Consider the following 66,596-nt stretch of genomic DNA (forward strand, 5'->3'; position numbering starts at 1 on the left):
AGGCTGATGTTTGGTGCTATCGTTACTGCCATTGCCTGGAAGGGTTTGTTCGCAGAGGGTAAGCGCATGGCGGCGTATCTATCAGCCGAAACAGTCCGAGCGACATGGAGGCAAACCAAAGGGCATCAACGGCCAAAGTAGAGAACCATGGTGAACAGGAATATGGTGACGTATAGCTTAACGATGGTTAAAAAGTTCGAAATTGCAATAATTGCTACTGTTGGTCTTGTTTATGTTGTGCCATGTCCTCTCTCTCACTCTGCTGTGTTTCTTAGCCTTGTTACTACCTGAAACATTCTGGAAATATTCTCTGAGGGGCCATTGTATAGCACGAACATGACGAGTCGTTACCGGGTGACGCTGCCGAGCGAAACATTGGTCGAACCAACGGAAGAACGAATGAAGCAACGCGGAACCTATTCAGACACCGAAAACGATCAAGGCGAGACGCACTTACCTTAGCACTGCTCTAATTAAGGTGAGAACAGGAAACGCTTCTTAACTCGACGGAAAGTTGACGAAGTAAAACAGATAGGCACTTTTGGTACATACAAGTTAGCTTCAAGCGAACTAATGCCGCTCGGCCACTTTTGTTTTGATCTCTCTCTGTCTCTCACACAGCCGCCAGCAACAGTGCTCCCAATGATGTCACTACAGCCCTAATTCTCATTTCTTAAATATCCACCAACGTTGACGCGTTGGCGGACAGCACGACGACCGCCTGCAGCAGTGGCCTGGAATAGTTGATAGCGTCACGGCTCCGGTACACCTGGTGCTACGGGGCGCCAGGCACCACAGCTTACTGTTAATGGCTGCGATTGCTGCTGGTGACTCTGACGAACTAACCAAACCGACCGCACGGGATTGTGGTTGGCTGTTAGCAAGCGTCTTTTCCTCATGTAAAAACGTCGACCCGTTTATAACTAGCCTATTTGATGAAATACAAGATTTTAGGCCTATGATTCTCCTCGATGTCCTACTCTTCTACGTTTTCGTTATTTCATCCCCAGAACTCGCATTGCATCTGCTGCTACTGCTCCAACGTTGGTGGCGTTGCTGTCTGCGTCCGAGTTCGCGACGGCTTTACCGGCGCCAAATCTAAGGTTGCTCCCTCATGCTATGACATTCCAGGGGACGCCGGGGGAAGTGGTGCCCAAGAAATAGGTTCCGCGATACCGTATTTGTTACTCATGTGACGTTGCTGCTTCCTCAATAATGACCCGTTTGCTCCTAACATTTTTCTCTCAGGCATGAAGGAAGTATGCAGTCGCTGGATAGTAGCGGCGAGCTGGCCAGTCGGTTAGCATGCGGGCCTGGCAGGTAAGAAGTCACACTGTTTTTTGGTTTCATTAGGAGATGCCAACGATGTCGTTGTCAATCTCGACCTAGTGCACATTTACTAATCGACTTCTAGGGCTAGATTAACAGCTAGCATAGCATGCGTTTGCTTGTCCTGTCTGCAGGTAACCTATTCCACATTTCATCGCACTAATACTTACCTGTTTACCCAATTATTCATTAGATCATTGGCCTAATCGGTAAAAACTGACGGAAAGCCTCGTTTACCTAATTTGCCCGCCAAGGTTCCACACTTCAAGTTTTCCTTAGGTCCTTCTTGTCGTTACTTGTTTTTCCTTCACCAGACGTGTTCGACCATTCCACCTGTTCTCCACATATGCTGTCATTCCTTTGAATCAGGCGTATAACGAAATTGCAGTAGCTTTAGTTATACTCCTTGTGAACGCTCCATTATGCCAATTCTAACATACCTTCAATAGTATACGTTACTATTTTCATATGATAAAATGCATGCTACTACCCGACTTGGTTGACGTTTTTAACAACCTTGCTATTCTAGCATGAGTCATGTTACTCGAACGCTGCTTGTGGCCTGACTCCCTTTAATTTTGAGCACTGCCGCTAGTATTTCAGTAATTTTTGAAGGTTCAACAGGACCATTGCCAACTAGACAGCGTCGTGATGCCGCGTTGGAGCCTGATTTTCCCTTACTTAGGGTAGGGTTTATGTGCTTGTCTTTTCACCCCCAATGGGTGCAGGTAGAGAGAACCAAACTAACCTCACTCCGACCTCTATATGTAGCCGCCTTAGCGAACTCATAAGTGGAACTACGCCGTCCAATCAGTGAGCAAGCTAACTTGAACCGAAAGAATAGCCTAGTACAGCTAGTGTTACATTCAGGTGGCCTGCGGCCCACCAAAATGAAGGGATAGAAGGATAAAAAGGCTAGGACGAAGTCGTTTTGACACGCGAGTAATTAAAATTTAATAATAAATTACATTCTCGATCAAGATTAATGGGGCTTTTTTAGTTAAGTTGGGGTCGCTGCCGCTGCTACTGCCAACTTTCCTTGCAGCTATCCGCCGGACACTTAGCATGCCGTCGCCCTAGTCGCCTTGAACAAGTAGAGACGCATTGGCGAATCTTCCCAACGAGTAAGTATTTGTTCCCCAATTCAGCTGAAGGATGTAGATACCTTCCCTGTAGATACCTCGATAGCTTTTCATCTGGCCTGTCTCTGTTCGTTTCGTCTGATTGCCAGGTGCCAAGGATCTGTCGGGCCCGCCTAACTGGGTCAAGACTTAGACCGGTCAGGGAGAGACTCAAGTGTTGATCGATGAATGTCATAAACAATGCAGCTAGTGCAGAGGACAACAGGAGTAACAGGCACAGAAGGCCTCAAAGGCGAAAGGGCCAACCGGGCTGTCACTGAGTACTCAACTGGATCAAGCCCGGTTATACTGTACAGCCCTGACATATGGCAGTGGCCTACAGAAAGATGCTGTAACCGCTGCTGTTACCTTCACTACTGCTTTCTTTGAAAATTAAACGCTGTCTAGGTCGGCCGGCCGAGGGTTCACCCCAAATCGGCTCATACAATAGATTCGTGGTATTATCTGACGTGGCCGCCATGTCGAAACAAGCGCCGGCCCGCGCTTGGGGTAGCACGATTGGTTGGCCCACTTTAAGAAAAGTTTCCAGTAGCAGCGTTGGAGAACAAGGACTAAAAGAAGGCACGCAGCTAACATGAGTCGCTTGGGATGCGGAAGTAAGGGAGGAAGTAAAGGGACGGGCTGCGCTATGGGTACCCTAGTAGAAAGCGTTTTTCAAGACCTGATGAGATGAAATAGGATGGCTCCCGACAGTCTCGGATCAACAAGCGGGTGCTCTCTGCCGACAACATGTCTCGGAACCCTATTTTGTTCGCGGGTTGAAGGCCGCCTGGGTGGTCGGTCAGATAACATCTAACTGGATGGAACTTCACCATAGATGAAACCTCACCACTTGAATTACGTCGTCAGTTGTTTTGTCAGATGCATTAATGTATCTAAGAAAGACAGAAGGCTTATATTGTCGTTTACCTATACTGTCAGTTAAGAGTAGCTATACACCACTACTGACTATTGTGCGATTTCTACACGGTAAATTTAATGTGGCATTGATCAGAGGATTCTCATAGAAAGCTGCAACCTGCCGCTTTGCTTTATGCATTTTGTATTATCGATTGCATTATTGTTATTATTATAGCTAGCCCAGCATGAATAGAAATCGAATGCTGCTCATACACACAGCATAGTCGTCTCTGCATCAGTTGCCATAGCATTTGTAAGCTTTTTCTTTGAAGATCCATGCTTCATGTTGACAATGACATTTTTTTGGTGTATAGGTATAGATTGGCCGATTTTTGTGTATTGGTAAAATCTGGGGATATGGAGGAGTGAAATTAACGGATTGGTAAGGTCGTGTGGGTGATATCTTAGACAGCCGAGGTAGGGTAGGACGAGTTTTTATTTTGACACTTGGCTCGAGTGGGCTTTCGGGCTAGCTATCCGGCAACCTAAATTTGTTGCTGTCTACAGTTTGTTCTGAAAGAAGGAAGGAAGATACGATACCAGAGGTGCGTTGCACTACACTAACTACTATACAGGAAAAGTGGTCGCGTAGCAGGCGGAAGCATGGAGGGGTAGTCACCAAAGTGGCAGGAGCAAGGACGCCCGAAGGATAAAAATGGCCCGGAGGCAGGCAGTAGCCACGTTTAGGCCCTTGCTTTCCGCGTTGCGCTTCCCGTACCGGAAGCGGAAGCCATACATAACCCAACTAGGCAGGCAACGCAGGTGAGATCGCCGCCTGCCAACAAAGAGTAGGGTATTAGCCGGAATTAACTTTGGTTCCTGTGTCCCAATTCTCCCGCTACTCCCCTATAACCAACGCCCTCTTTACCTTCCTCCCCCGATTCTGCAATTCCAAGTTTCTTATTGAGTCCTTGTGATGCTGCTGCTACTCCTCGCTTTACTTGCTCCGGTATGACTATTGTTCCACAGTGATTCGTACTCCTACTAGTCCCGTAGTTTCAACAATCGCGTCCCAATAGCTGAGAAAAGGCCCGACTAAGATATCGTAGCCAAGCGATGCTATTCCTGCTGCAGTCTCACAGCCTAACTACTAGAACTACTGCTATACTACTACTGGTGTGCTATTGTGAGCACTGATGTTTCAACGTGCTCCTTCCACTGCTAAGCATAAGCGGCAATCGCTCATTATTTCATTCTGATCCAGTTCACCTGGTTTATCCAGCTGTCTACAAGAAGGGCGAGCAGCGCGTTATCGTATCCGCACACCATGATATACATCAGGCCAATCTGCAGGAATTCGATCAACCATGCGCAGCGATTGATAAATTCATTAATCCGACTCTACGTCGGATTACCGATGACACGAAGTCATGCATGTCTTCATAGCGAAGATGTCGCGTCGCCATCATTGCGTAAGATATGACACGGGGTTTGCTGACAAGCTATCATCTCGATATATTAACGCGGGCATATTTTAAGACCACGATGATTAAACAACACCTCTCATCTTTGTCGTCGGTTTTAGTTTTAACAAATATTTTAAGAAGCTAAGGGTATTTTTTCGAGTACTTTCCTGCCCTTATATAAGGCATGTACTTTGAAGCCCACAGGTAAATAGAATGATGTTTGAGTCGTGCATGCAAAAGCTATAATTTAAGCTGAACTTATAGTTGACAGTTTGTCTCAAAAAAGTAATAGACAACTGGAAATTTGAAAATGCCAAAAAGTGAAATTCACGCCTACAGCATTGGGCAAGTTTATCGTTGTAGTTCACAGTTGCGTTCGATTTTACATTTAACTGAATATTATACATATGTAAGCTATTTATTAGGCGTCTCTATACTGTTACTTTTATGCTGTTTAGCAGCGAATTGAACGGAACAGTCGTTTGTATGTGTACGTCCATCTTTGGCACGCCCATCAAGGCGTATATATGGAGCTGTCGATTCAAACCACCCTATCGTACCACCAACAATCTGGCGCTCCTACCTAATTCAAGACAAGTCATTTCTACATTATCACTTTATTTGTTCAGGTATTCCTTTTTGTTTAGGTCCATGCTATATACGATGTTGGGTACCGTCCACGGCCTGGCCGCCGGTTTCGGGACTAGGATAACGGTAGCAGTCAAAGAAGCAGCTAGCGGTGGCACGAGGGTGAACCCAGACGGCAGATACCATGTTGTTATTGATGTTATCTTACGCGGAGAAAGCCGCAGGCGGCTCGGATCTGTTCCTAAGGTTCCCCTTAATATCTCGCTTCTTCAGTTTGCTCTTCCTGGTCTTTCAGGTTTCTTCCCCCATTTTTTCATTCCGGCCTTTGGAAATAACAACAAAGGGGAGTAAAGATCTGCGGCACATCCCAGCCGCTAGAGCGCCCCTATATTCTCCCACTTTCAAATAGGCCCTTATAACGTATACGACCCGCCATTCGTACTGCTGCTGCTTAATGAGAAAATAAATAACTAACAGCAAAAAATTCTGTGGCCATATTTTTGCGGAACGTTGACGCCTCCGCTGCCACTCTGGTTGCTTCTGGCGTTGCGCGCCCCCTGCTTATATTTTAACACTGATCGACTCCTTGAGGGGACGACAACGACAGTAAAGCAAGGAACTAAAGGGAAGTCTTCTAGGGAAGCTCTTTTCTAGGTTGGAACGCAAACGAGAAGGTTTCGTGAGGAGCACGCACGGTCCGATAGAAGGGTTGGAAAAGAGGAAAATACCGGGAAGGATAGGCAGTAGCAGCGTCTATGAGATGTAGAACGATGAGCAGTACATGTATAACGATGGCGTAAGTGGAAGCAAAGTACAAGACGAAGGCGGGCGTCAGAAGGTGGAACGAGGACGGCTTGGTTACGAAGGCCCGACGATGACGAGCACCACTAGTAGTGCGAGGAGATAGAATGACGTAAAAGATAGGACAACATGGGGGCGAAGGCAAGAGACAGAGGCGACAGGACCACCAAGACGCAGCGCCAGCAGCAGTACAGGCAGAAAAACGAAAATTAGTCGGCTAGAATGGCTGTGACGAACGATGACTAAACTGACGATGACAAGAACGAGAGTTCGCTTCGTCAAGTCGGCAAAGGAGAGGGGAAGATAGAACAGAGAAAGAATGATAGCAGGTGGTACCGATCGAGAAGAAACGGGGGCGTATGAGAGAAAATGGAAGAGGGAGAGGCACTATTAAAGGAAAACACACCGCGAACGGGAAATATAGGGAGAAACAGTCAGCAATTAGCAAACGTTCAGCAGACAATAGCTTGGCGATGGTGCCGAGATGGACCCGACAGACGGGCAAAGGGAGGAAAAAGCCTAGCAGGTTCACGAGAGAACCAACAACGGGTCGAAGGTAAGAAAAGGGAAAAGGATGGCAAACTACGAGAGCCGTCTGGCCGGCAAGCAAAGAGTAAGCAATCGAGCGAGCTAGCATCGGCCCATTCGCGTAAAGGAGCCTCAGGTCCAAAGGCGTCAGAGTAAAATGGGGGAAAAATCAGACCAAGGGGCAAATGGCTGAAGAGTGGCTCTACGAAACAAACTGAGAAGTACTGAAAGCAAGGCAAGGAGGAGTAGGTAGCTGGCAGGGATGGAATTAGACAGGGTCTGGTGAATGGAACTATAAGAGCTTGTAGAAGGTTGGTTTGGGCTGGCTGTACGGCGGAGCAGTTAGTTGGTAGATTCGATGGTCGGCTGGTCACATGAACTCGCTAGCAACAAATGGAGGTGAGGGATATTATGTAGGCAGGAAAAGAGAATAGTAGATGCGGGACCGCCTCTGTTGCCTGCAGGTATGTTCCCGCGCCCATGCTAGAAGATAGTGCTGGCTAAAGAACGTCGACGCAATTTTCTGGCGACGAAAGTAGGCCTGTTGAAATACTATTCACGATGGATGAATAGCTTGATGATGAGATGATAATAGAAAATAGTTAAGTTACCGTCGGGAAACCCCCTTAATGAGATGTTCTGTATTTATGTATAGTGTGTGCATAAGTAAAAGGGCGTTCAGCAGAGCCCACAGGTGCAAATATATATTCTGTTTAAGCAGTATATATTCTATTTAAGAAGTTCATAAAAGCGTTTAAGAACTAAACACTTTGAAGATGTTAGTCGTTTACCTTGCGAAAATCGTGGAGACTGTTCTCGAAAAGCACCAGTTTATTGGGAATTACCTTTAATATAGTCTGACTGATTTTCTTTCTTGCTAATGAAGAATTTTTCAAGTAAGGCACAGAAAATACGCATCATATAGGACTCTAAAGTTAGACTGAGGCAGGATTCAATGCGACTTTATTTTTCGAAACATTTTGTGCTCGTGATGGACCGCCTTTTGGCCCATTCTATCAGCGAACCATTACTGCGTTTAAACATCGACGAAACGTGTCTGGCACCGCGTATAGTGTGCTGTATTGCCTCTATGTCTTGTGTTATCTAGACTCCTACACCGGAAGTGCAGGTGAGGTATAATGGCAAAAGCACTAGAAATAGATTTGAAAAAAGTTAGATCTCACGTTCATTGTATGTAATAATTGCCTAGTATTTTAATTGCGTCCGCTGAGTGTAAAGGTTTGTGTGTGGAGACAGCCTAATCATCCAAAGGCCGCATTTGGTTGTATCTCGCTCGCGGAGATTTTACGGCTCTGAATGTTGAAAGATCTCATTGCGCCACGGAAATGTTTAGAATTTGAATAAAATTATTGCTTTTCCAAGCTTACACTGGAAGAAGGTCACATATGCATAGCATCTTAAGTAAGGAAGTTCTTCTTTTCTTCAAACTATGCAGACTTAACGTTTGCGTATTCATTGTGTTGGCGATCTCATCTCATAGCGACGTTTCAGACCCAATCTCTCAGCCATATAGTCTACGCGCGTACGTATAAAATATTGCTATATTTACCTTTAACTCAAAATTCAATGAGACTTTTCACTGTTTCTTCCAAAAATAGAATATTTCGCGAATTTTGTAGAATCTGGCCCAGCAACCTCTGACCTTGACAGCCAGCTTTCTAGACAATATCTGTATAGTTACATTTGTTGAGTACAGCTGTTTCAATAATCTTTTCTAATTATTCGCCTTTTTTCGTTTGCCTATCACTTGAAGGTATTTTCATACTTTTAAAGGAATACGCTGCTCCTACCGCTTCAACAATTTTGTTATTAAGATGAACAAAACCACTCGGCCTTTAGGACACTCGCACTCATATAGCAGATTCCTTGGTAAGGTAGCAGCGGGCTAGATATAGCATTTATCTCACATTGACTTCCTTAGCGCCGCTAGTTCTACCTTCCAAAATGCATAAGTGCCTAGACTTTCGTCACCCACTTTTGGTTCTTACATTTCATTTGTTTCATTTGTTGTTTTGACAAGAGCCGCTGATCTACAAGACAGGCAGCTTTGTAGCCTTTACGACGCTCTGTAGTCATCGTTACTCGGTCACACGTTAAAAGTAAACGGTTTCAATTACATTTTCTTTTTGAGAGACCACTCAATATCGATCGTAGTAACGTGCGCAGTTGTTTTGGAAGATCCGCAATCTGCTTCTCACCGTTACATCTCAATGCTAAACTGAAGTGTGACATAGTCCTCTCCAAATTGTCCACTTTGGCCACTCAGCTATGGTTGTGGTCTAATTAGGAAGTTGCTTCGTGTTCCATCCGAAGTCAATCAAAGCACAAAGCTATAGGTGTAGACATTTGCTTGTGACGATCGCTCTTTTCGATAGTTGGTGGGCAAATAATTTTTGCTTCAAGCCGTTCGATCCGAGCCACACAAGTAGTAAGTAGAACACTTAATAGTACTAGATATTATGTGAAATTCGAATGAGTTAACGAATTAGCTTGCTCAAAATGCTGTTTACACAGAGCGAAACCTTTTTTTCGAACAAACACAGTATAACTTACCCGTACAAACTTTGCCTGTATGTTGTAGCGTGAAATTGTGCTCGTGATTTAGCCTTCTGAATAGAGTCTACTTGAGTGTGTACGAAAGAAAAAAGGGGTTCGGTCCAAAGTGTCTACGATGCTTTGTGTATGTTCCAACATCTGCTTGCCTAGCTAGCCCTGCTAAAACAACGCAAGCAGCTCTGTTTTCGGCCTGTCTGGCTGTCAGACTTTTTCATTCCATGTTCAGGGTCTCTGTTCTGGAGTAATGAACGATGCTGCTGCCACCATTGGTGATCGCGCTCTCTTTGGTACTATCTTTACCGCTTTCCCACAGACCCCGAGGTCGTCCGCCGCCTAGAGGCTTATTTACTGGAACGTTTTGGATGGCGGAAAGCATAGGTAACTTGGCCGGTCAGTCGGTCGGTAATCTGTCTGTTGTTCGGTGGCTTCCCGACAGGCAAGGACAACTAGATGGATAAAAGGGACTGAAACCGAAAAGGTACACATCATGAAGAACCCCCATCAGAGCCGTTGTTATTGCTACTAGTGGTGCTGCCAGCCCAACCATGAACGGAAACCTTTCCGACACCAGTTTTCCCGTTCCTACGGACACTTTTTTGCCTTCCCGTGTACGTTTCACCCCGACTAAATGGGCTTTCCCTTCGATGCTGAACTAAACCCAACATGCTTTAGCCGTCGCTTATAGCCGAAATGCTGCCGGTCGCAATTTGGACTTCTCCACAGCTACTGTCGATGTTTCAAAGCCACTTACTTAACTAGCGGGAGGGGTGTAAGGGAAGAGGTGGAAACCACTACGGACTCCTGTAAACACAAAAAAAATCAAACGTTCAAACCTATTTGCTACGATCTCCATGATGCTCCTGACCAACTTCCGTCATGTGTTTGCTATTCTATACAATCCCGCCTATGGTGTCGCGAAGGTGAGACGGTGTGTCCTGCAAGTGTTAGGTTTCCTACATTTGGTGTGCTATGGGCAGATCCTCGTCGGGACTGTAAGTGCGTTAATCATTTTAGCAATACGGTCAAAGGGCGAATGGGAGAACACCCAGGGAGTGAGACGCTTTTCCACGTTTTGCCACTCGCGGTTGGGCTGGTGCCCTTTGGCGTCAAACGTTGCAGTGGCGGCGTGACCGGCTCGTCACAGCATTTGTGAATGCTTATCTCTCTATATGTGTATATACAGATGTAATTTTTGATTTCTTCTGTATGACTAGCTGATTACAATGCTCACTCTTACTGTTACATGGATTATAAGGACTGGTGTGTGAAACGAGATTTGTCTTAGTTCATTGTTGTCGGTATCCAATGAGCGGAAACCGAAAACGAAATAAATTGTTAAGCTATATTGAATGACAATAGCGGCTTATAAACTACAATAGCCTATTCGTCATTCGCAAACGGAGGAAGGCCTGATCCACGATTAGTACCGAAGCTGACAAATTAAGCTAAGCTGGCTTATCGTCGACACAAGTAAAAGTAATCGAGTGTAATCCTGAAGAGACGTCCGCCTATGCTATACTAATGTTATTCGGTTTTCAAATGCATTTTTCGTATTATGTACATTTCTATAAATTTTTCAAATAAACTAACTGGTCTTTGTAGTACTTACACGTAGCATCACGACCACCTGCGAATCATGTTGGAGTATACTATAAACTGTGCGTATACAGACCTTTACCACAACTGGGGAAAAAGCAAATTGAGTCATGTCATGTTATAAGTTCAATTGTGCTCTCCTTGAGACAGATTGATCGTCCATCCAAATCTACAACGTTCAAGTTTGCTGCGTCCGCAATACTCGTCGCAGTAACTTTTTAAAGGAAAAAATTGACTGTTCAAATCGCATTTTTGTAAGACTGATGACGACATTGGTTTGTGGGTGTGTCTTCAAGCATTATTCTGCTGGCAAAGTTAGGTCCACGATTATGCTGAAATTTGTACAAGCTACCATTGGCGTTTCACTATTCACCGTTTTAGCAAGCGAGGGTACATTACACACACATATAATTGATAAGATACCGCACAACGTCCACCACGACGGCGAGAATCACGACTGCTGCCGTGGCTGTTAATGAAGTACCGACATCACAAGGCTTCATGACAATTGTACTGGGAGCCTGAAGGCCGTAGGCAACAGCCGCAAGTCACGCAGGCGCTTTTGGAATTATGAAAATTTCATTTAAAAGCGCTTTCCTTCCCTACTACGGGCAGGGGAGTGACTGTTGTACAGGCGACTACCACCGCTAGGGGTAGCGACAGCATTTGGGTGTCCTGCCCACCCATGAACACCGTAGAACACAACCGTAGGCTCCTGCTGGCCCTTGTAATATTGGGTAGCCCGCACACAGTCCCGTTAACACATAACATGGAAGTCGTTTGTGCTCGAAAAAGAGTGGGTCTTAGGCCTGGCCGGGTTTCGTGGGGCCCTGGCCTCATCCAATGTGTTTACAAACAGAAAATACGAAACTACAACGAGGCAGTTACGATTGAACTCGACTCGAGCGTGGTGTGTTGTTGACTCATGTTATATTTATTTATTATTCAAATTTATGCTGCATTTTTCTTGCTGCTGTTCTTGGTGGTGTACAGCAAAGCTGTGTTTCTGAACGGGCAAGGTGGCGCAAAATGTCGATCCGCTGAAACCGAATAAAGCTAAGCAGGGATGACAGGCCTCTGCAGGGCTATGCTCAACGAGAACAACGAGCCGCTTTTGGCTCAACGACAAACACTGCTGCCAGCGGCAACATCGACTTAATCGTCAGAAACGAAAAATTTGGAAAAAAAGTCCTAACCTAGTTATGGGAACGGTCTTTGCTGTATCTTGCTTGCCCGAACACAATGGACGTCGCAGAGGATGGCTGCAGCGGTTGGCTGTTCTAACGAAAGGTATAAATTTACACTTCTTACAGGTCCTCGCAGGAGACGATGAATTGAAAAAAAAAGCGGTAAGGAAGCGCACATTTTTATATGGTACAACTTTTTACCCGCTGTTTCTAAGCTGCTTTTTGTTTACAATCGGTGTTCATACCGTCGTTCAAAGTTGCCTCAAGGATCTATGAGGACAAAAAACTCAATATGAGCAATATTAAGGTACCGAGCAAGAGAAAAGATATCCATCGCTGTTTCTATTTATCCGATTTCTACTAGGATATCGAAGTCAGTTGTCGCTCAATTTCAAACGTTGATTTCTGTGTCGTTTGGCTAGTGGGCAACCGCGTTTCCACTGAAACGTACTGAGTATAAGCTTTTATAATCGAAGTTAGTAACTAGTAGTAGCTTTCGTAGCCTGATTCAGAATAATCGCCGAAATCATTGGATCGTCTAAAGAATTGTTCCTATAAAACCAGCTGATTTCTTGCTATATACATGACAGGGCTATATATATCCAATTGTCCAACAGGGTATTGGCAAATTCGCTAGCGTGTTACAAATATCGACGGCAACAATATTATTAGGCCTACGACCGATCATATATAGTATTTTATAGTTGAATTTGTCTACAATTATTTAAGTGACTAGATGCTAAGTTGGCACCGTAATTACGGTCTTACTGTCGTCTCAGATACGTAGATATGTAAATGTGCTTATTAAAATTTCACACTCCGCTGTAATCTAATCACTTGTACGGGACATTTACGAAGAACCGTACGTTGAGGTATAATAATGTTTGTGAAATATAAAGCGTAGATATTTTGAACGACGATCGAGTCTGGCTTAGCTTTCACTTGTAAAAAGCTACGATGAAACGCTGGTTCTGACACTAGCTTTACACTTCCTTGGAGTTACTTTCGGCTGAACTAAAATGGGCACAACAAAAGGATAGGACGAGAAAGAGGCAAGTTCAAATTCGTGGATCAGGAGGATTAGAACGGATTTGGGCAACGACGTCGGCGGCGGAAGCGGCAACGGCACAGATCTCTCTCAAAACGGCGGCAACTATGTACTGTGATAAACTACCAAGAGACCGATCAGACCAGGTAGTCCGTATTATACAGACGGAGTGGTAGCGGAAAGTATTTCCAAATCTCGAATAGCTGCATTATTGTGTTCGTTTCCGTACCGTAGTTTAAGCTATCATATAGATCGTTCGATTGTATCTTATTCAAACTTCGTTGAATTGTCACTCTTGTGGAGCGAAAGCGTACAAAGGTAAAAGAAACGAGGTGACTAAGGCCACGCAACACCCCACTTCCAGGCCACGCAGAGTAGACGTAGAGGTACAGAAGATCTCGAAGGGAAGTGTATATTGCAGGGATTGATACGATGTAATAGGTTCAATGCGATCGCCCGTTGTCTCTCTAGCTAGTGTACTGGCCGGCCATACATAATGTTGCTGGTCGAAAGCCACAAAAGCGTGTTCGTTTGTTTGACTTCGTCGGCTGTTTGTTGTAACATTGAAGCTATGACGACAGCGGTAGCCATCTACAATGTGCGTCGGTCATGTCCTGGCAGTTTCAGGTGCAAGCCACCCAGCTTTCAGTATCGAGTGCCGCCATTGAGGTGTGGCACAGTACTCATCCAAGCAGAAACAATCCCATCCTACCGATGGAACATACACGATACGTGTATAAGGTATACGTTGACAATGAGTTGTGAACCAAGCTTTCACCCACAGACAAGAACAGAAATAGACAAAGAGGAACGTTGTACAGGAGAGCGTACGTTCGATAGAACAGGTACAACGGAATTACAGTTACAATTAAATCGACGGTAAAAGCGACGTCGTTGGCTCCGTCTCATTACAGAAACGTTAGCAGCTATATAGCTAGACAGACATCAACAACGGTGGCAACAACAAGTGGTTACCACCAACATGCAAGGACAAAGCACGGCAATAGAAACAGAGGGGAGAGGAAGAAGTCATCAACAATAGCACAACGGCACAACAAGTGACGCAACAGCATCTGCAGTGTCCAGGCGGTGAGTCGGAAAAGGAATGGGAGCAGCTTTGTGAACGCTACGACCAGCGTTTCAGGGGCTCAGGTCGTCTCTAGTGAAGCTCGATAGATGGTGCGAGACATTGAAGATTAAAGAGTTTTATCTCGCTCTAAGCGCGCTATACGAGCAAACTGCTAAGAGCTAAAGGAAATAACGGAAGGGGTTCTAACATTGGGTTGGTTTACAGGGGTAACGTACTCCTAAATAACGCCGACGACAAAGGCAGTGGGCACGACAGTGGCTACGATATGGACAACAATAAAGACAAGGATTTTTACAACTGTCTGTGCAAATGAAAGCAACGATTTCACTGTAGTAATGCTCACAATTAGCTCATAAGGATGAACAGAGTAACGGCTAGGGTGTTACTTTGAAAAGGCTTGCAAGCACCAAGAGGCAAGGTGATATTTGTCGATTGTTCGACTCGAAATTGGTTATTTATTTGAGTCTAACTCTATCTGCAGAAACTGCCTTTAACATCTCGGATCTGCCGTTGTAGGGTTGAGTTCGACTGCTATAGGAACCCAATGAAGTTAAATACCACAAGTTTTCGGATATAAGAGTTTACATATATATATATATATATATATATATATGAAAAATGGTTACAGTTTAGAGAACAATTTTCCAAAATATCAGATACTTTATGTCGAATTTTTCTTATCACCTAAAATTGCCTAGAGCGCGTTAGTGGGTCATTAAAATGAGCTTTCTTGCTTATGCTAAATTTAAATGTATTACTATTTTCAAACCGTTTGTCGCATGGATATTTTATGGACGACAGCGTTGCCCGGATCATGATGGCCTAAAGGATGACAGCAAGTCGTTGCTAATTCGTCGAGCCTTTTCAAGTGACAGCACACGCTGTTATTTGAAATAATTTTTGACACTACATTTTCGGGGTAGTTCGGAAACGCGCACGTTTTCGTCGTCGTCCTCCTTCGCTCCTTAAATCGCTTAAAATTCCTTTTGTGAATCGTCCATGCTAGCGATTTGTGGCCGGTAAAAACGATGAGAAAGCTACCTTTCGTTTTTTTATAGGTGTGCGTCTTTTTCTGTGCTTATCTCTACCTCACCCCTAGAAGGAATAAATAGCGCGTGATGGTTGCGAGTGGCCCGCTTTCAGATACTTCTTCCATTACCCTATGTAACTGTTTCCCTGGCATGCTTTCTTGATTGGTGAATACTGCTCTAAATCGCTGGTGGAAGAATATTTCACTAACTTCATTACGTGAGGGGCCACGCAGCACAATGGCTATTTGCTACTCCAATGGACCTGTTCACCTTTCCTTTTCTCCCGCGGTGCCCAAAGCCAAATTCATAGTCGATTTTCGAAAACGCACGCTACTGCGCAAACTGTGGAAGTTCATCAGATGAAAGAGCACTGAGCGGGAAAGAACCTTGGGGGTGATCAAGCGAAGAGGCGATTTCTGGCCCGTCACTCGTTGAAGCAGCACGAGAGTAAATGAGAACGAAAGAGTTCAGACAAGAGGCCTCACTAGCTGCAGCTTGAGAGCGGGGGTGCCGTATGCTGGCTAGCGGCTATACAAGAGATAGAAAGCATGGATACGGACATCGGTCATGGCCTAACTGGCCCCTTCAGCTTGTTCGGCCTATTCAAGTAATTGCTCCCAACTCGTTTGTTTCTGCCTCTTTTATTTCTGCTCTTCCACTTCTTGCTTGGCGCCATTACGAACGAAAGCTTCCTGCTCTATGATCTTTCTGAGCTTCTCCTTAGCAGCCGTTTTTATCCCTAGGCATTCCCAACCATGTGCCTACCACACCCTTCACCTATAAGATCACTTTGCATCCACAATGAGTGACTAAAAAAATCCGACCCAATTTTGCACTGAAAAAATTACTTAGGACGCTGACTTTTCCGTTCTTGTGTATTCGTGCGCCTCCAGAATGGTCGCTTTTCGAAAAGTCTTATCGAGGTTACGGGCTAGTTCCGATGTTCCTGACATTTTCCAGCGGCGATCGCTCATACGCAGCAAGCTCTACCAAGCGATATCGCATCTAAATTCGCAGTGGATAAGAGCTTGAAACGAAAAACTTTACTCCGGTTAAGCCAGACATGAGTTTTAAATAGCGTTTTAGTTTATAACGCTCGTGAGAGAAAAGAGTGCTAGAATCCCGTTAATTGTCTTCGTAGCGTTTGAGCGGTATAATTTGTACTCGATAATTTGGGAGCTTACTCAATCTGAGCGATCTGTTTCAAAAATCGTATTTGATTAGGCTTGTTTATTAATGGTAGCGGCGGAAACAACAGTAGCTATGGTGATCTTGCCTTCAACAGCACACAACAGGAACAGTTAAGCGTATTTTTTCTTTATTTTTAACGACTGCATAGATTATGCCTTTGACAGATTTATATATGTATACCGTGTGAGTTCGCCTATGTGTGTAGGCATTAGCAATTTCGTCACGCTAGACATGCTAGAAGACAGTCCTACATACACACGGTGACAGCTCTCTAAGAGACTGATCTGCTTCAAATAAATTAAGGGGAACAACTTCGTGTCAGGCACGAGCTGGCAGCTCTCCTGTTTTTCAATCTCCAGCTCTTGCTGGCCAGCTACACACTTCCAACGAAACCATCTATGGCAGAAGCAATAACAACAAACCTATAAACAAACAGCAGACACCATGAACAGCCGGTACCATTAACTGGCATGGGGCTCATGCGCACAACGTATTCGGGACAGATGCACATTAACCACCCAATCCCAAGTATAGCCAGCGAATAAACACAAAGGGACAAAATGAAACATTTTAAAATACATATATAATCTTACTATAATATATCAACTGATTTGAGGATCGTATGCGACATATATTCACAGATCTGCTGACTACATAACCATCAACAACACATAGGGCAAATCTTACGGGCATTATAGCCATAGACGTGTGTGTGTGTGTAGCAGATATTTGCAATTTTTACATGAGGGCCTAGAGGCGCGATGAACGACAGTGCATACACCTATAGCGACGAGCTACACCAGTGTACTAGAGCTCTTTACCGTAGCCGAGCTTCAGAATGCGACTGGCCAGGGGTAGGAATTTGTTGTAGTTTAGTAAATTGAGGCCGACAAAATGCAACAACGCAAAATAGAAAACGGGGTTAATTAAACGAGGATAAGGACTTAATTTTAATTTATCATTAAGTATATATATATTAAGGATTTGATTTAAGCTCCTTTTTTTTTTACGATGTATGGGAATATAACAGAGGTAGTTGCCGTTGAGAGCTACTGTGGAGATGCGAAGGTCGCAGAGATAATCAGTGCTAGGATGTAATGTGTCATAGATTTCAAGATAGGAATGGATAGGGTTAATAATTAGACAAAATGGCAGTGACGTAACCAATTGGAAGATCTGACTAGTAGATTGTCATCTCCTCTACGTTCGTGGTGATCATTACAACGGATCGCTTATGCAATTCGCTCTAGCTAAACGCTATAGCTACACTATGCTATAAGAAATCACACCATGTTTGTGAGAAATTACCAAGCAATACATTTGATTTGACGTTGGTCATCAGGGATATGATGCAGTTTCGGGTGTAGCAACGTTTTTGCTTCTAGATAATACGTTAGCTGACAATAATGGCAAATGCAGAGTTGGCTAAAAGATCCGGCAATATATGTCAATGTCATAGAATTTCAAAAAAGGCCCCGAATACATAAATAAAGGATTCCCCATTAAGGCGGTACATTAAACGTTCATTTTAACATTTATCATTGATGACAACCGTATATCGACACCGACGATAGCGTGTTTTATTCATTCTGCATATTGTTTACCGTTTCTGTAAATAGGACAATGGCTTTATATTACCATCACATATACACCACAATGGTCGATTTGCAATCGATTAAATAAATACGTATCCAACAGTACTACTGACCTGCCTGTGTTACCACGAACTTCCTTGTTGTCAAAGGCAGGCCCTCTTAGCTTCAGGCCTAGTAGTAGGCCGAATTCAGCTGCAAACAGGGTCCTTCGTCCTGGTGCATAGGCCTTAGTCTATCTGTGGATTGTAGATACGGCGGCGATGCAATTGTGGCGGGTAACAGTGCGTGGCACAATAGACATAAGGAGTACTAGACCCTTCCGCCTCCACGCCGGGGTCCTGGTTGGTGCTTGCGTGTCGCTGACCCGTCAGTTAGATCAACTTGACTATCAGCGAACCCTTAGTAACGGTAGACGGCACACACCCGAGCGGTAAAAGACAAGCTGGTAGCACTGGTACCTTTGGAGCACAAACGACGGCTGCAGCATTAGTAGCAGTGGGCAATCCATCTTACTCAATTGGGTAGGTTTTGACCTAGGCGGGTCTCGTGAACTCTGCTTGCTTTAGGGGCGGATAGCACCAACATGGTCCGGCTGGTCAACTACCCTTAGCAGTCTTGCCGCTGGCGCCACCCTCTCTGCGATTTCCATAGGATTTCCCTTTTATAGGCCCAGTAGTAGCGACAACAGTAGCGTATGATTATACCGCTGTTAAGTAAATTGCAACACAGCCCGTCTACGTTTAGGGCGCGTCCCCGGTTCGCTGGTCAGTGGCTACCCGAGACTCGGCCTAATACTCACACACCGTTTGCGCTTCTGGTATAGACGAACGAATATAGCGTTATAGTGGTAAAGCTTGTGTTGCTCGGATTATTATATAGAGCGAATATGTGTATTTGAAGTACAGTAGCCTAAGCCATTTGCACGCTTGCTCAGTTCGTAAGGATTTACATTGGATGTTTTGCTGACGTTGGTTAAAAGCACTATCCATATAAATCTGATTGTTGTTTTGACTTCTAAAAACTTCGATAAAACAATGGTGTGACATAACGATTTATTAGCCCGAGAGGTTTCAGACACTCCTACTTGCTGTAGAAAGAAGTGAAACGTGGCACTTACATCTAAACTGGCGTCTTATAAGATAAAATCGGATCTTCGCAGTCAAAACAGTGAGCCTGAGTCGTTTGTTTGTTTTGGCGTATATTATTTACCCTCGACAGACGACTCAAACACTACTAACATCATGTATTAAAGGTACCTTGTTCTCCTATAGGAGCAAGTCAATTATCGAGAGCAACAGACACTATGTTATGCTACGTTATGGGGCAGTTGAGCTGTAAACTAATTCCTACGTGTCTACTAATATACTGTATAAATGTACAAGTAGTTCGCTGTCTAACCAGTCTATTAGGTTTCTATTAACGATTTATGTCTCTCATACAATATAAAGTCCGCTTGCGGAACGCAACGCCGGCCTCAACGCAGACAATGTTCCAACTCGTGGGAGGTGGGTGGGGGTCTAGGAGATAGCCTTGATCAAAATAACTATGGATCTGATTGTGTCTTCGTCCTCCATCACTTCTTTCTTTTCCCATTCTATTTCTTGTTCGTCTTTGCGTTCAAATACCTAAACATCTTTACGTTCGTCGTACAGTGGCTTCTATTTCCTTCGCGCAGACTTACTCCTCTCTTCCCATCTATTCTTTTTCGTTCTTACATAAAGCGCAGTGAAGTCACTCCGAAATCTTTGCACTTCTTTCTGCTGGAATCGAATTTTAAAGAGGCGTCGCGCAATCTCGGTTTTGGCTGCTATTCGGGGAAACCGACAGGAGAGATGAAGCAGCCATCTTAGCCAGCAGACCATCATTCGTCATGCTGAGTGAGTTTGGGTGCCACTGCGGTAAACCGAGTCGTCGTCCTAGTCTCAACACTGAAAGAGCCAAAGGAAGAAAAATACAAACATAAAGAGGGAGAGAGAACGAAGAAAAGGAAGCACTGCCAAAAAAACGACTACGTGAGACACCGAGATGGCTCCCGGCATCTCTCACTGACCTGTGCCCCCCGGCGCTCGCTTCGGAGGATTGAAGAAGTGCCGCAGCCAAGCCTAGTCCATTCTCGTTCCAGTAACAGAGTAAGCCCAGAATGTCTATGTGCATGGACGAAGCCCCAGAGCGATGGATAACGAGTGGCGCGTTGGTTGTAAACGGCGGCAAGCCGAAGTATTACGGGAGTAGCAGACTAGGTTGGAAATGCTGGCCGAAATGGCGTTCGAAGACGGCCTGAAGACCGGCGAAACCCGAAGTTTGCCAGAAGACCGTGGACGAACGAAATAACGGAAGCAAGGGAACGAAAAACGAAAAAGAGACAGCAGCAGCTGCGCAGAAAGCGAAGAAAAAAGAAGGCGACATTAAACGACGACGCAAAGTACCAGCGCAGGCACAACAAATTCCGTTTTCGTTCCTAGGTCGCCACTGGCTCTTCTCCCGCCTGGTTCCCCCTTTCTGTTTTTGCCCCCAGCGCGCATTGCTCCCATGCAGCAGCTGACCGGCTGCTTGACTGCACCAGAAGCCAGCTAGTCCAACATCAACGAACGCGGTGACAAAAGCCCATTTATCTCAAGGTGGGAATATTTCCCTAGTGACCGTCCCCTCCTAGCAGTTCTTTCCTTGCTTTTCCTTGTGCTATTCCACTTTCTTTGCTTCGACCGCGGTCTCTACTTCGTCTTGGCCTTTCCCTCTCACTCGTTTACCTCTTGCTCTTCTTTTCTTTTCGATCTTCACTAGATGACTTTCCGTTTTCCTTATGGTTGCATCACTACCAGCCGCGCGGTACTTCCTTTCGAAGCCAGGGACCGGTAGGGCCAGCATAGAATCCATTCTCCAGCGACTGCTCGTCCCAAAGTTATCCTCTGACTGTCCAACAACCCCTGTTCGGCGAAGTTCTACTCTTTCAGTGTTTTCTATCCCATATGACTTCCCTGCTTTACTACCTCTGTGGGCGAAGTTTGGGGCTCCGCTGGTAAAGCTATATCCCATTCGTTGTTATCCTTTACCTCTTCGTATTCCACCCATATTGCCCTCTTACCGGTGAAAATGGAGTGGCGGCTCCAGTAGCTGCATTTTACAGTCTTTTTCCTTCCGTTATTTCCCACTTCTGAAATGCCCAATAGCATTCCCTAACCGATCGCCGTTGCTATCACCCGATTCCGAAATGCATCAGCTCCCGCTTTTTCTCATTCAGGGTCGGAGGAAAAGCAAGATAAAAACAAAGGCAAACGCCAACATCTACGAAAGCCCGGTTCAATTGTCGACCGCGGCCACCACCGTTACTAGATCTACTACAAAACGACACTTCGTGTTCTTTTCAACTTTTCCTCTGAGTACTCGATCTCCCCTGCTATTCCCCTGCAGTAGCTTACCTATACTTGCCGTTGTGTGCCAGTTGCCAATTGTCATTGCAGTTTGTCTCGAGGTGCTGGCCCCTGGTGGCAAGGGAAGACACGAAGAGGGCTCGGTTGGGACCTGCCTTGTCAAGGTGCAAGTCGCGTTAGGACAGAATGTCCTTTTATATCACTGCACTGATGAATAGGGCAAATATCAGGACGTTTGAAGGAAAGGGGTAATACGCCGCAGGAGGGCAGAAGGTAACCGAGGAACGGCTAGAGGTCCTGATGTGGGACCAATCTTTGTTGCGAAGATCGTTTAGCCCACCGCATTGGGTTTGGTCATCGTCGTCTTGTTGTTGACCAGCCCTGAATTGCCGAGAACGAAGCAATTTGTTCACGTCTATATGTGTTCGCTAGTTGCTAGCATAAAAGATATAATAAACTGAAACGATGCACGTTTTTTGTGCGACACAAAGGTGTCTATTAAAGCAGATGAATATAGAAGCACTTAAAGAAAAACGTGCATTTGACACAATTTAGCTATAAAAATTATAGATTATTGTGGTAAATAATTAAAAATGAATCTAGTTAGCATACGTTAAAGCACACCGAAGAAGCACACACAATAGTGATCACAAACGTAAATTCGTTTGAGGCCATTTTTCATTATATGCTAGTTCGGTTCTTGTTCGTTCGCCAAACTAAATTAAATAGTGTTTCGTATTTTCTTGCTCATTGATGAATTCACGTATAGGACCAATATGGCACAAGCTAGTGAAAGTCTACTGTAGTAATCTTATTGGCCATCTGTAATCAGATCATAGGTCGAAGCATAGCTAGTTCGGGAAATCTTTCCCACTTCCCTCAAATATCTTTTGCATGTAACTCTGAAATATTATCACATCAATAGCATGTTTTCATGTAATATATTTTGATCTGGTTTAAAGCTGTATGTGATCGGAAAGACAAATCCATACATCTGTAGATGATGAAACTATACTGTCGTCAAATAGAGATCAGTTCTTCAATTGGATCTGTTGTCGGGGTAATAAAAAAAGGGCAGAAAGCAACTCCGTTTGGAGATATCATATGAAAGATGGCCAGTGAAAGTAAATGGAAATGTAATGGAACATGAGAATAACTCCATACGAGAACTTGAAAGCGACTTCTATGGCTCGAGTTGTCTATAAAACAGCACAGTGGTGTCTGAGAAACCAAAACGAAAGTATAATATAGCATTAATATACCATTTCCAATTGAAAAGGAACACAATGCTAAGAGCTTTTTAAATTCAATGAAATTGATTCGAATTACTGGCAGCTGTATTATAGAGAAAAACCAAGGTTTTGCTGATGTTTTTCTTTAAGTCAACCTAGCCAGGATGTTTGATAGTTGTTAAATATAGCAGAAGATCATGGCAATTGAAGGATATAACTTATAGAAAGGTGCATATAAGATGCTCTCATCTTGCCTCAAAGCTTAATGAAGCAAACTGTTGAATGAGGACATGACGCATACGTGTTCAGAACAATCAGATAACCACTGATAATTGAAACGTAGACTTTAGGTCAATACGATCCAAGGAATACTTTCAACTAGGTTTTCTTTCTTGTTATAGTTATTCCTGCACACATTGGGTGTTTTAGGTCAAAGCCCCAACTCTTGTAGGCCAAAGGAGAGAAGCTGGCGCCCGAAAGGTAGCCACATCCAAGAGTTCTGAGGGCAAAGAAAGACCGAGGCAGAGCAGAGCAAAGGGTTTTGGGGCTGTGGGGGGTCGACAGACAAAAGAGGGTTTCTTGTAAGGACAGGGAAAACCAGCCGCTCTCGTAGTGATAGTGGCAGTAGTAGTGGCAGCAGTGAAGCCCGGACGATGATGAAAATATAAGGCAAACGTGCCTCCCATTTAGAAACGTTACTCTTTCTCATTTTTCTGTGCTTGCGACTACTTTCTCACGTCCTATATTGCTTCTTCGTTCATTTTTTCCTTCGTGCTCTTTTCTTGCTAGCGGTGCACTCTTATTGACGATTCTCCAACATGCACGTGCAAATTCTACGTAGTGTAGAGCGTGCTCCGCACTCACACACAGACAAGGCGAGCAAGAGATGAAGACCGGATTCTGGACGGGACACGAGATTCTCCTGTCAACTTCTACCTTATGCCGCTTCTTTCCATTCATCTGCTATGCCATTTCTGCCGGTTCAGTTTGCTCTGAGGGTCGCCACGAACCTATAAGGGCTAACCCACGGCCGTCTGAGTTACAAATATGGCCGCTTGCAATTCCACCAGCGGGTGGGCTGCCCGGGAACCTAGTTCCGTCGGTGCCGGGTGTTAGCGGCAGTGTAACGGAAAGCTTCCTGGCTGCTCATGAGGTACTGTACTAATATCGGTATGGCTAGTGCTACTGCGGCTGTTGCCGTTGCCACTGTTTCCGCCGCTGCGGCCAACCGATCTGATGTTTGGTGTTCTGCCTTGAAAAAGTCTTCGTTATCGGAGGTCTTCCTTTTCGTTTCTAATGAGCATTAGCGATGCAGCTGTAGTACTTGGTAGCAGATCCCAGGAGCCATGCTTTGGTCTCGCTCACTACTGTGAAGTTGCTGATGAACCGGCACACGATGACGGAGGAATAGCTATTCAACCAGAGATTCCAAGGAACCACAAAACGAATGACGCCGGATGAAAACCTGCTAACACAAGCTGCTCCAATGGGCTTATTTTTTGCTTTAGTTACTGCCTGCCTATTACTTCCCCGACTCTGCCAGGACTTTACACGTAATAGTAGTAGATGGGAAGACGCGAGTTAGGTAAAGTAACTCTAAGAAACCACAGCGACCGCAAGCGCCGCTGCTGCTACCGTAAGTTCTTAATGAATCGAAATAATATGCGCTTTAAGTAGTAGGGTTATGCGTAAGTTAAGGTATGTAGGAAACTACTTGCTCAATTGCCTGTGTTTCCGTTTGCTCTGCGCCATTCAAGTCTTTGAGGGGCCTGCGCAAGTTGTGTTTTGTCTGGTCAGGCTGTTTGCCTCATCAGAAATGTACGTTTTCCTCATCCGTCGGCTGGACCCCCTTACTGAAATGTTCCATGGCATCAGGCGCCGAGCGTGAGTTTCATTGCGTACCTGGGTCGCTTTCTACTACCTTCAACATATTAGAAAAGGTTTAAATTTTTACAATAGTAAAACCCAGTGAAGCCCAAGGATAACGAACGCTGCCAACAGCAGGAAGCTGACACTAGCAATTTCCGCGTTTTTTTTAACTATATATTTATATATGCTGCATCGAGCAGTGGTTCAAAGGCTATCTAGCAGCGCCGAAACACCCGACGTCAAGGGCTAAGAATGTAAACGGGCGCAGCAGTTGTAATCGTGTACGGGTCATCGCGTTGGCTTGTTGAGTCGTTTCTCTGCGTTGGACGCGCGGGATATTGAAGCAGGGCATCTTATGTGCCTGGAAAGATGCTGTGAAATAACAGGTTAGGTTGTTGTAGAACGTGCAGTATGCCCATAATGAATTGCCGGCATTTTGAGTATAATTCAATTGTTATTTCAGGGTGTTAAGCACAGGTTGAACAACGTCGAATGCTGCGGCCACCACTACCATTGACTTGAAGCTTGTAACCTGCTCAAAGGAGATGCCAGGCCTTCCCAGGGTACCCAGGTTTTGTAAAGGTCCTAATAAAAATCTAACCAATTCCCTTAAATGCTTACATAAAGATAGCCATAAGAATAATGACTACTATCGTATGTGTGTATACTTCCATTGTATACAAAATATACAGCATACAGTTACGCTATTTTACTAAGGCTTGTACTAATTGAGATAACGGAAAGGAACAAGGAAACCCCTAACGGAACATGTACAGTTATTGTGCATTCGGTTAGGTCTAGATGGTTTATACTAGAAATAGAAGTTAAGACTTGTTACCCAACCTGTTAGAGACCAAACGGTTTTGCTAGTAGAGTTATCAACAATATCATATTTTAATACCTATCCTTCCGAACAGAAAACTTGAAATGTTCAACGACCAATAATAGGGAAACCAGTGGATATACAGTTTCTTGTCACGCTTGCTACTTAAGGCTCGGACATATTGACGCGGTCGCCCCTACCACCATATGCTACACAGAGACAGCATACCAGAAACAAGTACGAAGGGAAGACTGCATACGAAATGATATGAGCATCTCAAGACGCTTTCACTCGCGCTCTGACCAATTCCATTACACCGTAACCACTCTCAACTAAAGATTTGGTACAATAACACACACAGTCGTAGAAGCAGAATTAAATGAAATTAGCCATAGCTTCCGATTCCAGCAAAACTTTCCCAGGATGGCTCACTTACTCTCGTTCGTTTTCTCTCGCGTTTTCTTTCTCTCGTATCCTTCGTTCTGTCTACGTGCCTGGCTAAGAGGCTTTCATTGGCTACTACTTCTGCTGGTTGCATTTTGGTTTCTGTTCAGAAAACGGGGAACGCGCGAGTGAAGCCAAAACCATTATGGTCGTGAATGACGCCGGCTGCAACGGTCGCTCCTGTCGTCAACAAGAAAAGACGTTAGTATGCGTTTTTATGAATGAAAAATTATTGCTCATTTTGAATTCTCGTTGACCTGCACATTGATCATCAGCAGTTTTAGCTCTCTTTTTTGTTTGGCTAGTTGTGCTCGCTCGTACAAAATGGCAACCACGGTCAGTTTCCGTTAGATTGCTTGTTTTTCCTCGTATCTTTTTCTATGTATTTGAATTGCTTGCCAATGCAGGCGACGCGAGCCAAATTTGCTTGGTGGGAACGTCGGCAGTGGACCCTTGTATTTCTGATTCGCAAAAGTGAAAATAGCAATAGGCATAAGGGACAACCAGGTGTAAAAGAGCCAGTTTACTAAAAGGTCCTAGTAGAAATCGCGAAAAATAGCAAGGTTGTACAAAGCGGGATTGCGCTTTTGTTTTTTCCTCTACCTTTGCTTCATCCGAACCCCTTCATGGGACTCTGCCCGTATATGTAATGTGATTGTTCTTTCAATGCCCTTGCATGCTAAATATTGCAAAGCTGACAAACACGTGGCGCAAACATAGCAGCACAGAGAGATGCACACAGATGTATTTTATGTATAACCGTGTAAGGCAGAAAGACATGAATATGCTTATGGTGTCCGTACAACCTATAGTTATGTTATATATCAGTATATCAAACCTATCAAGTGATTTGCCTCATCCTGTAATATATATACAGGGTGGGGCATTCAAATTTAGACAAGCTATGGTGGCCTGTTTGTCGTAGATGGCATTTATTTGCCCGCAATATTTTGGTATGAAAAGAAAGCCAGTCCTTTTCAGAACAAAGCACTAAGCTAGCCATGACAAAAACAGTGTAAAAAATTGCTTTCAGAATTTGGACGAATATCAGCTATCATATAATATTTTCTGGCTGGACGCACTTGTAGTAAAAAAGCTTTGTCCTAAATCCATGTTCTACCTTATTGCCACTTTCCATGCCGTTTCGGAAGGACCCACTAGGACTTTTAATATGTAACGTACTTAAGCATAACTTTAACGAATGTACAATTACCAGTATCAGTTGATGCGCGATTATTATTAGTAAACTATTTTGCCAATTTTTTTATATATTAACTATTTTACTAGTTTGCAAATTAAAGAAGGAATATTTTGAATATAATTAATTAGTGGTTTAAATCCTCAATTAACTGCAGAATAACGGTGGATATTTTTTTTTCGTCCAAATACAATTTCGAAGATTATGCCTAAGAAGAAGTCCGGATTTAGATGCCGCGTCCTGTGTATATAGTCGGCTGACGCATTTGTGACAACTAAGGCTCTAGTTCCACATGGTGGCACCACCGCCAGCTGCGAGGTGGACGTTTGCCGACCGAGAATCTTTGTAGATGCACTACTATCGCGCCATATATAATACGACACGCAATAACAGCACATAAAGCAGCATGATCTTGGTGGTCGCCACCAGTACGTATACTTACGAAGGGTCGGAAAGTTGACCGGAATATATTCATGTTTTGGGCATGAATTGTGTCTGGAACTTTCGCGATAGACCGAACCATCGATATTCTCAAGCTTTGACATAGCTCATTATTTGGCAAAATCGTATGCGAATTGAAGGCGCGACATATGCCAAACGAGGAATTTTGCTTTGAGTTTAGGAGCAGCTGGTCAATGGTGAGATTTGTCTATACGGCTATACGGCAACAATGAAGGTTGATTGCTTCGAACGCCCACAGAACCAGTCATCGACCACTACGACAAGGTATGTATCCTGCAGTGTATGAAATCTCTGAATCACACCATGCGAAAGTGTCCAACCGCTTTATGGCTAAAATGTGAGAGTCTGTCGTCGACAAGGCATCGTCGACAATTTAAAAGGCTTGAAACGGATTTGTTTGTAATATTTTGTAACTTACGTTAGTTTCAAAGTCAGGATGAAAGATCGAACAAACTGTTCCCGATCTTAGATAGCGGCGCACTAAGACGAAAGCAGGGATGTACACATAGAATCTGTATTAATTCTGAATATTTATGGTACGACGTTGACGTACGATGACCTTAAGGTAGGAAGCTGGTATCATTTTTGAATCCTTATATACAGTCAAATACAACTAGCAATAAGTAATGGGTAGTAATAGTAACAGCTTTTTATTACTATTATGAAATGTTCAGACACAGTCAGCTAGAAGAGGTTGTTTGTCTTACTGAACACAACGCTTCATATGATTTTGACACTGGAACCGTCCATTGTCCTAGACAATACCATACCACTTACGTCTGCTATTTTTATCAGCACGGTAAAGCAGACGCTCTCGTATGCCGAGCCACTTTGATTCAAGAAAGATATTTTGAAAATTTAGCTGCCATTCAACACGGTTTCAAAGAGAAGCTTGAGTTTTGGCAAAAACGAGGTTTAGAGCCTATACCAGTTCTCGTATCACTGTTAACATGTTGTTTTTCCTACTGTTCAGTTAGTTGCTTAGGCCTTCAAATGGCTCATTTTAGAAAAACAACAGAACTGCTACTACTAATAGCAACAGCAATTTCACCGTAGAAATTCGTTTTGTCTAAAAGAGTAAGTGCGTGGGCAAACCAAAGAGTTTTGTTGGGGCAAAGTGGAGGTTCATTTATTCACTGGATGCTTCTAGTTGGTTTCTACCTCGTGGCCGTTTGACAGTGTCGCTGTCGCCCGCTTTGGCTGTCGACCTTAGACCGTGAGCGGACGCAGAAACAAGCAGGGGGCTGATTGGTGGGACAGAGTGGGGTCTTTGGGCTAACATAGGTATTTTACTCGCGCAGCTTTTGTCAAACATCTCTTTATTCCCAACGAGCAGCGACAGTAGCGCTTGGAAACAGAAAGCAGACAGCCAATAAAAAGGGAGAAACTGGCTAAGTTCCGGCTGCCGGTTCGCTAGCTGCCGGTCAGAGGGTAGGCTCTGTATTTGCCGCACTTGTCCCTATATAATCAGGTCATTTCCCCATTTCAGCATAGCCAACCAGTAATGTTCTTCCAAATCCGACAGCGAGAGACCTCTGCACATTTTCACTGCACTCACACACAAAGCCAACAGAAATAGACAGGATGACCTACATGCTTGGATACGTAGAGGGACCTCTCTGTCGCTTGGGAGCACCGTTCGCCTCCAAGTACACTATGGCGTTGGAGCTCTCCGGAGTACAGCTTCGCATAGCCATGCCATGCCATTGTAAGCTAGATTGACTGCACAGCCGGCCTCGGAGTGAGGTATTGTTTCGTTTGCACACCCCTTGATATAGCTTGTATTTGGAAAACGGTTCTGCAAGGTCTCTTGGCCGCTTATATCTCAGCATACAGAGATAGATAGCTTTTTTTAGAGCAGGCATAACACAGACAAGGGAAATTGGGGGGAAAGAGCAGGAAATCGAGAACGGCAAAAAAGGCCACTTTTTTTCCACTTGGCTAGAGGCGGCAATTCGGCAGAGGCAAAAGAAGTGGCAGTAGCGAGCATGGCGCGGGCAGGAACCTGCCCTTCAAGTTCAAAGAGAAAAGCTCAAGTTTGATAAAAACTTGAACTTTTTTTTACCGCAAGCCCTATGCCGTTTCCGCCCCAATCGTTGTCTACGATTACTAGCAGTACTAACGGCTGTGGCTTTCGGAACTGCTATTGTGCTAGATTTGTGCATTGACGAAAAGGCAATGCCCGAGTGTCGTTCGACGACGAAGACCGTACAGTAGGTCCGGTTGTCTGGATTATGACCCTTGTCCTGGCTCAGTAGGAGTGAACGTAGGAAAAGTGTTCGGCGTTTGAAAGACAATCAGATACCTTGAAGGTTCGTGTGTGTTAGGTGGACTAACGTGAAAGAAAATTTTTGTCTCATGATCTGCCCTTGTCCACGAAATAAAGGATTTTCTAGCCTCTTTTCGATGAACTGTACCAAGCATTGTCGATTTTCATCGGTGGTTGGTTCATTTTGTCAGTCAGTTAGCCATTTATTCATTTGCTACTTCTGTGGTAAGACCTATTTGACTGTGTGTACACAACGACTGGTTAGTTCCCACTTAGCTGTACCGTTTGAGATACGCGATTGACGACATGTTTGTAGAGCACAGCACGTTTAGAGCCTATACATAACTTTTTGCTTTCGGTTCGTCGTCTTGACATGCTCCCATTGGGCGAGCACTCCACCTTGGACATGCGTTTTCCCACATATTTCGACCTCTGTCCCACCCACAGATCATTCAAATACTTCTCCAAACCCGTTGTTATAGTACAAAGGCAGCATCGTCCTCTTCGCGTACGGTACTGCCGGGCCACGAGAGTACTGCAAACCTTGTTTCGAACGTCTGGTCGATTTCGTCAACAAAAACACCGTATATAGATACTTGCATAGGCGCATACGAAGACCCATTTCCATAGACGCTCACAAGAAGGCAAAAGTCAAGTCCCTAATTGTAAAACGAAATAGATTCAGATATGCGATGGGGGGACGGATCGCAGTAAGGTGAACGAAGCGGCAACCGTATGGCAACTGGTAACTGACTGCCGCAGGCGACAATAGAAAATACGAATAAGTTTTGTTAAAAGCTGACGTGCAAACCACTTGACATATGCGAGTTAGATTCGGCCATGCCAAAGGTGGTACGTACGCATTTAGCCTTATGCATCAACCTCGGTGACACTATAGGCTCGGTGAATCGGCCCTGGCAAAAGAGCGGTAGCGGGTCATGGTCTCAAACGACAACCAAGTCCAAGTCAAAGATTATGACAGTGATGCTAGCAGCAGCAGCAGAAGCAGTAGCACGAGCATTCTCGTCAGTCAGTTCCGTCAATGAGGGAGCTCATGTTCGGTTTCGGATTTCCGTACGCGAATACGCTTTTGTTCTCCGTCTGATTCTCTACCATAAGTAAGTGGGCAATAGCGGTAGCCGAGGGTTTTAGGGGGTGAAAGATGTTGATGTTCGAACCATGCTCAATGTTGCGTTATTTACGGTGTGTACAGTTTTACGATGTGGGGTAAGCCTGTTGCTGCTGACTGTTGTCTCTCTATCAAAACAGCGCGAGAACATTCGGAAAGCAGGGGTTTAACAGGAAGAAGGGGAAAAGGTTTGCATAAGAAATAACCTTCGTTAAGCCATTGGGTTGCCAATGTGAAGTAGAAATGTGAGCGGTGTAAAGCACTCCGAGTAACACCAGTTGCACTATTCTTGGCTTTCGTTGCCGTGCTAGTGGTCCTCATCGCTTGGACCGTCTAACTTTTCCTGAGTGTGTAGATGGTGTAAGGCATCCCTGTCGCATACCGACATCGAACGTCTTGGCTCTCGTCAGCCACCGTGGTCTTCGATGTCAGCCTAGTAGTAGGATCTGCGCCTGTGCTTCCGACTGCCTGCTCTGAAGCCAGCTGCTTGCAGTCCAACAATCCAGAAAGAATCGGCACTCTGCTCACGTAAAGACATTTTTACTTTCGACACACGTCCAGATTTTAACGCATCCCTCACTGGCAGCATTTTTCCGCGTACGTCGCTCCCGTAAACGCGCCTGTAGCAGCGTGCTGCTGCTCATGGTGATCATGGTTTCACTATGTTGCAGCTCCGTGGTACAACAGTGCCATGGGGTACGGCCCGCTAACTCTAGATCTGCGCCTACAGTTGAACGAGCTAACGAAGAACCTTCTCTGACAACGATGTAGCGAAATGGGAGCCGACACGGGCGAGGTGACTGGTTACGGACTTGGCGGCAGTTTCGGATCTGGACAAGGCGAAGCGGCGTCGGCGGAATGTTGACGACTGTAGTATTTTAGTGAGGAGAAGGCGGTGAACACTGCCAATGCCCGCTGCGGTTACTGAACAGACTCCTGACGAGCTGTGAAACTAGCATAAGCGAAGGTAATTTAGAAGATCGGGTATCAGTGGGACATGACGTGCAAAAGTGGTGTGGTTAGCCTGACTATGTGGGCGACGGATTAGAAGGTTTGTTCGTGAAATGGGCTCGCACGATGTTGAAGGAAAGGCAAAGGCACTGAACCACGCTCCAGACGAGTATAAAGTAACGGCTTGTAACACGCAAGTAAGTTACTGGGCGTAAGTACTGGGTGAGTAAGTGTACCTTATGTTGAAGAGCTCTGCTTTTGAACGTATGCTACATCGAATCGAACCTGCAAATAACCGACAAATCAAAAGCTTTAATTTTCAATAGTTTGTTTCTTTCAGCGAATGGGCTCATTTGGAGAAACTCAAATGAATTTAAGATCAACTAAACTTGCCTGTGTTAATTATAGGTTATAACATCTTAAATTCATTTATCACTTATAAAATAGCAAGATCTTTCCAGTTTGTCCTGCTATTCCCTATGTGTATTAGACTGAACAAAAAGCTGGAACTTTTATGGTCGACTTACCTGTGTGTTCGTGAGTATGTACATAGTCCTACACGTGTGTGGCTGGTTTATTCACAGCTCGCAGCGTCGTTGTTTGTGGTCGAGCATTATTTACAAGGAAAAAAGAATGGAAAGGCTCATTGTAGGCAAGGCAAATTCAGGGCAGCACAGGAAAAGATAGAAAGAGAAAAGATTTGCAGAGTTACGTCACTATCCTAATCTTCGTCACCGCCACAGTTCCATCAATAAATCTAATGCACGTTGGTGTTTTCAAAGTTTTTAAGCTTTCAATTTGTCGTCGTGAGCGAGCCTATCGCTGCTCTCTATGCCCTGAACGAGAGTGGCTTCGCATCGGCTTTAGGGCACGCAACTATAACGCGTAGGACACTGGCTCCTCATTAATTATAAAAGGGACGCAAGACACATTCTGACCTCCCTGTTGGGAACTCGTGGCCACCCTCGTTTTTCTTGTCGTATTTTCTAAGCATCATCCTATGTTGGTACCCCACCAAACGAAGCTGTTATTTGGCCTAACCGAGTGGCCAGGGTACCAGCTAGCATGCGCTCAGCTGTATTATCCAATGAAGGTCTATACGCCTCATTTGCTAGCAACAAGGCGACAGCGATGGTAATGTTTAGAGGGTTCGCCCTCCGCGAACACTGTTGACGTTCTCCTTTCTTTAACATTTACCGTGGACGCCAGCAACATTTAGCTATCCGGTCGGACTGCGGCGTTCGTCTTTGCAAGGCCTGCTATTCTTCGTTCTTTTACTACTAGAGAACTCACAGCGAAGATCGTTCTCGCATTGTCTACCGCCCCTCTTGCGAGCTCATTTCTATGAGCATGAGACCGCTAGCAGGGTCAGCAACGGTCACGTGGCAATCTCCGAGCAATTACGTTACCAGCCGCTGCCGACGACAAACACCCCACTTGAGAAGTGCTTGCAGGCCGCGCATGCAATCGCCTCAGACCTGCCGCGCACGCCAGCAAGCACACACGGGCACATGCAGAGAGGCACATGCGGCTGTACTCATCTGTGCAACTGTGTAAGGGTCAGGACATGCAAACTTTAGCGGTATAAGTAGAGATGAGTATGAAATCCCACTAGACTACTCGGATTAGTGCACCCTTAATGTATTTCGTAAATTAATTCTCTAAACAGTAGTTGTGAGGGCGGTTTACCGCCTGAAGAACGAGAATCGCTCGACCCATTGCTGCCGTCGTTGCCGCTGTCGTCGGTGCCTGTGTTGTCGCTCACGGGCTTCAAGCTCCTCAAGGCACCCCCGACAACTCCTAGGGATACCGCTGGCCAACCCGCAAATCTTTGGTTCACCAAACGTGTTCTTCATGAGTTCCTCAACGGGTTGTGCTTTCATCCCCATATATACTAATCGCGCCCCGTGCTGTTTTGAAAGAAATACCCAAAACGAACTGAGCGGGCACTGGTACCGGCGGCGGGACGTCGTTGTCAAACGTCACTCAGCGATACGGCTGCGCACAAGTTGTACTGTTGTTGCGGTGGCTGAGCTCCCTATTCCTATGCCGTCATGGTTAAGATGGCTTCAAGTTTTCGAGGCTTGTTGCCCGGACGTTTGCCACCTTTCCATTCTCCGCCTTTTATTCCGAAGTGGAAACCTGGAATGGGGCTGGAACGGGGAGTTAGCGGTGAGGGGACGAGTTTAGCGGAGCTGGCAGTACGCCAGGAGGTGTCACCCACCGAGACGGCGATAACCGTAGGGAGACGCAATGATACCAGCGCGCAGCGACAGTAGCACCGGTGAAGCCTACGGTCAGCAGACGGTGGACGGTGGTAACCACGGAAAGCACTGGTAGTCGATGTACTCCCGTGTTTCGTTCTTTGTCTTCTTTTGGGATTTTTTTTAGCAAACGCTGCAAGAGTAAGCCCTCTCCGTTATTGGAGTGACCTGTCCAGAGCTGATGCGGCTGTCTATTTCTACACCACTGCTACCGCTGTTGTATTGCTTGCCCTTTATTTTAGCAGTGTTCACATGACGTACTGCTTCAGCCGGAGAGTGTTGTATCACCAACATTAGGAGCGACAACAGCTGCCTTTTATGTGCGTCTACTTGTCGTCCGCTAGTGATAACAGCAATACGAGTAGGAAACGCGTACGTAAAATCAAGGGTCGTTGTCATGACGGACAGTCAAACAACTACATACAAGTGAGAGTCCTGTACGAGTTCTGACCTTGTAAACATTCGCGGCAGATATTCATACACATACATGACCAACTAACACAGGTGTCGTCGAATGAACCCTATCTATATTTTGTGACCAGCCTCTGGCTGGACAAATGGGAGACAAATACACGTGAACAATCTTACTTGGTCCGTTCGCCAGCACCACACACTCGACGATATGTGGACAAGAACGGAACAAAGGAACCCGATGAAGTACCAACAAAAGCGATAGCTACGCTGGCAAAGATGGTGGCATCGACATCATATCATATAGAAGTCGTTGACCGATATTGATCCAGTAGCGATAACCTGCACGGATGGGGTAAGGGTACGAGGGCAATACGAAAAGGTTAGATAGGGTCACGGCTCACAGGAGTGTCGAATTGATTTCAAACGGCGCCGACAACATAGGTCAAGTTAATAAGAAAACGCGGGGCTCGTTGGTCATCCAATTCAGAGATCACGACTAGGCTGGAACAAGGTCATTCCGTTTTTTCGTCTCTTTACGAGCCTCTTCATGTAGTTTGTGTTTTCGAAACAGGGAGAGAATGCCGCCGGTACAAAAAGGCGAAGCAGCTAAAGCTGAGTTCCCATAAGAGACAGCAACGATGTTCAACGAAGTTTTATTAAAATATTATAAGAATGGTGGATACGTAACAGAATAAGATTCATATACAGCGAAGATCTGAAACAGGACTAATGGTTTTGGTTTCTTGGACCAGGTTAAAGAATATCCAGGTTATTTGAAAACTAAGGAGTTGACAGCCTTCCAAACCTCACGAGGATATGACGGTTTAGTTTTGTTACTGTTTTCAAGTAATCCTTTCAGCCAAAAAATCCTTACAGATGTTAGTTGAAAGCTAACCATTCGAGCCTTATTTCAATAATTCGATTATAACTGGCAGTCTTTAGCCCTTCTTACTGGCTTCAAAAACATTTACTTACCGGATATCTCACGAAACCTGCTCACCATAATAATGGAATAGGTTCAAAACAACCTTTTGCGATTTAAGGCGAGACTTAACCGGGCCTTCCTGTATCGCATTAACGTCGGCAACCCTTGAAACTATTACTACCTTCACAATTTTTTTCTCCATATACTATTCGTCATCATTTGGCAATCTTTTCCTAAGGGCTTTCGGAAATATGTGGTCCACGTGCGCTAGTGGTTTATAATGCCTAACATGAGACTTGAAACACCCGACACAGGTTCCTTCTTTCCCCAAGACCATCTAACCACGCCGAGATTTGAATTAGCTATGGCCTGCACATGCTTGCTATAACAACGTTGTCACCGAAATCATATCAGTCCTCGCCTGTAATGCTCCTAAACAATAAATTATTAACCTGTTTGAAAGCTTAAACAGGCCAATTGGATTTCACAGGCCTACTGGGCCGCTACTAAGGATGACAAAGGCCGGGTTTGTAGTAGGATTGCATATAAGACACATAGCTCTTCAAACATTAGCGTATACTGACGATGTTTATTGCCAGCTATTAAAACTTAGTCAACGTTAGGTATGGATGGGGCAGTTTGAACTTACTCGTTGTATTAACGTTTCTAATTAGGTAATAAAATTTTTACATAAAATTTTTTAATTCATAGTAATTTATCAGCGTAGGGAGTTCGCATCCATTACACGCGTTGCCCTTAATATGCCAAAAAATAGTCGAATTGAGGATTGAACGATGAACAAACAAATTCTAAGCGAAATTTATCGTCGTTACCAAGCTAATCTTTCTCTCATCAGGGGATTCGCGTGACATGATAAAAAAAAAAAAAAAAAAAAAAAACCTGGATTTTTACACGATATATAGCGCGAGCTTATCTCTTTAATCAAACACAGGTTACCATAGGTACTGTTATACGCTCAACACTCTAACAATTGTTTCTGTTCAAAGACTTGGCTATATCTTCCTATAATATCATGTACGATGCGTGATCAGGTGCTGGTCTCGTACATATCTATGTTATGTTGGCAAGCGAATACTGATGCACTGCAGTTATACTTGAGTTTAACTTGTGCCTATTTTTCAATCAGCCTATTGTCGCTATGAACGCCAAATTGTCAGGGTAATCTCCGTTATGTAGCGTTTCAGTCCCACGTTAGTACATATTATGGATAGTTTTTTCCTACGCTGCAAGTGGAACAGAAAGGTGGGTCAGGCGCCGAACTTACTTTGATTGATGAACTAGATGCGTCTCTCACATCTGTTAAAGACTTGCAACATTTATATGTTTCCATTTGTCCGTCCTGCAAGATAAGCTGACTTCAGACCAACGCAATTAATGCATAAGATATGAGTTTGAGATATTAAATATTGGGAAAATATACAATTACAGTCGCATAATAGAGCCACGTGTATATTACTTGAAAACTTTAAAACTGAAAAAAAAATTCCATTTGAAGGTCATTATTTACGAGCATTGTGTGGTTAAAAGGTGAACTTCATAGGAACATCATATTTCATAATACGAATCGCCAATACTGTTAAATATCGCTATGGCCCATCACCGTGATCATTTATAATAATATCGATATCGAAAACATTACCTTCGTCTACACAAAAAAAATCCATTAAACATACAATTGCTTCGATTAAGTTAAATTCAATTACTAAATTTAATTAGATTTAAGCAATTGTTTACGTTTTGACCTAACCCCTGACTTTCAATTTGTCAGGGGCCCTAAGAATCAGATCTGTTGGATTCTTCAAAACGAATCCAACAGAGATTGGATTCGTTTTGAAGATATGTTCCATTGAAAAAACTAATAACCAGGTTAAATTTTTAGCTTTATTATTATATACATATAGTTTTATCAATACCATGTGTGTGTACCTCATGTTTTAAGTATAGTTAGATCGATCTAAGCTTCAGATGTTTATCAATCATGCATCAACTTCAATCTCGACTTGGTCTAGTAGGTTCGCTAGTTTTGTCTGACGCTCACTCTGTTTTGCTCATCGTCTTTCGTGGCGATATTGTTGATCTATAAAGGTCACATGCAATAGAGGCTGAGACATTTGCTTTCGGTGTACCATTAGTTCGACCGCCGACGGACCCCAACGAAGCGAAGTTGATTCATTCTTGCTAAACCTATGTTCAGTTTTGATTTTCGGTCTATTTTTTTTTATTCCGTTGCCTTCAATACGCTCTTTCGTGTTCCCATTGTTCTGTTTTTCGTTCATTACTCACTAGAGTCTCTCAGCAGTTCCCTCAGTCTAGATTACACATCTCAAAGAGAATCACCATTGAGAGCGTTCTGTCATGCTTTGCACCCGCCTCATCCCGCTTAAGTGTCCCGGTACAAGCTTTAGTGTTCCGAACGTTCGTTCATCCGCCACTTGGCTTGAACCTCTTGTGCCGGCAATGGCTAAGGGCTGGGGGTCACGCATCCCCATAGGCGGTGCCATAGAATAACCAGCAGTGCCCGTATAGCTGCTCCTGGCACCCACCGCCGAAGCTATTTCCCATTGGCTCGTTATGGTCCTTAGTCGCACTCTCTTTGACTCAGTTCCTTGTTCCCATTTTGATGCTACTCCCTGCTGGGGCCTTCCCTACGGTTATTCGGCCCAGAAGTAACATAAGCAACCATTTGTTTCCGGGATTGCCTTGCCAGTCCTGAGGCTCTATTGGCAGAAGCAACCAGCCCAGCTGAACGCTGCTGGGACTAGTGCATCGTAGAAAAATGCCAGATACCTGGCCATATAAAAAATAGAGTAAATTGTCGCAGTTTGAGGCATAGCTTCGTACAAAGCTAAGCTATGCCTTAGACAACCGCATGGCTTTTGGCATAATCGACGTTAGCTGTGCGAACTATTGTCGACTACTTGTAACGGTAATTGGCTGATCGTTTGCTCAAGCGATGTGTAATCAGTATTGAACTAAACGAAAACGGCATTTCGCTACGAAAACTGGGCTTATACGCATACATGAACGTACGTACGTACCGTGTAAACCGAATAAAACAACTACGTAAATGTAGACGAATCGCGGGAAGAATTCCATGAGATTCCTCCTCTTCCTCCTCCTCCTCTTCCTCCTCCTCCTCCTCTTCCTCCTCCTGCTGCTCCTCTTGCTGCTGCTGTTGCTGCTCGCCATTACCGCACTGTTGTAGGCGGTAAATTTGAAACTGTTCTTTGTGACTAATATCGCCAGGCGCCGATCAATCGAGAAGTCGTTATGATTTTGCTTAAATACGATCTAGTGTTTCGAGCTAATAATGAAAATTACAGTAGATAGTGTCTTTTTGGATCTTCTGACTCTGACTTCCTGCATTCTATGCTGTGTAAAAAATCATAAACCGCTGGTGACACAGATCGTGTGATTTCGGAGCGGCGCGTCGAGGTGGTCGTCTTAACACTGTTATTATGAAGTTGTTTCCCCTTTTTTCGCAGTCTTATCAATAGGAAACACGAAAGCTATACAGAAGGTCAAACGAGACGTACTAATGCATACTTAACAGTTAAGAAACCCAATAGTCAGCTTTAAATATTATTATTTTTGTACAGGATTTCTTGTCTACTTTGTGATGCTTAACGAAGTTATTATTTTATATTATTTATTATATAATAATAATAATAATATTATAAAGTATTATGAAATACTTAACTGCTTACAGTTTGTGTTACATTTGTGATGAAGGCGAACTACTTGGTTCAGTTCCTTCGTAGGCGTCTATGTGAAGAAATGTGATCTTTATGGCAGGAAGCGCATCCGAACTCGGACGACCAGTAGATCGTTAAATAGATGTAAATTACGCCGTCCATATTCCACATTTATTCAATCTTTTATTGTATCATTGTACATTGGTTTAACTAACGTAAAATATCACTCATTTTTACACGTAAGCAAGAAATTCTATATGGAAATCAAAGGTTTTGTCGACGTCATGTCCCAGTTAAGACCGATAAGAAAACACTGGGGCATATATGTATATATATATACATATATATATATATATATATATATATATATATATAGCCAGTATTTTTTCTAAACTGTTGTTTAACTTATCGCTGAATATCTAAACATCGGCTCGGTTTGTAATCGTTTGTCGATCTTTAATCAATAACTAATTAAATTATTAATTTTTCGTGTCACGTCGTGTTGCTACATAAGACCTCTTTCGATGCAGTGACTAGTGTTATCAGCTCTGGAAAATGCTCCAGTTGTACTGGGTCTCCAATGCGTTAGTCCAAACAATAAATGGGTCACCGTGCACTGTGTTACAGAGGAGACTTCCTCCGCTACTATTCGAAACTGTGATATCATCGGTAAAGCGGAGCAACTTAATTATAACCGTGTTAATTAAACAACAGCTCTACTTTAGCAGCGATCAATCTTTTGCGCGGGTATACACAAGCATTCCGCGAAATTTATTCTAATAGATTTAGATCTTACCGGACATTGGGCGTTAATTATAGACGACAACATACGTAAAACGTGAGACGACGCCAAACTTCTGTTGGTACAATGGATAATTTATAGATTGCATGGGGTTACGTACCATATTCTGCCTGCATGGGCATGCAGCGATCACAGTCACATCAATAATTAATTTTATCATATCCAGCTTCACGGCCGAAATTTCTTAAATTGGCAAAGTTTTTTTACTACTCAAACGCTCACAACCATATTCGAAGAATAAATTCACCAGCAGATCCAAAACGTCAGCTATAGATGGATCAAAGGCGCCCACGACTTAAACGTGCGACCTGATCCGGTAGCTCGAGCTTCCCCTATCATGTAATAACACAGCTAAATCTTTTCATTTTGTTTGTTATTAGCGCATAACGAGATCAGTGCGAACGGCACCGGGCCAGTCGCTTGCCACCTCTACCTTTTCACTGCTAAACCCAGTGAACGCAAAAAACAAACCACTTTCTTCCCCTTCGCTAGGTATGGCCTGACATTGACATCAAATGGCTTGATCGACGCGGTGAAAACCAAATCCGGACAGAGATAAACGGGAACGCCGATAGCGCATGAAGAGGGTCCGTCCGTCCGTCCGTCCGTCCGTCCGTCTGTTTAACGCAACGTCGGCCCGCGCTAACTTTCGCCTTACTGGTTCGTGTCCTGGCAACATTTACAACAAGAAATAATATTCAGACGTCCTCCTTTAACATTGGTTTAACATTATTTCTTGCTAGTACCCCTTTGCGGATGATTGGCTCTGCTGTTTGCGACGCAGAGCTTTGGTGGTTTTTGGTTATGATTGCGATCCTACAGCCCCCTCCCTCACGGTGCTGATTTTCTTGGGTCAAAACTCCTGGGCCATCATCTGGTTTTGTTTCGTTATATCGTGCTGTGTAATGCCCCCTCTTTCATTTTTGTTTATCTTCCGTTTTATCTGTTTCTCTGTATAGCAACACGAAATTGGAACAACGACGAACACGACGCCGAGGCCGTCACTCCGCGGATTTGGGTTGAGATGATTCTGTTTCGTTGTTGGACATTCGAGGCCTGCTCCTGGTTGTGTTTGCCACCGCTAGCCATTCAGTCGCCGTTAGGATCTCTAGCGATACCATAATCTCTTACTAACGACAGAAAAAGACGACAAAAGCGATAAAATTCCTCATCCTGACTGTTACTCCTTCAGCGCATTTCTTATTATAGAGTGCACTGGAGACGGCTGGCAGCGAATAACTCTATAATCACAGATACATGCGCGTTCAAAGCATAGAAGATCGTAGCATAGCGCAAAAAGCTATCATTATAAGAATCCTAGCTTTGTTATTGCTCGATAGCTACGAACGTCCAGAATGTTCTGTAAAGAAAACGATCGGATCGCACTAAGAGATGTGCGCATGGCGAGAGGGCAAACAAATTGCAAAGATGGCGTACGGTTAAATGACAGGCGACAGAAAATGTAGATGCGAAACGAGGCGGGCATTTGATACTCGATTCCTGCCCCGCAATAGGGAAGTGACGGAGACGCCAACGAAAAAGCAATCCCTTTCATCAGTAAATAGCTCTTGTTACCGTTGCTCGATCTCGATGCGTGAGGCTTGTGATTTCAACTTCAAAAAATAAAGGACGCTACTCAGCGACCAGTGAGTCCTCAACATATTCACAGATATTTCTGGCAATGTCGTTCCACTAGCCATTGGTAGTAGCTATAGATATCATGTATCTGTGCGTGTCTTATTCCTTGCTGGAGAAATATAATTCTGATTTTGTCGCCAGACAACAAAAAAAAAGAAGCTATCTTATGCTGCTGCTGCTTCGAAAGATAACGCGAACAAAATAATGAAATCTTTCATAATGCCAAGATTGTCTAAGCTAATCTATTAGCAGTTTGTTTTGTTTTTTTTTTTGTTTATCTGGCGTTGTCATAGAAATGAATTGCGGTCATAGTGATATTCTATCTGAATCCGTTTTCGAGTTCTAGCGGTCGGTACGTCATAGCTAAAGCATTGATAAGAATTCCGTCGATAGCACACACTTTTCTCAGCTACATTCTCAAAGATTAAAGTTTCTAGGCCTAAGATTGTTTTCATCTTGTTTGCAAGCTGTGTCAAGACAATCTAACCGTGTCGTGTGTTTTGGCGCCCAAAACATTTGTACAGGTGTGTACTTTTATCTAGGTACTGCGCACTCGCTGCAGCGTCTGCGGTCGTTTATGATAGTAGCACTATTGCGGCAGATGCTACAGGGTACGTGACGGTCCGTTCGAACATACTGCCCCGAGAAGTTAGAGAATTGGATGAAGCTCTGCAAATAAAGTAATTCTATCATAGGAAGGCTACCAGGCTTTTAGTAACTAGTCGACTATCATTGCAATAGGGAGCATAGGGAGTGATCCGGTTCTTGTTCGTTCATACTTTGTTCATGTTTGGCATGATATTATTGCAAGTACCCCATTAGTGCTGATATGAGAGCGGATCCAATTGGCCATACTAGAAATACTTAATTATGGATGAACCGGTGTCTTATGCCTGTTACTGTAAGATTGCGTATGTCGGTAGATACGCAAGCGTAAACGCCATACAGGGTGAACAACGCCGGTAGTAGGTAGAAAGATGATACGGGCTTTTCAGTGTCGATGAAAACGGTTCTAAGTTCCAAAGCTCAGTTCTTCTTAATGCAATATGACTTGCTGCAACCTTTTCGTACCCGTAATATCAGCTCATCGATAGTTACCCGGGACTAATGAAAATTGGCAGTTCTCCAATTGCTATAGGAAATCCGTTTTCCATAGAAATAACGGGTTCATCTTTGCTACGAGCTTTCAAGTCGTTATGGAAAGTATTTATCTAAAAGTCTCAGTGGCTGACCTTCTCGGCATATCTGTTTTAATTCCTCTCCTAAAGTGAACCTATTATACAATCTACGTTTTCTTCCCAGTAATCATTTGAGCTAAATCTTCGGAGCCTCGTGGCCATTTACTTCCTTCAAAATTGTTTACCTGCCCTAACCTAACGTCCTGTAATTTTAATAATTTCTGCAATTGTAATAATAATTATGATGATGATGATAATAATAATAACGCTGGCCCAGCTTACAGTTCCAACGTTTCAGAGATTCCCATTCAAATAGATATCCGCCTACAATAGGTACCATATTCGAATATTGCACTACATTCCTATTCTTTGTAGCCCTACAATTGGTGGTTCCGCAACACTGAGCATGTCCTATTGCAAGTGAGCCCTACCTTAGTGTCGACCAAAGAGGCCTACAATTTTCATTCTCTCGTTTTCTACAGTGCTAAAGATGTCACAAGTAGGACGATCGTGCGAAGAGCAGAAACGTGGAAACGAAACGACGCTGGGGCCGTCGTGTCATCCGGTCGAAAAGACGAGCTACGCTTGGTTCGTTTTTTCGTATCGAAAGGAGGAACCTAGCCGTAAGAAACGAGAGGAGGAATAGGGCCGCGGTGAAAACGGCCTGGCAAGGACTAGGTTAGCGGGAGCAGGCCGCGGGAAGGCAAACTCCGGTATAAAAATATATTCAATTGAGGCTGCCTGATTTTTTTTCAAGGGAGTGATACAGACCGTACGTAAATACGTATAGTGAAAGATCGGAAGAACAAAACCAGACGTGAGTGGCTCACTGGGAGGCTGAGGCTGAGGCAGCCCAGAGGAACTGTCAGGGATTCTGTTAGAATCAAAGGGCCTGAACCCTCGAAGGAATAACAGCGTCGGTAATAACGATAGTGGAATTCATGAGTGTTTAAAGAAACGAAAACGAACAGAGTTTGCTTTCCAGTAGAAACATCAATTGTCGGACCGAGTAGCTGCGATGCAACTAGTAAGCATGATAGATATTATACGTAGTATCTACATAGATAGAGCACATTGCTTGTGACTGTTTTATAGATGGCGCTCGTAACTTGGCAGTTTTAGAGAGAACTCGTTGTTTGGTGATATCGGTATCAGGGCGATTTGCTTCTTCTTAACCACATGCAGCTTTTGTGCGAAAATTACGCAGTAAATAAATCTGGCTTCGGTTCATACGAGCTGCTACCAAATTAAATGATGCGTAGATAGTAATGTTGTCAGTCTATTGGACGGCACCGAAATCAGTGCCGGTGAATTCTGGCAGTGCTTGTTCCCTATGGACGCGTATTATATATTCTGCTTAAAAGCCCCTGTGACGCCCAGACAAGCACATCTAATGGAAAGTGCAGTTCTGTACGGTTCTCCTCGTAGGACTCACATACGGCGTACTACTTTGCATTGGAGGAACTGGATATTTTCTTAATAGACGAATGTTATCTAAGTTCGGAACTTTTCGGTTTGGATCGTTTCTGCTGTTGCGCTGCAGAAGTGAAACTGTAGCCATTACCGGCACAAAGCACATATTAAACTAGCAATTATAAACGTTCACTTACGTCTAATGAACGTACCCTATAATATAGTTATTTGACGAATGTCTTTCGTCATGTAGCCTCTACACAACAAGCACTGGACCCTTCTGATAGTTTGGGTTCGATCCTGTCGTGCAGCTTCTCCCTAAAAGATGAACCCTCCCAACGTCTGTGTCTAGAATAACAGTGAACTACCGGCTAACTTGACAACAAATTCTACACAATCAACGCGATTGATGTTAATGGCCAGATTCCTGCACCAGCACCACCAATCAGTCAGTCATCCGTAAGAATTTATTTCAATGAAAATTCCAGTTGATTCTATAATTGGAAAATACGCTGACGACCCGGAGAGGCCAATACGACATTTACTTTCGTGTGGGCTATCCACAGGAGACGTTGTACAATGAACTGAGGCAATCATTCTTTCGCTTCGATTGATTACTTTTAACAGCAAAAAACCGGGGCGCTGCATAAGTGTACCTTGCAGATATCTAAACTCTGCATCTACCTTATGCGGCCGTTTGAGCCCCTCACAACGGTTCGCGCCGACCAACCTACATACTGACAAGCACTTCTGAGATTACTAAGCAAATCTAATTCTCAGGCTATTACCTAACCGTCATCACTTATTACTACTATTATTGTCTGCGGTATACCAGGTCACCGTGTAGGGCCTCCAGGCTAACCGGTTTGCTGTTACCCACACAACTCAAGTATGCCTCGCTTTTTTCTCGTTCCTCATGTATATATCTCTCTTTAATTTTTTTCTTCACCGGTCGGCTGTCTCTATCCGTCCTAACATGCGTCGTTGACTGCGACCTCCCCCTTGGAAATTCATGAGTGGAACATTTATTTGTATTTTTATTAAAGGCATTATCTTGTCATCTCCTTGGCGGGAGCAGCTGTGCGTTGCGTGTTGCAACCGTAAGACTAGTTCGAAGCGATAGAAACAGTGGCTATACGATGGTCGCAGCAAGCCAGCCAGCCAGCATCATTTGTCATCTTCGAAGAGTTCTTCTTTTACCTTTGCGCTTGATTTGCTTTCACTGCTTTCCTTTGGAGCTTTCTGCCCCTACTGATTTTTTCAGTCGTATCGGCCGGAAAAATCTGAACATTGAGCGTTCGGTTTTGGGGAAGCCGCTGCCCTTCTACTGTCGCCCCAGTGCTCGCTTGTCCATGCGACTGCACCAGAATGACACCGTTTGTTTGCCAGATTTCTGTGGTTTGATTTGTTTTTGCCGTAAAGATGTCCTCGATACACACGGAGGGTGAGCTGAAACCCGTTCGAATAAAAACAGTTCGAATAAAAAAAACAATGGTGCTGTACGTTTAGTAACTGGGGTTCTCGATATACATTATGGGTCGTATGATGTTTTCTTGTAGTTTTCACGACAGTATGACTATTAAGCGGCATTTGTGGGCGCTTTCGGGGCAAAAGCTAGCCGGAGTAACCCGCGAGTTGGGTCAGAATTGCAACGACTATAACACTAACAAAAACGGATAACACTCTGTATGTTGTCAACAGTAATCCCACGGTGGCTCTCTGACCTAACATGTCCCATTAATCTGGTTTCTTAGCCAATGTATGGCACACCACTTATGGTTTGTGTACGGTTCGTTGGCTAATTGGCATCGTTAAGTTTACCGAGGCGGCAGCAAGTGGTTGGACACCAGTTGAACGTACTCTGATAAATATAATGTGTATTCTATGTACATTTTGGTGCCACATATAACTCCGAATGTCTATGGCTTTCTTTTTTGAACTATTAAGCTCCAGTCACTATACCTGGCCCCCACGTGATTTATCATGTTTACTCAACCTTCGCCTAAATGGTTTGTTAAGGCCTGAAGGCCAAGAGAAGTATGACTAACGACAACCATATTAGTGAAACAGTCTTAAGCGTTATAAGCCATCTTAGGCATATAGAAGTAGGCGGACAATTATGATATAGGCATTCACAATAGTCTTGGTTCAGAGTGCGCATTTAGTATCCTGCCGAGAAATCTCGGGACAGGGTAAACATGGTTCTCCATTTTCGCGGTCGTGCTGAGTCACTATTACTGAACGTTCAGCATCTTCTCAAATGTCATTCATACACCTGTTTGCCCTGTGTGTTATTTTAGCTTCAAGATATGACGCCAGAAATGAAAAGACGGGCTTCGAAATACAGCAAATGACATATACTATGACACAAACTGCAAACCGTCCATATGACGCAGGTTCACGCGTTCGATCAGTTTCCGTCATTGCGGAGCTAAAGATCGTCCTTCCATATGCAAACTAGTCATATCCGACACTGATCAGATGATATGGCAAGATAAGGCAAAACCGGATGTAAGAGGGTAAATACTTTTCTTTGCACGTAGAAGAGCCTCCGGAAAAAGCAAATATTCTCAGATGTATGCAATATGAACTTCCGATTTAGGTTCTTCAAAGGTAATTTCTATCAAAACCTAATACTGTTAAAGATACAAATCGTTTTTTACGTAGTCTGAGCGTTTGCTAACCAATCTTAAACCTTAAATAACAAATGTAACTAGGCAAAAAATCTTGCTAATAAATATAGAAACACCCTTTTGCCTTATGATAAAGGAGACTGTCTATATATAACATGCGCATAACCAAAGTCAAACTTCTGGTAATGCTCGGACTGGGAGCCACGGAACAAAGTTCGCGAATCCACAGATGCAACAGTTGTCATACTATGTTATTTCACTTTTCTCTCAAACTTCCTGTTCCCAAGAAACATTCAAGCTAGTTACTGTAATGGCCGTTCGACGCAAGTATCAAATAGTGCTAGCTCTTTAAGCTTAAACGATTTGTTGACCGTCATGTTAACAAGGCTATTTGTTTTAATGTCCCGACAAATCACACAGCCTGTCATGCGTTGGCGCCGTTTCACCACTGACAAATTTTGCCGCGAAGCTCGGACCGATTTTGTAATTTCTGAGGGGGTTATAGGCCTTTCCCATCTCTACAAAGTAGCCAATGAGAGAACCTTGAGAAGTGTCCTAGAAATAAGTTGTGCAATGGAGAGCTAGTGTTACAAACGGCCGACTATTACCATCACTGTATAGTATATCGTGTAGTCTAAAACATATACTCACTCACAAACACATACGCACACACACACACACACACGCACGTGTATATCCGAAAAACGGATGGCTCTTAGTGAACAGCATGGTAGGCGCCTAGAGATTAAAGTCTTAAGGCAACGGGGAGGTGTTGGAGCAAGCAGAACGAAGCCTCCGTAAGGTTCGAGTGTGTGTGTGTGTGTGTGTGTCAAACTGAGCGAAGGTTTATTTGGTGTACCTGGGCTTACATCTACTGGGCATCAAAAAAGGTGAAGAGCAGAAGGATATACCGCTAACTTCGGTTTGTGTGTTAGCGTGATACTGCCGTAAAAAGCAGAATCGACACTGCTCTAGGCTAAAAAATGTTAAGGAATGCCGCCGCCACACAGGCAACTGAAGCACACCCGTCTTCAAAAAGCACCGAGAATTCCTGGAGCAGAACGAGCTCGCGACGTGAGCTGAATCCTATCCAACGGCGTGCGACTAATGGGCAAACGTCTCGCTTCTCCGACGCTGCGAGCGTTCTCTGCCGAGTAGAGTTAGGCAGACCAAGATTTCTCTTTCAGCAGCCAGTGACGGGCGCAACGGCAAAGACGCTATCAACAACTGCTCAATACAAATAAATGGCTTGATAACATTTAACCCCAGCCCCCTCTCGGACCGTACACAAAACCCCGCCTCTTAGTTTTCCAGACTTTTCGTTCAGCCCCTAAAAATACGTATATTGGGCTGGTACGCGAGGAACGATTGAGAGTAAGTGATCCCACCGAATTTTCAGACTAAATCCCGGTCCCAGATAAGGAAAATGTGTAAAGAAGGGAACAGCAGTTGCTTCTGTCATGAGTCTGACGGTAGAACTTTCAGGATAGACCACTATTGACGGTCTCTTTACGTTTTCGGCAAGGAAAATAGCTGAAAGGGGTCTGTTAATGCCCAATAATAAATTTAGCCCGCAAGAACGATACAAGGAGGCCATTCCCGTTTACGAGTTTATTGTATTTGCAGGATAGAACACGATGCAACATGGCGCCTCAAAAGTTCGTGACGTCGCAGAATAATGTGTCGCAAAATTTGAAGAAGAAGAAGAGTGCATAGTTTCTTTGTCATTCGGCATATGGTTATGCAAATATTATGAACAGCTGCACTTGCCTTAGAATCAATCATTTTTGGTGTCTTTTTGAAGGTTCCGTACACCCTAAAACAAACTGAGGCATAGCGCGTTTGTTTGTGTATTTTGGAGTGAACCTTAAGAGAGGACCTGAGAATTTGTGGGTAGTGGATGGTCTTTCGTAAAAACCAGTTCGAGCTCGAACAGAGCCCCGCACTTGGCCGACATAAGATAGACAATTCTGCTTGTCGTATTGAATTGTATTACTCAAACCATTTGAATTGCTTGTCTCATAGTTCTGTCTCGGTAGATTTGCTCCTCGAACGTCGGCTGCGCTCGTGCCATGATTTTTGCATAGTCAGGCTTGGTGCGGTCGATTAGATCGCCTTTGAGGTGTTCGTCAAACAAATGGAGAAGACCAGCTTTCGACTAACTACACAAAAATAATCAACAAGCGACAGATATTTAATGGAGCTCACAAGGGCCGTGTCTTTGTTGCTGCTTCTGTACATGTTATATATGCCCCACTCCGTAGCGAGTGGGATTTTGAATCTGTTAATAGAATAGGTCGAACATACCCTCGAACGTTGTTGACATGAGATCATAGACGCAGGCACGGAACAGGCTGGGCAGGTGAAATGGAGTCAGATAGAACGCACGAATATGGCAACGAAGCAGAATCGAGGTCGAACGGGAACTGCCGCTAGCCCAAAATTATCAACATGTTTATCGTAAAGCTTTCTCAAGGTGACGCTCTAGTGGCAGATTGGGGCGTCAAAACCTCAGTAGCAAAAAGCGTGTGGAGGAACAGGTCTTTGTTTAGTAGAATCGGCGCTTCTAAAGACTCAATCTGGATTTCCCGAAGGCAAATCTACTTAATGCTTAAATGATATTGAAGATTTTATTAGTAAGAATAGAGAGCGACGGGTGTATGTGTTTTCATAGGATCTATCTAAATCTCTTGAATGTCCTCATATGCACCTTGTGGTATCTCGAATATGTTGCAGCTGAACAAAAGCGTTCCATTTATATTGATTTTAGTTGAAAAGGTAAGCCTATTGGGTCGAGTTTATGTAACCCCGTTTTGTGCCACATGCAGATCAGAGCCTCAGAACCTCGTACCACCAGTAGCTATGCCGTGCTAGTCGTTGTACAGTAATTCCCTATTTAACATCGCCTGATGAAGTAGAAAAGGCAAGGTTTCTACATCATTAGGTTACCTTTAAAACGATGATAATGTTCTTGTACATAAAATGTTTGAACTGCCGATTTAACCTAGACTACATAGGATTATTCGGCTATGGATTACTATCGATCCTGTCATAGATAGACGTTTCTTGTACTTGTGAATGTGTTGAAAGGATCTGTAGCTATAGAATTTATTGTTGCCATCCCAGTTATTTTTTTTATGCAAATGAGGGTATTTTTCTATATACAGCTTTTTTTCAAAATAAGGAGCCACACTGGTGTCACCTGTCAACTGATAACAGAAGCGAATTCAATATTGTAACGTAGAATCATAATGACCACGATAATTGTTGAGCATCAATAACTTTATTTATTTCCATTACTCCCATTCGTAATGACGTATCTCCTCACAGGATCTTATTAAAACATCGAGTAAAAGAACGTTAGCGCTGCCAGCCTCAAACCGTTAATTTTGATGGTTTTTGATGTTAAAATTTGATGGTTATTGGTAACCCGCAAACGCCTCGTCAAGTTATGAATCCCAAATATTGCCGTGCCTATATTAAAGTACCTCAGGGAAAAACAATGTTTCAAGACGAAAAACGTATGAATAAACAGCGAACATTGTGAACTTTTGTCGCCATCCAATCATGGTTCCTAGTTCCTGCTACTGGCCTCATCACTACCGTATGCTGCTAACTATCGCTAAGCAAACAGAATGCTAATTTCGGTCGGCGTTGATGTCACCTCCAACAGGCCACCAACGCACGAGGTCTGCCATCTGCCTATCATACCTGTGCATATCTATATAGTAAAGCCGCACGGCCTGTTTCGTTGGTTGGTTTGTCTTGTCAATGTGCAAAGGACGAGTCTAGACTCAGAGTTCTCCGGCCGTCGCTGCCACTATTGCTGCCGATGAAAAATGGGATTGGGGTTGCATGTTGCGATATGCTAGTCTACCGGGGGGGGGGGGGGGCATTTAGGGTGACGTCTGTGGTGGTCGGTGGCCGTTTCCAACAGTTGCCGTTACGAAGCTACTTTGTGCTACGGTGTAATATTATCGACTATCCCATACATGTGTCCGTGACGAGAATGCGTACCTCAAAATTTATTGAAGGTACGAACAGCTAGTTTTCAGGCAGAAAATGTATCCTAAGTGCGATATAGGTTGAGTCGTAGGAGGTGATATGTGTTTAGGACTTGGGTTGGAGCTGGCTTGTATATAATACCGATCTAGGCCTACCTAACATTGGCAGAATATAGAGCCGTTCGTGTTATGGTACATGTGTGTATATGTAAATATATACACGCTCATGTATCGAATGTTTATAGATTAAATGGAAGGAGGGGCGAAAACGAGTACAGAAGTGTGGACTTCGAGTGAAATCGTGTATTGTTGGATGATAATGGAGTGTCTATAAGGAAAACAAATGGTATTGATGTTTACACAATTCAACCTGTTTTGCTGTGTCTCGTGCATTTGTTCGATTTCTTGCTTAGGATATCGCGTCTCGATCGCAGATCATCGAAGATCAGTCGATGGCTACAAAGCGCTACAAAGATGGCGCCTAAAAGGACGAATGTGCGATCGATTATTGTCTTGTTCATTTACAACAAAAAAGTGGCCTGAAACCTCACAAGAAGTTAAGAGTTGCGTCCTAATTGGCCCCTACTCAAATAACATCTAGTTTGTCCACATTGCAACGTTTTCCGCAATATATATAGGGCCAAACTTGATTGCACCCACAATCCATCTCGTTAACCAATGTTTCCCTTGTTTTTGCCATTCGAATAGATCTATGTCTGAATCAACCGTACGTGACGTAGCTAACTTTCGCTCGTATCTCGACTTGGACCTGAACTGACTATTTCGTTCAATAGGCCTCCTTAGCCCAGGTCGTTTTATATGAATTGATTACGATATTTATAAGTATCCATTCAAATAATTAGTCGTTAAATCTTATAACTGGCCAGTTTTCGCAGAGTGGTTGAATGTGTATGCAGCATATAAATATGATGGCAATAAACAACGTCTGCAGGAAGTGTGTGGCAAGAAATTGATCGGGTCTTAGACCATAGGACTAGCACTGACTGGCGGCTTCATTTGAAACTTAGTTGCACCGGCATCGTTGAGGGTCGCTTAATGAAGCGCTGCCATCGTAAATCGTCTAGGGGGCAAACACCCGATCCCTGTAAGCTCAGAATCCCAAAGCGGCAGCTCGCTTCAGTCTTTGGCGAAGCATTCATAGATAGCAAAGGCTCGAGGAGAAGAATTACTCATATGTCCTGGTTATTATAATGATTGTTACAGCACTATTGGCGGTGTCTCCTGCATGTATTTGCGACGTAAGAATGGTACTTATAAGACCATTAGGGGATATCTATTTGTTATTATTTATTATGCAGATGGTGCAAAAGAAATACTCTCTTATATGGTGGCTTGGCAAAAATAGGTCAGATTGGCTTATACTCAAAACAGGTAGCCCTAATTGATAGCTGCGAAATATCTGTCGGCAACATTGTTTACCAATAGATGACAAAGAATATACTATAAAAGTCTATAAAATACGGCGATCTTGCTGATGTCGTGAATTTGTTATGAAATTTGCATGCAATGTATAACAGATCTTGAAAAACTAAGGACCATGTTATCGTTACGTCCAATAGAAAATATGGCTCCCGCGACGAAGAAGAAATCTCGGGCAAGTGATACAGATATACGGAACCCGTATAATCCGTGTTACGAGGTAGACAACCGCCTTGTGGCGCGTTGTCGCTCAAATACACGTATTGCGTATGCCACATTTATTATGGGGTAGAAGGGCATACATCTAAATGCGGTACGGCTCACGGAGAGGAATGCAATTAGGTTGCACTATGTTGTGAGCAACTGGGACATTAGGCAACAGCATGTAGAACGTGTAGAATCCCTACCAAGGAAGGATTTTCATCCTTACTCTGCTGGTTCTACGTTAAACGAAGTTATTGGCAAATTTGAGTAATAAAAACGAACGCATACATGTATGTAGATTATGCTTCTATGTGAGCATCTATTTTTGCTTTAAACGTATATTATACGTGAGCACGGAGGAAGACTTCATTTGTAGTTTACTGGGAAGATATGCTGCCTGTGCGAAGGTAGAAATGAGAATGAGCTTTCCCCAGAGTCAATGGAGAGAGCTTGTGTAGTTGATTACGATCTAGTGGAAAAAGTTTTCTTGGTCTAATGAGTTGTTAGTCAGTTAGAAATATCAGCAGGATCATCTATAATGTATGAAGTAACAGAAATTCTAATATCTTAAGAACTAAGCTTTTTGCCGTATGCAGGTGGAAAATTATGCTTTTTAAGTGATTATTATATATAGAGTAGGCTTGCGTTCTCATTGTGATAGTTTATAGAAGTACTAGTAACGAAAGCTATGGTGATCGTACAATGTTTCTTAAAGAAACTAGGTCAACATACTTTACGTTATGAGTAGAGTCTCTAGATAGAAGTACCTCCCTGTTTTTTTTTTATGACAGTGTCGTAGTAATAGCGTCGAAAGAAAATTGGTATACGTAAGAACAAGATCGTCATTGAAGTAAATCTCTAAATAATGAGAGCGATAATACTGCTTTGTTACGCTTTTTTAGGCACAGGATAAGATGTATAAGAAATTTTTCATTAAGTACATTTTGAATAATTGTCGGTGGTTTACAAATTTGCAATACTATTACGTTGACGCCTAGGTCTTTACCGCTCCTATTGATTCCTTCTTTTTCCTGACTGACGATTAAGTGTTGTAAAATATATATTATCGCAAAGATTTTTTGCTTTTTAAAATGTTACCTAGGGTAAGAAGCTTTGAAACGTATGTGTCTTTTTTAAAATGCGTGGGTTTCGACATTTTTTAAACTAAAACCTATATGCAACCTTTGAGAAGAACCATGGGAACTTGAGACAACGATTTAGACAGAACAACTTAAAAAATTCTCATCATCGATCTTATCATCAGGCAAATCCTAGCAGAAAATAGCAAGTTAAACTTAAATCACCATCATTCATCATTTTTCAATATCGTACATTATTATGTTGGCTGTTTTTCAGCAGTTATCTAGCATTATTTGTTTTAATTCTAACAGTTTTTCGAAAACCTTGCGCCTATCTAGCCCACTTGCTTATATTGTCAGGTTTTTTTGTCCTTCGAATGGTATTCATTTTATAAAATGTGGAAATTTCAAAATCTTAATTTAGGATAGAGCAATTTCTGTTCGGTCAAAACGACAGTAGCAGGTTTCAACAGCATATCGAACTTGGCGATCAGTGGTCATCTGATGACACAAAAAAAAAAGCAAGAAACCAAAGGATTTCTACATATATGCTTTATATGGTCGAATGGAGACACCTGCGCTACTGAGATTTTACTAAAAATTCTAATTCAAATTTTTCTCATACGACAGAAACAATTTCTTCTTATCCAACAGAAGTATCAGCTGCTTATCGATTAAATCGTCAGACTTGGTCAATAAGCAGCTGATGCAAAGCAGACAATAATGTTCTACCACGAACGATGAAGATCAAACGATATCGTAAAATCGTGGGAAGTATTCATGATGAATGTTGTTTTTAGGCACGAACAGACGCTTGTATATCAGCCGATAGCAATATACATCCATTTCTATCGGTTGCTATGCCCTCCACGTACTCTCCATAGTACCAATAGATGCGGCCGTTAAATACGGCATTTTATGGTAGATGCTGACCGTCACATGATCATTTTATAAGGAATTCACCCAATCTCCCAGAACTGAACAACTAGCTGTCAGTGAACGCGCGAGATCAGGCGCAGTTTAAAAGTGGGTCTACCGCACTACCGGCAGGAATCAATCATAGAAACCTATCTCATATTTTAAGTCAAGACATAGGGCCTTGGCGTCGTCAGTTGTAAATCATGAGTATGCATTTAAAATGCGCATTTGCAACATTAGGATTATGCAAAGTCTGCCACGTCGATTTATATTGCCACGCACCGAGGCCGCGATAATAGTCAGTTTCTTGAAAATCCGATTATCAAAATATTTGTTTTTTACCCGTAAATACGGTAAGTTGCCTTATATCTGGGCTCATGAATGAATCAAATGCTTAAGATCTGACTGCACACGTCTGTATTTGGAAACGTGCCCGTTAATTTTTCGAAAAAAAAAAAAGCAACCCTTGCATTTGCTGCCCACCCCTCAAGTAGAGTATATTTTTGATAAAAACATAAAATGCTTTTGTTAAACGCGCCCGATACCGCGGTCGGTTAATTATTATTACTATATATATATATATATATATATATATTTCATATTTTGTTTTTATCAAAAATATATTCTACTTGAGGGGGGAGGGGGCGGCAGCAAATGCAAGAGTTGCTTTTTATATTATATATATATTTTTATATACTTTAGTTAAAAAATCTTTTTGACGGAAAAAAAGTTCTTGCTCAATTATAGGCTGCAGTCCGTAACCACAGGACATAAATAGATAGGCTACTTGTATAATAACCGTTATTATTTTATATGACTTATGTTTATGAGTAATTACATTTTTAATGTATAAAATAATATTACTGTTTGTAGTAACATACTTGTTTTGGTGTACTAATAAAAGTGTTAGTATATGCTGAGCTTAATAGTGAAATTTCATAAATTTCAGCACAAGTACATTGACTGCTTATATGAGAACGAGCTCATACGAATCGTTGAGCTGCACATTCAGTGTACGGTGCATATATTACATACGTGCACCCATGTCACAAAACAGTATAATTTGGACAAGAAAGAGCAAGTGGTTCCAATCGTAACATGCCTTTAGATTTAGAGAAATTAATCTCTATGACACCTTATGAAAAAATCAATCTATTACACCAAATTTTATACACTATATATACACACTATACAAGAATTTTTCGTTTTAAGTCCTCGTTTTTAGGAGCTATTCTCGGGGTGGAGATATCTAGGCAATCTTGCAATCAGTGTTAACTCTATTAGTCATATCGATTTAAATTCACAGCTCTGATAAAGTGCTTGCCTAATAAACATAGAAATACTTTACAACATGCTCTAGGTTCGAAACTGAGCGTAGACGCACTCGTTTAGCGCTAAAGGGAGCTATCAATGCTTAGTGGTAATGTATGTAAAATTGAAAACATTTTTTTTTAAATAGAAGATAGTGTCAATCTGTCATCACACAGGCAGTAATATCACACACTAGTATTACAAGCTGATTTATTCGGGTCGAGGTCTAAGCTAAAATTATTTTCAATCTCGTAGTTCTTCTCTCCGTCGCATCCAATATATTCGAAGGGAAATTAGCGTCAAAGAAGGTACCCGCTATATGTATATGGTAGACGTAGTTGTCGCATGAACCGCATGTACTCTAATGTACAATCTAGCCATTTGGAGTTTGCCCTTTCGTCAAGTCGGAACCTCAGCGCGTAGGATAGGTTAGAGAGCACCCTCGAATCTATCATGTAATTATTCGAGTGCGAAAGCCTTACCTATGATTTGACAATGAGATCTATTCGCTCAAAAGCCACATATCCAACCTGTAGTTCTCGCTTTCGGTCGTCGAGCACAGTACCGCTTCCGTTCATTCCGACTGCTTCTGTTGCTTTCGAAATTCTGCAAAGGCAACGCCGCACACTGCCAAACATACAATTTTCCTTTTCGAACCCTTCAAGAGCGGGAAAGCGTGTGAAAGCGAAAAGGTGGCGACGATTGTTGCTAAATCTAGCAGCTGCGAAGAAGTAGAAGTGCAGATTAGTACGTATAATGTGCCCAAAGCACCTTACCTAGCAGAAGCCAAACTGCATTGTAATGCTGCTTGCTTGGCGTGTAGGTTCCGATCCATTCTACTCCAGAAGCAGCGGTTTCAACAGTCAGTCTTCATTGCCGCTGCCTCTCCTCATCGACTCCTTTTATGGCGAGCAGTCGACCGAAAGACATGGCCCATGTGTCGTCCATGCGGCGCCCACCTTTCCTGACATTCCTTGGAGTCGGTGTCGTCTACCTATTCGTTTGATTCCCCTTTCAATTTTTGGCTTCGAGTTCCTTATACTGCAACAGTAGTGGCAGCAACAACAGTCACAGCTGCAGAAATGGCGCCGAATGCGGGAAAGGTAGCTAACCTCAGGAATGGTGAAGGGTAGCGACTAGGAGCTCAGTAATGGAAAATATGCTTAAGGCAGTGAGTGATGGAGGAAGCTCCATTTTGCCTTACCTGTCCGTCGCTGATCTCGACCCATTTTGGCCGGCTTTGTCCTGCAATATGAAATCTAACATGTACGTATTAACCAACGAAGCCGTGTCGTCTGTCGTCTTCTACAGGAGTCACGTTTGAATACGTGGCTGTGACGGGATTTATCAAGAAATCCGCGTGGACGGTGCATCAAGACACTGGATCAGTATTATTGTGTCATTCTAATTTAGAAGTATTAATAGGACTCTGCCGGAAAAGGATGCAGAATTCAATGTATTGAACGCCGTTGATTTGGTCTTGGGGAAGAGGCAATTGTGCTAGGTCTTATGAGGCACGTGTTTGGCCAATTGTATTTCCTTTTGGAAAATAAGTGCTATCAAGGACAGATTTAATACATATCTAAACGAATGAATTCATATGAAAGGACGTCAGCACTGGAACATTTTAAAGGTCAGTGCTTAAGCACTCTTTCTTAATCCTTCTAAGAAAATTAATTCGGCTGAAAATTTCGGCAGTCAACGTTTACATAACGACGGCGTATGAACAGAGCATACGTCAGTACTACCTCGTCTTGAATCCGCTAAGTTTGGTGCGAAAACAAGTTAATCCTATACACGCCGGAGAAGTCATCGATAATTTAAAAACTTTCGGTTTTACTATAAATGTTCTCGAAATCGGCCCGATGCTGTTTCGTGCGGAAAAAATAATCATCAAACTGTGTTTAATTTGACGTTTGATGGATTCAACTTAAATTACTGAATGCTTAAATCTAGTCCTTGCTTTAGCGTTCAAATGCTACGTATTAAAAAGACTTAACGAGCTCTCCGTACTTAATGAAAATCTTATGACATCTCCAATAGACTTTAACAAGCACAGTGGCGTCCTCAAAGCCTTTAATGCTCGCTGGGAGTCCTAAAGCTTTCATCAATAATTTGAGCTCCTCGAGTCGCTCTCCGTTGAAGAAATCCATAGCATATGTTTTATCCTCCTCGTTTCTTAGACGGTTCAAGGTCTAATTCCGCTGGAACGCTGTTTACCCCCGACGTTTATCGCCGTCGTCAGCTGATCTATTCATTGCCATATATCTACATATGCTAATGAGTTTGAGAGACTAGCTCATCCCTGCCTTCACCACTAGGACGAAGCTTCCTTTTGCAAAACATTTGGACACCCGTTTTAGTAAAGAAATTTAAGCAAGAATTAATTAGAAACAAATATGACTACCTAAACGTAGGTATGTACACACTGAAACGTATAAGACAAATAGTTAATTGCAACGACGAGACCGATATACAACGACGAGACCTAAGATACAAGACGCTATGCAAATTCCATGGTGTTTTTTTCACTGTTATTTCTAAGAGAGCCTCAGCGTTATCGAAAGCACTGCCCTGTCGATAAACGAACGTTTATATCAGATCGAACAAATAGAAACCCCCTGATTCGCTATTTTTTTTTTCGGTTTGCAATCATATTGTTTGTAGAAGATTATTCATTCCAGTGCCAAAATGCAAAGTTCTTCCAAGGTTTTCTTTTTATCGAAACAAAATGATTAACAAATATATGAAAGACGACACGATCCACCCATAAGCCTTATAGGCTTATGAGAGGATCATGTCGCCTATCAGCCAGCTAAGTTAATAACATTCTATTCAAACAAAGTTAAAAGCTCCATTTTAGAATCGCTATGGGCGTGTGAATATGCTTAGAGAATAACTTGAGTTTCTGTACTTTGAGACTTGCCCCTTACAAAGCACGTTGCCGCTCGCTGAAGACTGACGTTGCAATAATAATGATAATCCTAAAGGGAGAAATTGTCAAAGGACATATACTGTGCTGGTTTTATATGAAACCTCATGAAGCGTTATGTGCGATAAAATGCCGTTTTCAACATGAAGCCTTCGTTTGGTTTTCGACCTGCTGATAAATTTGAAAGCTTCTTGTCTATGGATTGCACTTGGATATAACGACCGACGACTGATCCGAGCTTTGTCCCTATGACATCATGCATGAAACCTATCAAAAACTGATCGCCATACCGATGTTCTACGTTGAACTGTGTGTATGTCGGATTTGCTTCTGTCTTTCACGTATCTGTGTATCTTCACTTTTACATCGCTAAGCTTAGCTCGCCGAGTATTACGACGTTAAATCTTTGAAGTATTTCATAATTCAGTAAGATACACTACAGCAAGTACTGGGGGTACGACATGACCTGTAGCGTTAATATGTAATAACGAGTTGCAATGTGGATTGGTAAGATCTTAGATCAGGGATGGGTCGGCAAATTCTCTTCTCCTGGTCTCCTTTAAGCAAACGACATCGTTTGCCTGACTCGCACCGCCAGGTGGGAATTATAAATTTTATGGGGCGAAATACATGTACAAATGAATTTCGGTAATTATTATTTAACGAATTAAATTGGTGTGCGTTCTATATAATTTAATCGGTTGTGGCGACTGAATTTCGAACGCTTTTAATCTATATCCTTATGTCTCGTAAAACTGGTCCCATAAAAGAGGATTTTTCGAAGCTGTTAATACTAGGCGCAGCTCGAATAGCGTGTCTTGTCTATTGAGCGTTACTGAACACAGATACGATAATGGGTTTGAGGTCCGCCTATTAAAACCCATGTGAGCTTTAATCACATTTTTTTCTTTCTCCTTTGAACCGATGCTTAATAAAGTCGCAGTTCTTCTGTTCTCTCATATAAAAAGTATATATTAACGTGTAATAAAGATAAAAATTGTAGTCTTTTTATTTCCAGGGCGGCTCATCGATGATCACGAGTGTGATAGTTGTGACCATATACGGTTCACAGCGAACTAGGAGATTACCGCTTTGTGAAAGATATATTTGGGCGCTGATTATGGGTTCCCGGAAAGGGTGACTGGCTGTGTTTATCACTTGTGAAATGTATGCATATGTTGGGCGCCCTCTTAATTAGCGTAATTAATTCTTCGAGATTAGTCTGAACAACAGATCGAACCGCTTCCCGATCTTAATTGAATGAGCATAATGGTGACTCAAAGGAAATTGATTACGTATGATCAGAAGCCGAAACGCTATTTTTGGGGACAAACCATTCCAAAATCCTCTATTGCATAGCAATGTCAACGATAAATTGCCCCTTTGAATCATTTCTCTATACTATATATTAGTAGTACAGAACTCGTATAGCAGTATCAAAGGTACTGCTATCCTTATTGTACTGAACACATTTCCATTTCTTGCTGCGTCTCGCTGTCTCCTATCGGCGGTTGTTTTTAAATACGCGTCTTCCATCTTCGTCGTCGTCTTCTTCTTCTTCTGGTACAACAGGCACTTCACTACGACTAACCCCTGCAACGGCCTCGTACATTGACATATAGTGCACTGCGCACGCCGACACCTTTAATGTCACCAATGCCGCCTTTGTCCCAAATCAAGTCATAATTTTGCCGTCGCCGCGGTCTTTGCCAACTGGGACGACTAGCCACCAATTCTACCATCTACTCCTTTGCCCTCTGCCAGCGTTCATTGCATCAGCAAGTTGACGCCTGCTTATCTGTGTACATGGTAACGTATGTGCTGGAATAATAGTAGCAACAACCACTGCAATAGAAAACAGTGCACATTATTTGTCGCGGCGCCTTTGCCGCTGGGTCGTTTGTTGCTAAGGATGATGGGCCTACTAACCGAGGCTGCCCGAAAAGGACTGTCAGAGCAATCTTTCCTGCTTACGCTGGAAGAGCGTGTCGGTGCTCTCGCGTGACAGCAACAGGATGGGAGCGGCATGGAGGGATGGCGGCAGACTACTGTAGTGAGCCTGTAACGAACAGAGACCTCCTGTGCATGCGTGTGCAACATTCGCACACTAATGGCCGACGAATAGTAGCTCTCAGCAACTCTTCCAGCTACGTCGTCTCGTTTCGTTCGTTTTACACAATCTTCAAAGAGATTTCCCTCAGGACCGTGGTTGTGCGTCTTCTCGTAGAAGGGACAACAGGGGCAACGGCGGCACGGCAGTTGAAGAAATAGTTAACGCAGGACGAAATGAAAAAACTTGTACTTTTCCTTGGCCTGGTGGCCTGTGTGCTGGTATACATGTTTGTGTGGCTGCTCTTGTGCCAATCATCTTCTTCGATGGAAAGAAAATGTACTCACATCCTATCCTGCCGATTGGAGAGACACATTGCAGAAGATATGCTGGCTGCTACTTTGCTCCTAATAAGTCCTAGGGAGAGCTATTCTCTAGCTATTTCAAGCTGTCGAAGAAGTACCGTTGGCCGGCAGACTAGTTCACTGACCAACATAAGGACATTACCGGCCGGTACCGGATACTGTTGGGACGGAAAAACGCAGGGCCGGAAGTACGAGCGGTGTTTAGCCACGCCCATAAGGCAACAACTGACCTAGTAGCTGCCTTAGCAGCCGGATACGGAGGCGGCCTGGATATCAGAGCAAGACGGTCGTCTAGAAGCAGCAGCCCCGATGGGGCAAGAGACCTCTTAAGAACCACTGTCGCCGCCGGCAGCAGCTACTAATATATCCTTCAAGCAGAATGTGTGAGCAGTATTGGACTCAAGGCAGACGATACTTAGTATCCGTCCGTGATGATGGAGCGGATGTGGAAGCGACAACGAGCAGGACGAGCTCCACAACGAACCTCTCAAGGGATTAGACAGGGATCGGGCGCTGAGGAAGAGCAACAGAGACTGGAGGTAATTGCTCGTAATAACAAGGCGTCATCAAAAGGGCGACCGGGCACCAAGGGGCGGAAATGGATCTACGATGGGGAGAAATTTCAGACGGGAAAACTACAAAAAGCATATTACGACTCGATTTAGCGAAATAGAGGGAAGCGGATAGACGAGACAACACTTGTCGCTCGAATTTGTCTATAATTAGTAAATGCGTCGCTAGAATACACTGTTAAAATTCTAGCATGAATAATTATGGTAGATGATTTCTGGTATAGGTCGGCGAATATTTTGAACCTAATAGCGTAGTATACGTAAAATGTAAAACATTTATAATAGGCAGCTTCTATTATATTATTTGCACTGCATGAGCCTCACGTTAGTTGGAGGCCAGTAATGCATACGTTCTGCAGTGTTATTTAGTATTATATTGTCAATTAAATTGGAAAATGCGTCGACGGCGGGGGAGAGCTGAAAATGATTGTTTTTGCTCTTGCATGTTCTACTTCTATATTTCGCGCAAAAGATCACTCCGTGTCATAGAAACTTGTTATTATCTCTTCTATGTTGTGCAATATAGTTGTAGCAAGCTTCAGTGGCAACGAGACAATACAAGGAGGCTGACGGATGAAATACAGACGGCCTTAAGTTAATCATTGCCGTTAGCAACATAAAGACACGAAGCAACAATGCTCTGCGACGCTTCAAACATTGCAACGTTAATAAATTACGGAGGGCAGTGATGTCGTCTGCAAACAAAAAGAAAGAGGGACGGGAAGAAATGGGGGTTCGAAGTCAAAACAGCTAGCCGCTTGCTCATATTGCTTCGCTTAGGCCACTAGGTGACTCTTGCGTCTCATATGTCACAAAACGTTGAGACGTTTTTTCTATATATACGGGTAAGTTTGAGCCGGCTCGCAATGTTGGTTAGTAACCATCTATGATATACGCTGTTGTAACGTAATTACAATCCGAGGGAAGGGCTTTACGGGAACAGGGACAAAAAAGAGGACTCTTATTAATTACAATGTTCCGTCTCTTATCCGTCTCTTCCGTTATCAATAGGACGTAGTAGTAGTAGTACTATTTGGATATAGATTTTTTTCTGACGGGTCGCTAGCTTTCATATACCTCGTGTCGAAGACGTTTTGGGTTAGACAGTCATGAACTGGATCCGATAATTATCTCGCTACTATTAAGTGAAATCTTTACTCGGCTGTGTGGAATAATTTAGAAGGAAAATATTACTTAAAAAAAACTACATGAGACAAGAGGCAAATTGTATGTTAAGGACGACATACGTGTCAACAAGATGGTGCAATGATTTATCAAATCATTTGCTTTGCACAGTGTGGTTCGGCTTTGATGTTGTAGATACAGTTGACTCGGTAACAAAGAGATCTGACGGTCTAAGAGATGGACGGTCACAACTTTAAAGAGCCAATGCTTGACGAGGTTGCCCCCGTTGTACCGAAGCGCAGTCAAAACAAAGCACTCAAAGGGTTACCTTGTTAGTTACCTTTACAAGTCAGGCCATACATGTCGCGTTGATAGAACGGCTCCAGTGTCCAGATGAGCAAGTGATGAAAACTCCAAGCGTAGCATCTTGATTAACCGAAGTGGGGAAACGAGCAAAGGCAGCCTGAGAGGTTTGCTAGGAGCTTTCTATCGCTAAGCGGTAGTGATAGCATTGTACTTCCACGTATCTCAGCCGGGTTATTTCTGCCGATCCGCTCCTTGTCAAACCCCCGTATATCGTTGTATGTATGTTATGCAAAACGGCCAGCCCGTTATGAGCTCGAGTAGGAGGAGACCACTGAAATTCCCAGCGTCAGCTAGTCACTCCCTTCAGCTAAAGCGGCGGCGTGTTTTAATAGAGTGCCGAAACAGGACATGTGATACGCACTGCCTTACGAGCCACTGTGGCAATGGGGACCCTGGATGATGAGTGCCTGCTGATACGACGACAGGCAGAATGTAACCCCCCTTTTCAAAAAGTCCTCTTCCCTCTATGGGAACAAAATGCACAGAAACGCGTGAGAGGATTGTTTCCTGGGCAGGAAATATGGGCTTCCTAGTTCCCTCGAACAGTTCTCCACCATAGCTGAATCCCATCTTTACGAAATTCTAAGTAAAGTTAGGTGGGAGGCGTAGAGAGATCCCCAGGAACTACTAGCGGATGGAAGGCCGCTTGCCCACTGATATTAACTAAATGAAATGCTGCTTTAGTTTAAAATTATCACACTAAAAGGTACTGATTTTACCAAGCAAGCAACAGTAAGGCGGCGAGCCACAGACTTAAACGGACCTGGCAAAAGCAGAGGGCCTAGAGGCAATTCTTTTACTGGACATTTACCGTTTGTACCGCTATCGATCAGAAATTTTCGAATTTAACTTTAGGAAAAATACTATTCCAACTTCGACCACGATAGGAATCAAATGAGGTCCAAGGAAAGAAAGAGAAAGATGTCAGATTTACGGTGATGCGGAATCACAGGCAAAATAAAAAGGAATCGGAGGACATATGTCGACAAATAACCAGAAGGAAGAAAATAATGGACAGATAGGGTGGATTTGGACGTGTAGATGGTTGACTAAACGGAAAAAAATGAGCAATAACAAAAAACGGGTACTATTTCGAGTTAATTATAAGAAGTTCGTTTAATTGATTATTCCTTAATTAAATCACTAACAAGATCTGCAAGCCACAATTTTTGCGACATCGTGCATATGCTCCTATGGATTTAAAGCAATTTTCTGAGGAGTTGTGAAATAAAAAGGCGGCTTACCTTTGACGACCCTTGAAAACGAAGAAATAGACATGCAGTATATTATGGGGGTCAATCAATTATTCAAGTTATAGGAATTTTATATGGCTAAGTATAGTCAGTAAAATTGCACTCAACTAAGCACTAAGCCAATGAAAAGGGGTTAGATTCAGGCCAAATTTGGGTTTGTCGTAGTCATGATTTTGTTGCGATTAGAACGTGCCTACTTTGGAACTGTTGTGTAACTGGTAAAAAGCTTTTTGATGCGGCAAGGCATTCAGTTGAAGTTATTTCATACTTAGTTGGTACACCATATATTACCTCTTATTCTATGTCTATTATCATGAGAATTATATATACAACAATATATGTGATTTATTTAAAATTTCAGAGGAAACTTGCAGGCCGATCACTAATTATAATTTGGGGTAAACAAATGAAAACTATATGCTTAGATCCTATCTAAGCAGTTCATAGGTTCTACCTAACAAGTTGTGACCATTCAGCTGTCTAATGTGTTTGCATAAGGCACAATATATCTGAGACTAGGACCTGAAGTTAATAATTCCTGTATGTTTTGTTGCATCGATTAGGTCGGCTGGATATCGCGACTGAAGTTCATTAATAGAGAATTAAATAGGCTGTAAAAAGTTTCATATGTATTTTGACCTATTGTCCTGATAAAGTGCGCTAATCAGGTAGTCATTTATTTGCAAAAAAAAAAAACGTTGTCTGAGCCTCGACAGTGTCCCCAACCCAATTAGTAACTACTATTATTATTACTATTGTCTATCAGTATTAGACGAGTCTGGTTCAATCCAATTTCTATTCTATTTCTATTTCCAACTATTCATATATGAATAATAACATATCCCTAGAATGAAGTTGTCTTTAAAAGTGATAAGTCCATTTAACAGTATTTTCCACAATCCCGTTGCTTCTCCCGGATTAAAACATAGGCACACCTTATCCGGGTAAAAATGCACCATTCGATTGGATCCACCTCGCCTCGCCAGCTCCAGCATGGATCCGCAAATAGTCCCGACGAGGCCGTGTCCTGAGCCACACGAACGCGGCCTGAATTAAGGCTGTGGGTTCACCCCGCGGCCTCTATATCATTTAACCAGTACCTATAAATCAACAGAGATTGCATCGCAAACCTTTCAGTTTATCACCAAGGTTGCGTGCACACCCCATTGTAAGAATTCTATACAATCTTATACAATCTACCAATTAACGCATATCGATCTGGAGTTATCAGTCGAAAACAGCGTTTCTGCAAACTGAGATAATACCAAAGCTAGTCAAAACACCGAGCAAGTTTTCCACTCAAGCAGCCTTTCATCAACAGGGCGAAGCCCCGAATAGCTATGGCTAGCAACAGTAAATAGCCCAAATGTGCATGTATTTTCATATATTTTACGTGCATTTATTTACAGAGTCAACACACAAACGATTCGACTTGCAGCATATCCGAGAGAGCTACGCGTTGAGACCGAAGATTAGGCGAAGGTATGGAAGGCAAGGAAATTGGGTAACAGATAAATCTAGGGCATAAAGGAATAACAAAGAGGAAGACTGGGGGATGAAATACTACTATACAACACGAATGGGTGTTCATTGTCAGGTGCGGGTCATCAGTTTCAGTGGACCACTTTGATAGACACGGCTGTTAAACATAATTGCTAACAGACACACCTACAGCAAACGAACTCATTGAACACTTTTCGATTCGGTTAAAGCGACGATTGATTAAAGAGAGATTCATCATCGGTCCTAATAGTAATTATCACTGCGGGACCGGTTACCATCTACGTGTAGAACAGTTCGCTCATCTAGGGTAAAATAGGACAGACATTGTCGAATGTTGGGAAAGTCATCTCTGCCCTTGGATGGATGATATGTTCCATCTGGGTTTTATCATTTGGCCCATTTACCCCTCGAGTCGAGTCGAGATTTTGGTGTTGCCATAGCTGTCAGTTGGCTAGCGTTGTCGTTAATGAGGGAACCATTTTATCGGTCGTGCAATCTAAAGCTATTCATGATTCTTTTGCCCAACCATTGGTGCTGTTGACGACAAGCGTAGATACCATTTAAATAATGACACCACTAGATATCGTGGAGGATTTGTTGAATCAGGTTGTGGTTTGAACAGTTTTAACATCGTTTTTCAACATCACTGAGCGATGATATGGTGTTCCTTGTTGTTCGTTCCTGTTTTTTTCTGTTCGCTTGCTTTCTTATCTCTACTGGGACAGTGAGTTACATAT

At 43.3% G+C, this 66,596-nt stretch overlaps 1 long non-coding RNA gene across 2 annotated transcripts; it reads left to right on the plus strand.

Moving 5' to 3' along the window:
* The first annotated feature begins 25,672 nt into the window (after positions 1-25,672).
* LOC111271840 (uncharacterized) lies at positions 25,673-41,537 on the plus strand. Of its 2 annotated transcripts, none has more exons than XR_002687147.2 (3): positions 25,673-25,946; positions 40,256-40,535; positions 40,835-41,537. It is a non-coding gene; the product is annotated as an uncharacterized LOC111271840 (long non-coding RNA). The 2 variants fall into 2 exon arrangements; XR_002687148.2 differs by having other exon boundaries at positions 40,368-40,535.
* The last annotated feature ends 25,059 nt before the right edge of the window (positions 41,538-66,596 follow it).

This window comes from Varroa jacobsoni, unplaced genomic scaffold (genome assembly GCF_002532875.2).
Source record: "Varroa jacobsoni isolate VJ856 unplaced genomic scaffold, vjacob_1.0 contig01110, whole genome shotgun sequence".
In the NCBI taxonomy this organism is placed as follows: domain Eukaryota; kingdom Metazoa; phylum Arthropoda; class Arachnida; order Mesostigmata; family Varroidae; genus Varroa; species Varroa jacobsoni.